General features: G+C 31.0%; 9 protein-coding genes, 1 long non-coding RNA gene and 2 pseudogenes across 10 annotated transcripts; 11 read left to right on the forward strand and 1 right to left on the reverse strand.

The window, feature by feature from the left end:
• The first annotated feature begins 5,310 nt into the window (after window positions 1-5,310).
• On the forward strand, window positions 5,311-6,766 carry LOC128157254 (multiple epidermal growth factor-like domains protein 10). Its single transcript, XM_052819712.1, has 4 exons — window positions 5,311-5,430; window positions 5,511-5,569; window positions 5,754-5,885; window positions 5,983-6,766. Exons 1-4 carry the CDS (start codon window positions 5,402-5,404, stop codon window positions 6,720-6,722), a joined length of 960 nt encoding a protein of 319 aa, XP_052675672.1. The 5' UTR covers window positions 5,311-5,401; the 3' UTR covers window positions 6,723-6,766.
• A 2,461-nt stretch (window positions 6,767-9,227) lies between these two features.
• Window positions 9,228-10,919, forward strand: LOC128157225 (uncharacterized; annotated as a pseudogene).
• Window positions 10,920-15,984: 5,065 nt separating this feature from the next.
• Window positions 15,985-17,530, forward strand: LOC128157217 (multiple epidermal growth factor-like domains protein 10). Its single transcript, XM_052819668.1, has 4 exons — window positions 15,985-16,087; window positions 16,168-16,226; window positions 16,412-16,543; window positions 16,648-17,530. The coding sequence occupies exons 1-4, from the start codon at window positions 16,059-16,061 to the stop codon at window positions 17,385-17,387; spliced, it is 960 nt and encodes a 319-aa protein (XP_052675628.1). The 5' UTR covers window positions 15,985-16,058; the 3' UTR covers window positions 17,388-17,530.
• Window positions 17,531-22,486: 4,956 nt separating this feature from the next.
• Window positions 22,487-23,849, forward strand: LOC128157097 (uncharacterized). Its single transcript, XM_052819466.1, has 3 exons — window positions 22,487-22,647; window positions 22,849-22,980; window positions 23,083-23,849. The coding sequence occupies exons 1-3, from the start codon at window positions 22,530-22,532 to the stop codon at window positions 23,823-23,825; spliced, it is 993 nt and encodes a 330-aa protein (XP_052675426.1). The 5' UTR covers window positions 22,487-22,529; the 3' UTR covers window positions 23,826-23,849.
• Window positions 23,850-26,669: 2,820 nt separating this feature from the next.
• On the forward strand, window positions 26,670-28,135 carry LOC128192789 (uncharacterized). Its single transcript, XM_052865756.1, has 4 exons — window positions 26,670-26,692; window positions 26,776-26,828; window positions 27,063-27,191; window positions 27,288-28,135. Exons 1-4 carry the CDS (start codon window positions 26,670-26,672, stop codon window positions 28,133-28,135), a joined length of 1,053 nt encoding a protein of 350 aa, XP_052721716.1.
• A 3,676-nt stretch (window positions 28,136-31,811) lies between these two features.
• On the forward strand, window positions 31,812-34,323 carry LOC128156460 (uncharacterized). Its single transcript, XM_052818622.1, has 4 exons — window positions 31,812-31,879; window positions 31,958-32,010; window positions 32,248-32,376; window positions 32,474-34,323. Exons 1-4 carry the CDS (start codon window positions 31,857-31,859, stop codon window positions 33,331-33,333), a joined length of 1,065 nt encoding a protein of 354 aa, XP_052674582.1. The 5' UTR covers window positions 31,812-31,856; the 3' UTR covers window positions 33,334-34,323.
• A 4,838-nt stretch (window positions 34,324-39,161) lies between these two features.
• Window positions 39,162-41,175, forward strand: LOC128191344 (uncharacterized). Its single transcript, XM_052863415.1, has 4 exons — window positions 39,162-39,190; window positions 39,275-39,333; window positions 39,562-39,693; window positions 39,818-41,175. Exons 1-4 carry the CDS (start codon window positions 39,162-39,164, stop codon window positions 41,119-41,121), a joined length of 1,524 nt encoding a protein of 507 aa, XP_052719375.1. The 3' UTR covers window positions 41,122-41,175.
• A 5,378-nt stretch (window positions 41,176-46,553) lies between these two features.
• Window positions 46,554-47,627, forward strand: LOC128192139 (uncharacterized; annotated as a pseudogene).
• Window positions 47,628-49,760: 2,133 nt separating this feature from the next.
• LOC128155574 (platelet endothelial aggregation receptor 1-like) lies at window positions 49,761-53,643 on the forward strand. The gene is made up of 7 exons (XM_052817341.1): window positions 49,761-49,891; window positions 49,979-50,025; window positions 50,129-50,260; window positions 51,997-52,027; window positions 52,132-52,178; window positions 52,272-52,403; window positions 52,889-53,643. Exons 1-7 carry the CDS (start codon window positions 49,785-49,787, stop codon window positions 53,614-53,616), a joined length of 1,224 nt encoding a protein of 407 aa, XP_052673301.1. The 5' UTR covers window positions 49,761-49,784; the 3' UTR covers window positions 53,617-53,643.
• Window positions 53,644-54,926: 1,283 nt separating this feature from the next.
• Window positions 54,927-60,211, forward strand: LOC128155573 (helix-loop-helix protein 15-like). Its single transcript, XM_052817340.1, has 2 exons — window positions 54,927-55,066; window positions 59,085-60,211. Exon 2 carries the CDS (start codon window positions 59,085-59,087, stop codon window positions 59,490-59,492), a length of 408 nt encoding a protein of 135 aa, XP_052673300.1. The 5' UTR covers window positions 54,927-55,066; the 3' UTR covers window positions 59,493-60,211.
• Window positions 60,212-64,923: 4,712 nt separating this feature from the next.
• On the forward strand, window positions 64,924-66,931 carry LOC128156022 (uncharacterized). The gene is made up of 2 exons (XM_052817976.1): window positions 64,924-65,105; window positions 66,411-66,931. Exons 1-2 carry the CDS (start codon window positions 65,009-65,011, stop codon window positions 66,773-66,775), a joined length of 462 nt encoding a protein of 153 aa, XP_052673936.1. The 5' UTR covers window positions 64,924-65,008; the 3' UTR covers window positions 66,776-66,931.
• Window positions 66,932-68,702: 1,771 nt separating this feature from the next.
• LOC128157559 (uncharacterized) lies at window positions 68,703-70,199 on the reverse strand. The gene is made up of 2 exons (XR_008239832.1): window positions 70,057-70,199; window positions 68,703-69,181 (listed from the first exon to the last, which is right to left on the reverse strand). It is a non-coding gene; the product is annotated as an uncharacterized LOC128157559 (long non-coding RNA).
• Between the last annotated feature and the right edge of the window lie 1,890 nt (window positions 70,200-72,089).

Below are 72,089 nucleotides of genomic sequence, written 5' to 3' on the forward strand. Positions count from 1 at the left end.
TAATATTGGTCATATGAGAAGAGAAACAAAGATTAACAAAAATGGTCTTTGCTATTACATGAAAAAGTAGATAAGCGCATTGTTATTATAGCAGATGTTTCGCATGGAATAATTCTTATTTGTCTGAACAAGAACTATTCGGCTTAAACTATGGATACATACTGACAAAAATAGATGAAATGCAATGTATATAAAAAAATAATGTGTAAAAATGTTTAATGTTCATGTAATTATGTATGTTGTATAACAGTACAAAACATTTAGGTATACTAAAATCTGTCGTTATAATTATGAAACAACTAGTTCAATACGAGTGAGATACAGTTGTTGATATTATACATTTAATTCACTACGGTAAAAGAAAAAGAAAAACATATTTTAGGTGAGCAATGTCGATAAGAAAGTTGATCATTCTTGTAACGCTAATCTTCCAATCCGCCAAATACACAACCAATCATGTTATAACTATACCATCGACTTGTTTAGTACGGACTAATGATCTTTGTTATTTGTTTTTTAAATCTTGCTAGCTTGATGTAACAGAAAGGAAAACGCTTTCTGTCGAATACTTTCTTATTTAATCAGCTTATTAAGACTAAAGTAAAACACTTATCGCAAAAGTTTTCATATGTTTAATGGATAATTTTTTTATTTCCTATTTTAATTAAAATCAGACTAACAGAGATGTCCTTTTTATTTTTTAATGTTATCATTAGTTGCCAAACTTTCCTTTGTTTCATACACTGTAAGGAGGCAACAATTTTCAAAGTCCAATTTTTTTCAAATTAATTGAAAATTAATACATTATACGTATACGTTTAAGATTATAGCAGTTTGGAAAAAGCGTTCAGATTAAATAGCGATTGGTCAGTCTGGAAAAAAAAACCGATGACCATTTAAGCTACAGAAAACTCTTTGTTTCAAAGAATCAATTTCTTTCTTAAACATCAAACGAATCTATACCTATTTGATGTCACACCAAAAGTGTTGACAATTTTAAAGAAAATTTATTATCTTCATTACTAAGGGTTTATGTGTCATTAGGAATTTGTCGTATGGTTTACTTGCTTATAAATTCACGATACATTTAAGCTCCCAGTGCTATATTATTTGTAGTGTCGACACTGGTCAGTATCGATCCCATTTCCCAATTATCAACAACAGTTATATCTTGTTCATCTTTTTTTTTTTTGAAAGTACATTTTTAGTTGATTTTCAAAGAGCAATGTCAAATAAACCTCGTTTGTTCTTGTTTATTTAAAAGTACATAAATCACTTTTCATAATTTGAGATTTCAAAATTATATTCATCCGTAGGTACATGTACCAAATATTATTTGTCTCTTTTTGCACATGCAGAATTTGTTTAATCATTGACATCACTTTTAGGAATTATATATGTTTTGTATTTTGTAACAAGAGGTTTACATATCCAAGTACTATGCTACATTAATTTGATTGTGCTATAATTTCACCACGTAATTTTTTCTACTTCTGTCAGGTACATAAATATGGTATAACTACTTGGACGCTTTCAGTGCAATTTGTTCAGTCGTCACAGTTGTTGAAGCTGCTTAACATGTAGTGTTTTGCTGAGTTTGGAAGTTTATTTGTAATTTGAATGACTTAAATGCTTACTAGCGTATTTTTCTCCTGTCACTCATTTTTGCCGACTAAAACAAAGCTACGGGATTCTAAAACATTAAGATATTTTAATTATTCTTATTTTCATAATTACCAATTTAGCCATCATTGATAATTTTGTATGAATTAAAAATTTTAAAAAAGGAGATTTTTTTTCCATCGGGCATGTTTGATATTATATTTGATAGCCTAATCTGTTCTAACGATTTCTATTGCAGTTTAAGCTAACCAAACATACATGTTTAGTGCTTTGGCTTACAATCTTTTTTCCAACAAATAGCATCAAATTTGCTGTAAATTTTACATTGATTTATAGAAAAACTCATTGACAAGCGAAAGAAATTAAATACACATGAAAACGGCGATGTCAGTAAGCATTGAAAGGAATATTGGATACAAAACGAAAAGTAAATTAAAAGCGATTACTCTGTTTTAAAAATAAAGCAGACACCAAAATTTCAACAGTTCTGGCTCGTTCCATGATGGCTGTCTTACCCCTTTTAAATGTTTAACATTTGAGACTGTTACTAAAGACTAGCATTATGGATGACGTTTACTCGGAATGAAAAAAAAATCCACTGATGATAATGAAAAACCAACTATTGTGTGTTATAGACCTTACATGGTGGTGTTATTCTTCACTTTCAAAAAATTAGGTCAATGACCTACTTTTTGAGTTAATGCCCATTGAATATTTTTTGAAAATTTAAGAAAAATCCATAAAAATTTTATACTAAGATTGAGATTTTCTTAATTGTGAAAATAATACAAATTACTTAACTCTTTAACAAATGAAATACAGTTTATGAATGTTAGTGACATTAAATAGATACAAAGCATAAAGATTTCATTCACAATTTTTATAGATATTCTAGTCCGAATTTCCTCTATCAGTTTTCAAATTACTACACATTTTTGATTCAATATAACAAAAAACTGAATGATGATAATGCTAAAACATTTATAGTATTAAACTAAGTATATTGACCTTTCTCTGCTGTCATAAAATTTATATGAGGTCAATAATCAAAATTTTGAGATATGGTGTCTTTTATCATTTTTAGGCATTTTTCAATACTTTTGTAGTGTGTTCCATACGATTATCTAAACGAAAAAGCAAGATAAAACCAACAAAAAATATGTAAAATTATGTTGACTAACAAATAAAATCTTAACTTTAAATATTACAGTACTACCAAAAATATTTGAGTGGGAAAAAAAACCCTGAAAAACTTAGTCCGAATTTCCTTTGTTTTGCTAAAAGTCAAACTTTGTCAGAGCCCAATTCCTTAATTTAGTAAAAAATATTGATTGTTATGTCAATAATAATTCATTTCATAAATACTCTTTGTATTAAAAACAAGTTTTACTCATGAAATTGAACTTTTTAACAATCCGGATTTGAGAACTCAAACCCTGAGTAAGCAACGTCCTTAATGCAGAAAAAAGCCATCAAAGACGAAGCAAGTGTAGCAAAATACCAATTTCTTCATTTGATGTTTCGTCTTGGGTAATTCATTTCAATCGGTATTGTCTTATTTTTCTGTACTGTTTCTAATAAGTGTATTACAATGCAAATCTTTTTGTTGATGTGTGCGTATAAAAATTAAAATTAATTCATATATTTTAAAAGCTGACCTATTTTAAACAATTTTATGAAATAACAAGCATTCTGAGAGTATAACATAAGAAATGTATGTTCCCTACCAACACTCTAAATATAAAAACTATTGTCGTTTTATGTGTTAAATAGAAAGAAAATTCGGTGTAAGAGCTTTTTTAGATAAAGTACCCGATAAATAGTAAAAAAAACAATACTAGTTTTAGATTTAATTTCTATATCAGTTGGGTTAATTTGGGTCAATCTGAATAAATTGACACACCGGCTCAGCAATAACAAATTAAATACAGTAGACTTTGAACACTGTTCAATATCTTAATCATCTGTTGATAAAAATAACGGACATTGAACTGCATAAGTGATAAATGCTGTGTTGGATAGAATGGTAGAATAGGATCTCCACGATTAATTCCAGTTTTCTCTTTTCTGATCGAGTATAACATGAACCCAATCGATCGTAAATGAGTGTCACATTTTAAAATCAATCTCCTAAATACCAACGAAAGACAAGCTTTTTCTGTAGGGCATCATTATGAAGCTAGACAATAAATTTGAAATCAGTTCTTCAAACCTTAAGTAAAAAAGTTTGGAAAAAATATTTTCACCGATAGAAAATGATTTAAGGTATTTGGATATTTCAAAATTATTTTTAGAATTAAAGACTAGCCATACCAGGTGATAACTTTTTATACTATTCAATATGTTTCGTATGGTTAACCGTTTGTATTTCAAACTTATTTTTAGAATTGAAGACTAGCCATACCAAAAGATAACTTGATATATTATATAAATGTTATATATACTAATAAGTAAATACATACTAATAAGTAAATATGATTAAATCGTTCATCTAGTATTGCTAGTAACTTGATTTCTGGCACAGATTCTTGGCAGTGTATATTGATTTTATCATTTCTATTTTAATGAAGGTTCAATTATAATTGGTGATCTGTTATACAACAATAAAATTCAGTATTTACACTTGCCAATGTATTTCCTAACATGAATTTACATACGTGCAACTTTTAAACGAGTCAAGTAGTCAAATTTGTGTCGTCGCAAAGATCATTGCACTAGCTTATGGTTTGATCTTTACAATAGTATTATTATCATCAACATTAAAACACTTTTATGTTCATATTTCTGAACAAACTACTTTCTTAAACATAAATATTGATAATAAACGGCAATGTAAAAATGAGAGCATATTAAGGATATCGACTTGAGTTTTAAACTTTTAAACATTACTGATTATTTCTTTAACAGCTTACATGTATGACATACATATTAAATTTTATTTCGTTATTTGGAAAAATGCAGTAAAATTTTAAAGATTCAGATCAATGTGATTGACAAGCTATAGAGCGGCAAATGCTTTTGAAATTGTCGGTGTGATTATTGGCCGCATTCAAGAAGGAAACCAGCGTCAATACACATGTAATACCTCAAAGAGTGAATAGTTAGTGTACTATGTACAACTTTTGCGTATTTACTTTTATAGTTAAAGAGGTTTATGGGATTGGAAAATAAATTAAACGTGAGATAAAATATCTAATTTTAATTATTTTAATCCAAATAGCCATGTATAATACATCAATTTAAAAAATGAATATTCGATATTTATGGAATAAGGTATACGTGTTATTATAACCATAACTGAAAATGGTTTATTAATATCAAAATTTAAAGTTTTAATTTCATAATGGATGGGCTGAGTTTAGTCTAAAATTTAATAGATATGTAGAAAAAATATGTAATTAAAACAAGGAAATTAGTTAGGTTGTTGAATAAGGAAACTTTTGAACGATATTGCACAACTCATTTGCAATCAGTGACTCTAAATTTGAAATATTCTAAAGAATTTGCATTGAATAGATTTACACCTAAATCATTAGCCATCATTTTTACTTATTTTATTCAAAAGTGTGTTCAAAATCAACCCATTTTTTAACTTATTAATTAATCTAAAGTGAAATGTTTATTGTCGCGGAAACCCTGCGTATTCCTATTTATTTTACACTTGTCTCTAGTAATTAACAACACACGGAAATATTGACGTTTACATATTATAATATCAGATGTTGCGCATTACCTTGTATTTTTTATCAGAGTATTTTACTAGGTAAATCAAGAAAGTATGTGTGACGGTAAAGAAGGCTTCACAAGGTAAGTAGTAGTGAAGTACATGTATACCTTTGTTTTATATTTCCTTTTCGTAATGATCTTTTATCAATCATAATTTCTAGGGATGGAATTACGTATATGTGTTGTTATAACCATTACTTCAACGGATCAACATGTGTTCGTAAGTGATTTTTCTTTTTTCTATGTCATTGCAACTATGTATCTTTTAATTATATGGTATTAATGAAGATGAAGTCTTGAAAAAAGAACTCTCAAACAAACACAATCTCCACATTTTTCCATATCTCAGATGTATTGTTTCGTTTACTATTTCAATATAACAATCTTTAAATATCATTTATTAGAGTGTCTTGCGGGATTTTATGGAAACGATTGTTTAAAGAAATGCGACAACGGTTTATATGGCGAACGGTGTGGCAAAAAGTGTAATTGCAGTACAGGACAATTTTGCAATCATAAAACTGGATGCATTAGTGGTAATTTTAAAATTTCTCATTCTTCTGCGCATAATGGTATTAATATATTTTAAGATATTAAATGGTTTATACTCAAAAAAGAATTTGCCTTTTATAGAGTACAGCGGAAGTACAGAGGTACCCCACAGAGGATATAAAAGTTCAAGTACCGAACATACTCCAGCTAACTCCAATTCACCTTTACCTTCCTTGACCTCAACATCACCCACTGCAGATATTCAGTTTCCACAACAAACTAACAGTTTTATTTTTGCGATCGGCAGTGTAATAGCGTTATTCCTTGGTATAATTGTTGTACAGTTTTGTATTAAGCTTTGTATAAAACGAAGAAAGTATACACAACAGATGTCCGTCAAACGGAAACCAGTCAAAGAGGAAGAAACTTATAATGAAATTAACGAGTCGTTTTTAGGCATAGAAGAAGGTAGTCGCAATGAACAACGACAATTTGGCAGATATTTTGAGTTACAAGAACGAAATCAACTCGCCGGCGTACCATATGATAAAATAAAGACCCAAGCACATTATCAAGAAATAAATAATTCTCTTGTAGAATTGTCTTGCAATTCTGATTCAAGCAACAGCAATGCATCATATCTAAAACCAAAGACAAACGAAAACCATAGTTACATAGATGTTATGGAATCAAGTACTGCAAAAAATGTAATCACAACTCAAATTAGTAATGTCAACTCAACAAATGATAGCAGCAAAGTGTCATCTCAATACCTTCAACCCGTCCACAATATAGAAAAGGATGAAACAGTAATACAGAGCCATGAAATATGTGACAATAATGGTGCGTATCTAGATGTAACACATGATACATTTGTTTAATTCATTGGTTTTATGTTTCACGTTCTGCAGTTCAGTGAGTCTATTAAATTCTCATTTTCATGAAATTCATAACGATTGTTAATTGTATATGTTGAAATACAAAATGATTGAGTAGACGAATAAACGATATTACATTATAATGTTGGTCAATAGGTATTTTTAAAGATAAATGAACGGTGTTTCTCAGAGATTAATACTAGTACTTATTTGTATGAACAAGAACTATTTTACATAAAATAGGGATTCAAGTACATAGTGACGATGATAGGAGAAAAATTGTGCGTAAAAACAATATCAAGTAAATAATGTCAATGTATTAATTCATTATCAACTACTATTTAAAAGATTTCAAATACAGTGTTTGATAGTGTGCATTTATTGCATAACGTTTTAAACATGTCAATTTCTAAAAGTTGTGTTTTAGGCAATGTGGGATAAAATGTTCTCCTGTCAGTCATTTTGTTGGCTAATACAAAGATTCAGGTGACAAAATGCAAACATTCAAGAAAACTTCTTATTTACAAAATGCATTAAAATGTTGAAGTAAGGATTTTCCGCCGGATATCTTTGATAATTAATGTACTTTTTAGCCGAAGCCATTCTAAACATTTTTTTCGTTGCAGGTTTAGTTAACCAAACATATGTATGTTTTTCAACAAATAGCAGAAACGTTGCTGTACATTTTGCAATAATTTATTTTACATTTCTCCTATAAAACTGACTGACAATCGTTTAAAAACAGCTAAACACATGTAAATATTGGTAATCATTGAAATTATCAATGTGCATAGCTCAGGTCACACATTAAAGATTAATGCAGAAAACGTGAAATGAAGGAATGAATTTCGTAAACAATCATTGATATGTACTGTTTATTTGTTATCAATTCAATATTAAATCAAGGCATATTCAAGAATGCATGCCTATTCTTTTTTCGAAAATATAAAATACGAATGCAGCGCTTAAGGGAGAAGGTTCTGTAGGAGTTTTTTTTACATGCATTTGTATCTAGAAATCAAGTGAATATCTTATAGTGTCCGAAATGTGAAAATAAACAGACATAAAAAGAATTATTTCACACATGTAACAAAATATTAATATCTGTACATGGACATTTTCAAGAAACAAACACTTGTCGTTAGCAATAGAATCAAGTTACTGAAGAACTAACGGGAGTTAATTTTATTGATGATTATCTTTTTTTATATGAATTCTCGGGCTTTTCCGAGTTAAAGACGGAAAAACCATATAAATCATGTTGTATAATATTTAAAGATAGAATTATCGTCATCAAAATTTACGATGCAGTGATATCATTAATCGAAATATATCTGAAAAATTAATATAATAACAATAATAATAAAGTGTAGTGTAATGTCTCATCGTAACGGGAATTTAAATTTCTTTATGATTTCTATGCAAGATGTTCACAGAAAGAAAATGAATCACTAGAATTCACCCTTCAAAGTAATGTTCCACAACAGTTGTAAAAAATGAAATGCTCGATTCAAGGGAAAAATATACAGAAGTTTAATATAATTTTTCTTTAACGCAATGCAATTGTAGACCAAAAAAAATCTGAGTGGTATGTTTTACCATGAGCAATAGCAATACTTCCTCTGACCCACATAAGTTTCCTGGCTTTGTATCGTCTATACAGTTGAATTATCAAATACCTCATCAGCTGTTTAAAAGAATTAGACATTGCTTCGAGATTAAAGTGTCCGTGATATGATGTTGTTGCCTTTGGTGCAATAGTTCTGCATTAGTCGGATGATTTCACACCTCCACCAGTTCCACCAATGTCAGTGTCATATACAAGAAGTAGTGTTATTTTGTTTGTCAAGGACCATCACTTTTTTGTCAGTTATTTGTCAGTTGTCTTGTTGTTTTTGCCGCTGCTTGAACTGGTTTTATCGGCTGCTTGAAATAATAAATACAACCCCAAGACACAAATTTAAGATATCAGTGTATTACATCAAAAGAAGTTAAAACGTGTACAGCCTGACATTAGCAATTAAAAAAGAAAGATGGCAAAATGTTTACAAACTAATTTGACAATGACTTTTTAATAAGAAGAAAAATTACTTATTATAATTTAATTGTCCGTTCTAAAATACAAATAATTACCAGTATTAAAAAGTATTTAGTACTAATATTATACACATCTGCAAAGGAATAAATAAAAGCACTCAATTCTATCGGAAGCGTAACAATAATATAAATAAAACAAGGAAATTAGTTGTGTTGTAAAAGAAGGAAACTTTTAAATTAATATTGCACAACTCAAACGATGTTTTTGAGACATTTTTAAGTTAAAACATTTGATAAATGTTGACACCTAGAACAATATCCACCATTTTTACATTAATTTTTTCATGAAAAATGTATTTAAGTAAAAGTTAAAGAATCAACCTTTGATTAAATTTACCAATAATCCGAAGTAAAATATTTTATATTGTGGAATTCAATGCATATTCCTATCTATTTTACATTTGATTCTAGTAATTAACACACGGAACTATTTACTTTTATAATCTATCATTTCAAATGATGCACTTGCCCTTGGATATCCACGGCAGAGTTTTGTTTTACTAGTTTAATCAAGAAAGCATGTGTGAGGGGAAAAAGGGCTCGACGAGGTAGGTAGTAAAATGTACAATTTTCTGTTCATACTCTTCTTTAATTATTTGATATCGCTGATTATTTCTAGGGATGGAATTACGTATACGTGTTGTTATGACCATTACTACAACGGATCAACATGTGTTGGTAAGTCATTCATATTTTTTAATGTTACTGCAACAAAGTATTTTGTATTCTATGATGATCAAAAGGATGAAGTCATAAAAACAGCATGTCATATTACATGTAAGAAAATCTTTTCATTTTTTCCTAGAAATGTATTTTTCGTTTACTTTTTATCCTAAAATCAGCAATTTGAGAACTTTGAAATTTCATTTATCAGGTTGTCTCGCTGGTTTTTATGGTCCTGATTGTTTAAAACCTTGCGATTTCGGCTTTTATGGTGAACAATGCAGCAAAACGTGCAATTGCAGGACACAAATTTGCCATCATATACATGGATGCATTTTTGGTAAAAATATTTACATATGTATCTTCGGTGCGTGATATAATCTGTATGATTTCAGATTAAAAGAACAATGAAGACAAATCATTATTAACATTTCAGAGTATAGCGGAAGTTCAGAGATTCCAACTACAGGTTATAAAAGTACTATTACCGATCATACTCCAACTAACTCAAAACCACCTTTACCTCCTTTGATGTCAACATCACCCGCTACAGATATTCAGTTTCCGCTTCAAACCAACATTTTTATTTTTGCAATCGGCAGTGTGATGGCGCTGTTCCTTTGTATAATTGTTGCACAGCTTTGTATTAAACTTCGTATTAAACGAAGAAAGTATACACAACAGATATCCGTCAAACGGAAACCAGTCAGAGAGGAAGAAACTTATAATGAAATAAACGAGTCAATAATAGGCATAGGAGGAGATAGTTGCAATGAACAACGACACTTTGGCAGATATTCTGAGTTACCAGAACGAAATCAACTCACGGGCGTACCATATGATAAGATAAAGACCCAAGCACATTATCAAGAGATAAATAATTCTCTTGTAGAATTGTCTTGCAATTCGGATTCAAGCAACAGCAATGCATCATATCTAAACCCAAAAACTAACGAAAACCATAGATGTTATGAAATCCAGTACTGCAAAAAGTGGAATTACAATCAGAGACAGCAATGTCAACTCAACAAATGATAGCAGCAAAGCGTCATCTCAATACCTTCAACCTGTCCACAATATAGAAAAAGATGAAACAGTATTACAGAGCAATCAAATTGGTGACAACAATGATGCAAATGTTGGTGTAATGCGTGAAACAATTTTCTAATACCTTTGGTTTCACATTATGGAGTTTCGTTATTCTAATAAAATAGATAACGAAAATAAACTGTGTTATTATTTTCGGGAAATTTATAACAATAGTATTTGTTGATCATAAAAATATCGTTGAATAGTTTCATAAACAAATTTATATTTTAATGTTAATCACTTCGGAAGAGAAATGGAAAAGAATAACAAAAACGTTCTACGCTATTTGAATTAGATAAGCACATTTAAATAATACCAAATGTTTTGCATATAATAATTCTTGTAAGTAGGAACGAGGCCTACATGTATTTGACTAAACTGTTGATACATACTGACGATAATCATTTAAATGCAATGTATAAAAAGAACTAATGTATACAGATTTTTAATGTAATGATGTGTGTTGTAATAAAGTAAAACATGTAAATATACTTAATCTGTTTTATTATGAAACAACTAATTAAATAAGATTGAGATACAGTTTTTTTATGTAAAAATGTTTAATGTACAATTGAAAACAGAAAAATGTAAACTAAAATTCGTTTTTTACGTGGACAATGTCGGAAGGAAAGTTTATGTGTCTTGTGACTCTAATCTTCATATCCACCAAACATACAAGCACTCATGTTATATTTATACTAGACCGACTTGGTTAGTGCAAGCTAACGGACATCTTTTGTCTTTAAAATCTTGTAACAGAACGGAAAACGCTTTACGTCGATTACTCTCTTACCCTCTATTTCATCGGTTTATTAAGATTGAATTAAAACAGTTATCGCAGAGGTCCTCATATGTATGGGTAATGTTTGCTATTATTTTCTATATTGATTAACATGAAATACATGTACACGTATTTGTTGTCACACCAAAAGTGTGACTATTATAAAGAATATATTAATATTATCTTTGTTACTATAGGCGTGTTTGTCATTAGGAATTTGTTGCATAGTTTACTTGTTTAAGTCACAATATCACACATTCAAACTTTGTGATACATTTACGCTGCCAATATTTTATCATTCGCGGTGTCGACACTGATCAGTATCGACCTCATCCCCAAATTATCAACAACAGCTATATGTCTATATCTCGTTCATCTTTCTAAAAATGTATAGTTTATTAAGTTGATTTTCGGAAAGCAATGTCAAATAAACCTCGTTTGTTCTTGTGTATTTAACGAGGCCGAATACAGTTCGAGTACGCACGCTTTCGCACAGTGTTTCATTTTGCATTGTGACTTCATCATTTTGCTTGGTAGACGCCATGGCGTTATGGTTTCAACTGAAGATATTCAGCGAAATATGCCGAAAATAGCTCCTTTGAGGCGTAAAATTAACATTATATTGTAGACTAAACATAAATATCTTGATGTATAAGGAATATTTGTGCTCGGGTCGAAAACGTGAAGTTAGTTCAGCAAGCCTAGCCCTCTGTCACGTTTTCTAACCTCGCCTTTAATGTATTTCAAGATAGTAACCATGTATTTGATATAAATGACCCTTAATATGTGATGTGTGTTTTATATATATATATATATATATAAATATATATATATATATATATATATATATATATATATATATATATATATATATATATATATATATATATATATATATATATATATATATATTACTTAGATATGTCTGAATATTTTAATAATACTATAAAGTTTACTATTTCCGCATTTTTAACTTAAAAGTAAGCCACTATCCGACAAAACTTTGATATAAGCCCCATTGAACAAACCAGGAGGTAAAAGGGTTCTTTTATTTGACCGTTTGATGCCTTTTAGCAATAACTTTCATACGTAGAACAGAAAAAGAAATCTCTAGGGCAGAAGTTTTTAAAAAAAAGTAAAAAATATGCAAAATTGATACATTTCAAGCTAATTCTATTGGGGTCCTACGTTAAAAATAAATCAACTTTAAGATAACCCCTAAACAAACGATGTGGTAAATATCCCATTTTTTATCTTTAAAAATATTTATTTTCAAAAAAAATTCATGTAAAAAAAATCATTAGAAAATTTAGGGAAGAACAAATTAGACCCGGCCTTGTGAAAATGTGTCTTATCTCTATTCACTTTGAGATTTCAAAATTATATTCAATCCTAGGTAAATCTACCAATAATTAAGTGTCTCTTATCGAACATGCACAATTTGTGTAATCATTGACATCACTTTTAGGAATTATATATGTTTTGTATTTTGTAACAAGAGGTTTACATATCCAAGTACTATGTTACATTAATTTGATTGTGCTATAATTTCACCACGTAGTTTTTTCTACTTGTGGGTGAGTTCTGTCAGTTTCATAAATATGGTATAAATAATTGGACGCTTTCAGAGCAATTTGTTCAGTCGTTACAGTTGATGAGGCTGCTTAACATGTAGTGTTTTGCTGAGTTTAGAAGTTTATTTGTAATTTGAATGACTTACAAAATTACTAGCGTATTTTTCTCATGTCACTCAGTTTTTGCTGACTAAAACAAAGCTGCGATATTCTAAGAAATTGAGATTTTTAAAATTATTTTTATTTTTATAATTACCAATTTTGCCATCATTGACAATTTTATATCAATAAAAAAGTTGAAAAAAAGGATATTTTTTTTCCATCGGGCATGTTTGATATTGTATTTGATAGCCTATTCTGTTCTAACGATTTCTATTGCAGTTTAAGCTAACCAAACATACATGTTTAGTGCTTTTGCTTACTATCTTTTTTCCCAGCAAATAGCATCAAATTTTCTGTACATTTTACATTAATTTATAGAAAAACTCACTGACAAGCGAAAGAAATTAAATACACATGAAAACGGCGATGTCAGTAAGCATTGAAAGGAATATTGAAGACAAAACGAAAAGTAAATTAAAAGCGATTACTCTGTCGTAAAAATAAACCAGACACCTAAATTTCAAAACGTTGAAATTCTGGCTCGTTCCATGATGGCTGTCTTGCCCGTTTTAAATGTTTAACATTTGAGACTGTTGCTAAAGACTAGCATTAATATGCAGAAAATAGCCATTAAAGACGAAGCAAGTGTAGCAAAATACCAATTTCTTCATTTGATGTTTGGTCTTGGGTAATTCATTTCAATCAGTATTGTCTTATTTTTGTGTACTGTTTCTAATAAGTGTATTACAATGAATAAATTTTTGTTGATGTGTGCCTATAAAAATTTTAATTCATTCATATATTTTAAAAGCTGACCTATTTTAATCAATTTTATGAAATAGCAAGCATTCTAGGAGTATAAAATAAGAAAAGTATGTTCCCTACCAACACTCTAAATATGAAAACTATTGTCGTTTTATGTGTTAATTAGGTCTTGAGAAAATTCGGTGTAAGAGCTTTTTTTAGATAAAGTACCCGATAAATAAAAAAAAAACAAGAGTAGTTTTAGATTTAATTTCTTTATCATTTGGGTTAATTTGGGTCAATCTGAATAAATCGACACACCGGCTCAGCAATAACCAATAAAATACAGTAGACTTTGAACACTGTTCAATATCTTAATCATCTGTTGATAAAAATAACGGACATTGAACTGCATAAGTGATAAATGCTGTGTTGGATAGAATGGTAGAATAAGATCTCCACGATTTATTCCAGTTTTCTCTTCTGATCGAGTATAGCATTTACCCAATCGATCGTAAATAAGTGTCACATTTTAAAATCAATCTCCTAAATACCTGTTAATTTAAAGAAACAAAAGACAAACTTTTTCTGTAGGGCATCATTATGAAGCTAGACAATAAATTTGAAATCAGTTCTTCAAACCTTAAGTAAAAAAGTTTGGAAAAAATATTTTCACCGATAGAATATAAAAAAAATGATATAAGGTATTCGGATATTTCAAAATTATTTTTAGAATTTAAGACTAGCCATACCAAGTGATAACTTTTTATACGTACTATTCAATATGTTTCGTATGGTTAACCGTTTGTATTTCAAACTTATTTTTAGAATTGAAGACTAGCCATACCAAATGATAACTTGATATATTATATTAATGTTATATATACTAATAAGTAAATACATACTAATAAGTAAATATGATTAAATCGTTCATCTAGTGTTGCTAGTAACTTGATTTCTGGCACAGATTCTTGGCAGTGTATATTGATTTTATCATTTCTATTTTAATGAAGGTTCAATTATAATTGGTGATCTGTTATACAACATTAAAATTCAGTATTTACACTTGCCAATGTATTTCCTTATATGAATTTACATACGTGCAACTTTTACACGAGTCAAGTAGTCAAATTTGTGTCGTCGCAAAGATCATTGCACTAGCTTATGGTTTGATCGTTACAATAGCATTATTATCATCAACATTAAAACACGTTTATGTTCATATTTCTGAACAACCTTCTTTCTTAAACATAAATATTGATAATAAACGGCATTGTAAAAATGATAGCATTAGGATATCGACTTGAGTTTTAAACTTTTAAACATTACTGATTATTTCTTGAACATCTTACATGTTTGACATACATATTAAATTCTATTGCGTTATTTTGAAAAATGCGGTAAAATTTTAAAGATTCAGATCAATGTGATTGACAAGCTATAGAGCGGCAAATGCTTTTGAAATTGTCGGTGTGATTATTGGCCGCATTCAAGAAGGAAATCAGCGTCAATACACATGTAATACCGCTAAGAGTGAACAGTTAGTGTACTATGTACAACTTTTGCGTATTTTCTTTTATAGTTAAAGAGGTTTATGGGATTGGAAAATAAACTAAATGTGAGATAAAATATGTAATTTTAATTATGTTAATCCAAATAGCCATGTTTTATACATCATTTCAATAAATGAATATTCCATAGTTATGGAGTAAAGTATACGTGTTATTATAACCATCACTGCAAATGGTTTATTAATATTAGAATTGAAAGTTTTAATTCCTTAATTGATGACCTGGGTACGGTGTAATTATTATTAATTGTTAATATTAGAATTCTAAGTTTAAATTCCATAATTAATGGCCTGTGTACAGTGTAAAATTTAACAGATGTGTAAAAAAAAATATATGGATAAAACAAGGAAATTAGTTAGGTTGTAGAATAAGGAAACTTTTGAACGATATTCCACAACTCTTTTGGAATCAATGACTTTTTTTTTTAGATATTTTAAAGAATAAGCACTAAATAAAATATTCCTACAACATTAGCCATCAATTTTACTTTAATTTTTCAAAAGTGTATCAAAATTAACCCTTCTTTAACTTATAGGTAAACTAAAATTGAAATATTTATTGTCGCGGAAACCAATGCATATTCCTTTTTATTTTATACTTCGTTCTAGTAATTAACAACACGCGGAAATATTCAAGTTTACAAAATATAATATCAGATGTTGCGCATTACCTTGTATTTTCACCCAGAGTTTTTTTTTATTAGTTAAATCAACAAAATATGTGTGACGGGAAAGAAGGCTTTACGAGGTAAGTAGTAGTCTAGTATACACATGTACCTTTTTTATACTTTCTTTTTGTCGTTATATTATATCAATGATCATTTCTAGGGATGGAGGTACGTATTCGTGTTGTTATAACCATTACTTCAACGGATCAACATGTGTTCGTAAGTGATTTTTATTTTTGCCATGTCATTGGAACAATGTATCTTTTAATTGTATGGTATTAATGAAGACGAAGTCTTGAAAACAGAAACCTCAAACAAACACAATCTCTACATTTTTTTCAATTCCCAAAAGTATTGTTTCGTTTACTATTTCAATAAAACAATAATTAAATATCATTTATTAGAGTGTCTTGACGGATTTTATGGAAACGAGTGTTCAAAGAAATGCAACAACGGCCTATATGGCGAACGATGTGGCAATATATGTAATTGCAGTGCTGTGCAATTTTGCCATCATATAACTGGATGCATTATTGGTACATGTAATCTTTATAATTTTTCATTCTTCTGCGCATAATGGTATTAATACATTTTAAGAAATTGAATGAGTTACGTTTACAAAACATTTTGCCTTCTATAGAGTACAGCGGGAGTACAGAGGTACCCCACAGAGGATATGAAAGTTCAAATACCAATCAAACTCCAGTTAACTACAACTCACCTCTACCTCCTCTGACCTCGACATTATCCACTTCAGATATTCAGTTTCCACTTCAAACCAACATTTTTATTTTTGCAATTGGCAGTGTCATAGCGGTATTCCTTGGTATACTTGTCGTACAGTTTTGCATTAAGCTTCGTATAAAACGAAGAAAGTATACACAGCAGATGTCCGTCAAACGGACACCAGTCAAAGAGGAAGAAACTTATAATGAAATTAACGAGTCATTAATAGGCATAGGAGGAGATGGTCGCAACGAACAACTACAGTTAGGCAGATATTTTGAGTTGCAAGAACGAAATCAACTCACCGGAGTACCATATGATAAAATAAAGACCCAAGCACATTATCAAGAGATAAATAATTCTCTTGTAGAATTGTCTTGCAATTCGGATTCAAGCAACAGCAACGCATCATATTTAAAACCAAAAACTAACGAAAAACATAGTTACATAGATGTTATGGAATCCAGTACTGCAAAAAGTGGAATTACAATTCAAAACAGTAATGACAACTCAACAAATGATAGCAGCAAAGCGTCGTCGCAATACCTTCAACCTGTTCACAATACAGAAAAGGATGAAACAGTATTACAGAGCCATGAAATAGGTGACAATAATGGTGCTTATCTAGATGTAACACATGATACATTTGTTTAATTCATTGGTTTTGGTTTTTTACGTTCTGGAATTCAGTGAGTCTATACAATTGACAATGAAAACAAAATGTGTTCTCATTTTTATGAAATTCAGAACGATTGTAAATTGTATTTGTTGAAATACAAATTGTTTTCATTTGACGAATAAACGATACTACATTTTAATGTTGGTCAATGGTTTTTAAAGAGAAATGAACGATATTTCGCAGAGAATAATACTTTTTTGTATGAACAAGAACTATTTTATATAAAACATGGATACATAATGGCGATGATTGGATAAAAATTATTAATTAATTAAAAACAATAGGAAGTAAATATTTTAAATGTAAGAATGCATGTTTAACTGCATGTAATTTTAAAAAAAATTCGAATACAAATGTTGTTATTGTGCATCTATTGCATAATGTTAAAAAAAAAAGGTCAATTTCTAAAAGTCGTGTTTTAGGCAATGTGGGATAAAATGATGATTTTTCTTGACTCTAATTTTTACAAACGCCAATTATACATGTTTGATCATTTTATACGAACTCGACATGGTTGGTACGGATAAAAGCAAGCGATTTAATTTCAACGTCTTGCCAACTTGATGTAAAAGAATCGAAAAACATCTACGTCGATTAACATTCAATCTAATAAAAATAATTAAAACAGTTTGAGAATATGAAAAAATCATTTGACAGAAACAAATAATTACAAAGGTCTCCATATGCTTGAAAAGGTAATGTTTGAAATTCATATATTGATTGAAATCAGATTTATCAGAGATTTCTTTTTTCCCTCTTTCGAAATGCGATCATCAATTTGTAATATATTGCTATGTTTTATACACTGGAAGGAGGTACGTGCTATTTTCCAAGATCCAAGATTGTTATTGTTTTAAATGAACATAAAGCAATCTACGTTTGCGTATATATATATAAGTATATAGCAGTTTTAAAAACTATTCAGATAAATTAGATTTTAGTCAGTCTAGAATGAATAGTGATTTGTTAATAGGGAAATGATGGCCAGTGATGTTACCGAAAAATCTTTATTTCAAAGAATAAGAAAATGTTAAACATGTTATGCATTTACTCTAAATTGCTGTCATACAAAGTATGAATTGAGTATTATAAGAATGTATTATCTTTATTACTATGGGCTTATGCGTCATCGGGAAATCGTCGTATGCTTTAGTGGTTTATGTCACAATATCATACAAAGTCATCCAAACTTATCCAAAGTCATTAAATGCTTTTTAAGTTATTATTCGCTGTGTGACACTGGTCAATATCGATCTTATTCCGTAATAATCAAAGGAGTCATATGCATGCGTTTTGATCATCTTTCATGAAGAGGCAATGTCTTGTTGATTTTCAACAAGCAATGATGAAAAATTCTTTATGTTTTCTCATGCTGCACAACCTCACCACAGCTCCGTTTTTGCTGTCTGATAAATGAACTCAACAATTGTGCATGATGAAATATGTCATTTATTAAAAATGACGAAAGTAAAGAAAAATATAAACAACATAGTAGGGGATCAGACCCAAAACTGTTCACACAAAATGTTAAATAACTTATCAATATGCTGATCCCCTTAAAATACAGAAAAACAATATTTTGTTCAAAATTATTTACAATATATACAAAACCAGCAAAAAGATGGCACCTCAAAAATAAAATATGCCATATGCAAAATAACAATATTTTGTACATGTATGCAACTTTCGAATATTGGAGTGGTGAAACGGGGATGGTGGTGGGTGTATCAAAACATTACTCGTGCTAACACTCTCAGAGATGAAGACAGAATGACCCTTCTCTCAACGGTCAGATACTGACCGCATCAAACCACGTGACCGTATCGCTTAATTTGATTGGCTATTAAATTAAATTTGGGGAGAATTACACCATGGGATTTTTAACAATTACATAATAGGTCACTGGGAGGTTTTTAGACTAGGAATTTGGGCTAAAAATAGACATGGACAGTGACCACTGCAGGGAAATTACATAATATGGCCAACGACCTCTACAAGGCCTGGGAAAGAAATGCAACTTATCTAATCAAACATAAACATGAAAAATACAATAAATAAGCAAATAAAATTATAGCATTCAACACATAAATACAATTATTAACATAATTGTTGTTTTTGTTTCTGTTTGTTTTTAACGGATATTATTTTATTTTAGTATGAGCTTTCAAAATCATATTTAGTCGTAGGTACCAATATATATGTGCGTCTCTTATCGCACGTGCCAATTTGTGTAATCATTTACATCACCATGAGGACCTATCTGTGTTGTTGCACGAGGTGCACGAATCCAACTACTAAGCATCGTTTGGTTGATTGTGCTATAATTTCACAGTGTAGTTTATTGAACTGAATTTTTTTTATTTTACAACGATTGATAAACAAGTTATACAACTTATACATGTATTAATATCTCTCGTTGGCACGGGTGTAATCTCGAGGGGGTCATTGGTGTGGGAAAAAGCCGGAGTACCCGGAGAGAACCCACATGTCCAAGCGGGCGGCTGCCATACCCTATCACATACAACCACCGTCGATCACGGGGATCGAACTCAGATCGCAGCGGTGAGAAGCGAGTGCATTGTCCACTACGCTACTTGGACACCTGGTTGCTGTAGTTTATTCTACTTTTGGGTGTGTTCTGTCAGATACAATGATTTGGTATAAACAAATGGACGCTTTCACTTCAATTTATTTAGTTGTCACAGTTGTTGAAGCTGCTGAACACAACGTTTTGCTGAGTTCAAAATGTGTTTTCTATTTGTTATATTTATGGTTTAATCTTCTATCATTAGTACCAATTATTTTCAATATAATGTATGCTTCAATTCGTAGTTTCTCCTGTCACTCATTTTGTTGGCTAATACAAAGAATCAGGTGTCAAAATGCAAACATTCAAAAAAACTTTTTTTTTACAAAATGCATTAAAATGTCAGAGTAAGGATTTTCCATAGGGTATCTTTCATGATTAATGTACTTGTGATCCGAATATATTCTTAACAAATTAATTTTCGTTGCAGGTTTAGTTAATCAAAACATAATATGTATGTTTTAGCTAATATTCTTTTTTCAACAACTAGCAGAAACGTTGCTGTACATTTTGCAATAATTTATTTTACATTTCTCCTATAAAACTGACTGACAATCGTTTAAAAACGGCTAAACACATGTCAATATTGGTAATCATTGAAATTAACAATGTGCATAGCTCAGGTCACACAGTAAAGATTAATGCAGAAAACGTGAAACGAATGTATGAATTTCGTAAACAATCTTTGATGTATACTTTTTTTGTTGACAATTCAATATTAAATCAAAGCCTAGAATGCATGCCGATTTTCTTTTCGAAAATATGAAATACGAATGCAGCACTTTAGGGAGAAGGTTCTGAAGGGGGGTTTTTTTACATGCATTTGTATCTAGAAATTAAGTGAAGCTTTTATAGTGTACGAAATGTGAAAATAAACTGACATAAAAAGAATTATTTCACACATGTAACAAAATATTAATATCTGTACATGGACATTTGTCGTTAGCAATAGAATCAAGGTACTGAAGAACTATTGATTATTATCTATTTTTAAAATCACGATATGTAATTTCGCATGGCAAATACTTTCTTAAATGTATTTGAATAATTACGCACATTTATTTTCATATGAATTCTCGGGCTTTTCCGAGATAAAGACGGAAAAACCATATAAATCATGTTGTATAATATTTAAAGATAGATTTTTCGTCATCAAAATTTACGATGCAGTAATATCATTAATCGAAATATATCTGAAAAATTAATATAATAACAATGATAATAAAGTGTAGTCTAATATATCATATGTTTAATGTCTGCGACATGTAATGTCTCATCGTAACGGGAACGGGCATTTAAATTTCTTTATGATTTCTCGCCAAGATGTTGACAGAAAGAAAATGAATCACTAAAATTTACACCCTTCAAAGTAATGTTCCACGACAGTTGTAAAAAAGGAAATGCTCGATTCAAGGGAAAAATATACAGAAGTTTAACATAATTTTTCTTTCAAGCTATGCAATTGTAGACCATAAAAATTTGAGTGGTATGGTTGACCATGTGCAATACTTCCTCTGACCTACATAAGTTTCCCTGCTTTGTATCGTCTATACAATTGAATTACCAAATACCTCATCAGCTGTTTAAAACAATTAGACATTGCTACGAGATTCAAGTGTCCGTGACATGTTGTTGTTGCCTTTGGCGCGATAGTTCTGCATTATTCTGATAACTTCACACCTCCACCAGTTCCACCAATGTCAGTGTCATATACAAGAAGTAGTGTTATTTTGTTTGTCAAGGACGATCACTTTTTTGTCAGTTATTTGTCATTTGTCTTGTTGTTTCTGCTGATACTGTAACTGGTGTTATCGGATGCTTTAAATAATAAATACAACCCCAAGACACAAGTTTAAGGTATCAGTGTATTACATAAAAGGAAGTTAAAATGTGTACAACCTGACATTAGCAATTAAAAAAGAAAGATGGCAAAATTGTAAATATGAATTTTTACAAACTAATTTGACAATGACTTTTAATATGAAAAAAAAATTACTAATTATAATTGTATTGTCCGTTCCAAAATACAAATAATTACCAGTATTAAAAAGTATTTAGTACTAATATTATACACATCTGCAAAGGAATAAATAAAAGCACTCAATTCTATCGGAAGCGTAACAATAATATAAATAAAACAAGGAAATTAGTTGTGTTGTAAAAGAAGGAAACTTTTAAATTAATATTGCACAACTCAAACGGTGTTTTTGAGACATTTTAAAGTTAAAACATTTGATAAATGTTGACACCTAGAACAATATCCACCATTTTTACATTAAATTGTTCATGAAAAATGTATTTAAGTACAGGTTAAAGAATCAATCTTTGATTTAATTTACCAATAATCCGAAGTAAAATATTTTATATTGTGGAAATCGATGCATATTCCTATCTATTTTACATTTCATTCTAGTAATTAACACACGGAACTATTTACTTTCATAATCTATCATTTCAGAGTTTTGTTTTACTAGTTTAATCAAGACAGCATGTGTGAGGGAAAGGAGGCCTCGACGAAGTAGGTAGTAAAATGTACAATTTTCTGTTCATACTTTTCTTTAATTATTTGATATCGCTGATTATTTCTAGGGATGGAATTACGTATACGTGTTGTTATGACCATTACTACAACGGATCAACATGTGTTGGTAAGTCATTCATATTTTTTAATCTTACTGCAACAAAGTATTTTTATTCTATGATGATCAAAAGGATGAAGTCATAAAAACAGCATGTCATATTACATGTAAGAAAATCTTGTTTATTTCATTTTTTCCTAGAAATGTATTTTTCGTTTACTTTTTATCCTAAAATCAGCAATTTAAGAACTTTGAAATTTCATTTATCAGGTTGTCTCGCTGGTTTTTATGGTACTGATTGTTTAAAACCTTGCGATGTCACCTTTTATGGTGAACAATGCAGCAAAACGTGCAATTGCAGTACACAACATATATGTCATCATATACATGGATGCATTTTTGGTAAAAATATTTATATATATATATATATCTTCGGTGCATGATATTATCTGTATGATTTGAGACTAAAAGAACAATGAAGACAAATCATTATTTACATTTCAGAGTATAGCGGAAGTTCAGAGATTCCCACTACAGGTTATGAAAGTACTAGTACCGATCATACTCCAACTAACTCAAAACCACCTTTACCTGCTTTGACGTCAACATCACCCGCTACAGATATTCAGTTTCCGCTTCAAACCAACATTTTTATTTTTGCAATCGGCAGTGTGATGGCGCTGTTCCTTGGTATAATTGTTGTACAGCTTTGTATTAAACTTCGTATTAAACGAAGAAAGTATACACAACAGATATCCGTCAAACGGAAACCAGTCAGAGAGGAAGAAACTTATAATGAAATTGACGAGTCGTTAATGAACATAGAAATAGATGATAGCCGCAATGAACAACGACATGGTGGCAAATATGATGAGTTACAAGCAACAAATCAACTTACCGGCGTACCATATGATAAAATAAAGACCCAAACACAATATCAAGATACAAATGGTTCTCAAGCCGAACTGTCCTGCAACTCTGATTCTAGTAACAGCAATACATCATACCTAAAACCTATGATTACCGAAAACCATGATGACATAGATGTTATACATTCCAGTACTGCGAGATATAAAAATACATTTCATGACAGCCATGTTGACTTGATAAATGATGACAGCAAAGTGTCGCCTCAATACCTTGATCCTGTCCACAATATACATGATGATGAAATTTCAATACAAAGCCATGAAATACGCGACAATAATGATTCATATCTAGATGTAACGCATGATACATTCGTCTAATACAATTGTGTTGTTTTTCATATTATGGAGTTCAGTAAAAGTACTTAGAATCATAAACTGACAGTGTTATTATTTTCACGTAATTGTATTCACCATTATATTGGTTGAAATACATATTGTTTTTGAATAGATGATGAACGAGTACACTTTCATTAATGTTGGTCTTTAGGTAAGGGAAGTGGGAAACATTAAGATAAGCAATCGATACTTCCCGCTGTTTCGCATAGAATAATGTTCATTTAATTGACAAGAACCACTTGACTTAAACTATGGATACATGATGATGACGAAAGACGAAATAAGATGCAGATAAAAAAAATGAAATAAGTCAAGATTTTAAGTGAAATTAACCTTAATTAATATTGGTCTAATTACCATTATCTTTTTAGTCATCTCCCAGAAAAATAATGGAATCGGATTTCTGGGTCATCCTGTACATCTATACATTGTGTTCTAGATACCTAAAAAGCTTAACGAAATTTGGAAAGCGGTTAAAAAGGGTTTGTGCTGATCATGAATAGCTGTTCATTACTGCATTTAATATATGACGAAACAGGGTCAAATATCCCAGAAAATAATGGAACGGTATTATGCACAAGAGGAGTTGAACTAACAAAAAAAACCAGAACTAGCTGGCGGACGGATGGACTGACCGACTAAGTGATTGAATTGAACTGACTTATTTACGGACGGGTAAAATCATTGATCCCATTGCATTTTGTCCATGAGGTATAACTACAGCAATCCGTTTACATACTTTTTTTCAAAAACTCCAAGGACTTTCAATTTGCTTTATTCTTTCTGAGTCCATCCATCAAAAGTATTTGTAAACACTGGTTTGAATAACTACTGCTACATTTCCCTGATTGTCCTTTTTGGTATTCACGCTTCAACATACTCTGTTGTATTCTTTTTATGACATGCCAATCTTTTGACGTTCGCAAACGTTCTAAATTGCTTATTAGAATGATAATTATTAGAAATGAGATCGAAGTTAATTCCGGATTTACTCAGCGTTCGTTTACAGTGTTTTCAGCGCATATCCTTCCTAACTTTTTCATTTTCTATTATTATTATTTTAACTATGATATAAAAACGAACATAAAGATACGGAAGACAATTATTTTCTAGACAAACACATAATTTTGTTGAAAAATAATGAATAAGCTGAATTTTGAAAACTTTAGTTAGGTTATGTATGACCATATGACCATCAACCATATGTTTGACCCACTAAGAACAATTCATTCTGCTTCGTGACCCTGTTCTTCTAATGACTAAAATCAAATACTATATCTGAATCTTAGCTCAATAGAAGAAATGCATATTACAAGTATGTAAAAATCAAATATATAGAACACAAATCACTTACTTATAACTTCGTTTTAACCCAAATTGTACCAGTGAAGAGAAATTTAGCGATAACAAATCACAACTCGACATACCACCTACAAGTGATGTTATTGAATGCGAATAAAAAACAAACGATGAGCACAGCATAGGTGAACGCTACATATATGGCGATTTAACAGTTACTGCTTGGGTCATAGATTGACATTGCTGTTTAGGTGAGCAATGTAACTTATGGGCATTTTGGGCAATTTTTCCATATATATTATCTATACTTTTGAATCAGATAGTATAAACTAGTCGATATGAGTTTTTAAAAAAAAATTATAAAAATTTATATAAATTCTGTAAAGAAATATCTTTGCATTCTATTGGTTTATTCGGCAATCACAAAAGAGAATGGGCGCACAAGGAGAGTGGAAATTTCTTCAATTAATTTTGCACATTTTTCGAATTATAACCGTTATTTGGTTTCTGTTGGACGTGGAATGGGTGGTAAAATGTTTGTATTGCAAAAGGTTTTATCATGATATGTGTCTTAATAAGCAACACGATGCAATTCATGCAAAATCCTACTTATTTATAGCTGTTTTTAAATGATTTTATTGTTTCTGGGTCTTCTCTCCACAAATGTGAAACGTGCAAAGATGACATATTGCAACATTAAAAATGTTGCTTTTTCAAAAGGATGGAGAGATAATCCAGTGATGACTAATTATGTATTTTTTAAAAATAGTTTTTGAGGATAAAAAACAAAGTCCATTGATATGACAATGTTGTTTCAAAACACTACTTTATACCGCATATTTTGAAGTCACGCATGGCTCAGTGATATGGTTTCGTACTGGATTAGTGAATACAAACATGCAGTTCTTTGGGTTCAAATCCTATTGGTGAGTCCTTAATTTTATTTTTTTTAACTTTTTTGTTTTTAAATGTATGTTGATATAACTTTATGTTGAATTATGGAATACCGGTATATTTAAATTTGCCGTTGTTGATTTCTGCCGTATTAACACTTTATCTGTTCTTAATACTTATGAAGATATACTATATAACTAAGTTATAATATGTATGCATTAAAATTATTTCCAATATAACCAGTTATATCGGTTTACCCTCTCACTGTCATTTTTAGAAAGCCTGTGAGGTTTTTTTAATAACCGGAATAGACATGAACTTCAACTCTAAATTTTGAAAATTTTTGTTCAAACCTGTACATATGCTTTCGAGGTTATAGATATTTAAATCAATATTGATTCGTGTCGATGATTCCTGCAAACTTATAATCTTGTGCGCCTAGTTTCTTAGAGTTAAACCAATATATTTGTAACCATTTAAAAGCATATATATTCAATGTAATTTTGAAATTGGAATAACGATATATCTTTATTGATATAATGAGGGCATACGTCAATTAAATAATTTTGAATGCACAGTACTTCCTTGTGTGTTTATAGCAATGTTATATTCAACATTTTATGTTTAAAAACTATGTGCGAGGAATCAGATACGAGGTATGTATTTTTTTTAAATTATTCCTGTACAGTCGCTTTTATTTGTAAAAAAAAATTACCCTATACATTTATGATTGTTTTAGGGATGGCGTTATCTGTTGTTATAACTACTACCACAACGGATCAGCATGTGTTCGTAAGTCATTTAAATGTTTTTAAATAATTTTCATAAATAGTCTTGGACTTTGTTTAAGATCGAAATTGGTCTTCTTCATTTTTTTTAATGAGCCAAAATACTGATCTTTCTAAGTTTGATAATTGAATCAGTTGACAACATCATTTTATATCAAGAGTATATAAAACAGTGTATCTCATTTCAAATATAAGAACAGCACCCTTTATTTATGTTATTTTAATGAAATACCTTCAGGTTGTCTCCCGGGATATTATAGTAATGATTGTAAACGTGAGTGTCAATATCCCAGTTATGGCTATCAATGCTACAAAAAGTGTGAATGTGTAGTGAAGTCTTGCCATCATGTCATAGGATGCTTAGCGGGTAATTTCCGTATTTACTTATTATCTTTACACGTCATTTTTTAAAACATGAAATAAGCAATGGTTACATGGCTGTGCATCATTTTCTTCTTTTCAGATTATAGACAAAGTTCACAATTTCCAACTGAAAGTCCGGAAACATTTAGTACTCAACATGTCCAAATTTACCATAAAACGCATTTGCTTGGAAATTTGTCCTCAAGTACTGAAAAACTTCAATACCGTAGTTACAGCATAACAAACACAAAGACATTCAGAATTTTAAATAGTTTTACTACTGATTCAAATATAATTGATGCTTCAATGCCTGCTCCAAAAAGCATTCTATTTGATACTAATATTATATTGATAACAATAGGGGGTGTAATTGCACTACTTCTTAGTATTCTCGTTGTACAACAGTGTTTAAAATTTCGCTTAAAACGGAGAAAGTATGCACAACAGATGTCTCTGAAACGAAGTTCAATAAAAGAGGAAGAAAGGTATCATGAGATAAACGAATCGTTAATGACCGTAGGACAATATGATAACCGCAATGATCCCCAAGAACTTGGCAAATACTACGAACTTCAAATATCAGATCAGGCTTCTGCTGCCCCATATGAAAAGATGGAAACCGAGTTACAATATCAAGAAATAAACGAATCTTCTGTATTGTCATCAACGAGTTCAGTCTCATGTTACGGCAATACATCATATCCAGTACCTGATAAAAGATGCATCTTTGTAAATGTTTTAGATTCCAGTCCTGCAAAATTTAAAACATCCTCTGAAGAAAGCCATGTAAATTTGACTAATGGAAGCAGCAAGAAAGATAAAAGTGAATCATCAGAATATCTAGATCCTATTTTTGATGCACAGATTTATGAAAACACATCAAAAGGTTGTGATACCGGTACCAATAACGATACGTATTTAGATGTTACACATGAATCAGTTCTCTAATTTATTTTGTTTCCATTTTCTTTAGAGAAATTATATTCTATGTGCTATACAAATTTAGCAATTCAACATCTTGGAACAGGATTGGCTAACCTAGACGAATTACACTGCAACTAACAAAACATTACAATGAACGTTATGAAAATTACTTTAACATGAAACTTCAAATTAGGCAAATTCCAGCTTCCTCTGGGATTAAATGGTGTATTTAATTATAAGCTGCGCTAACTCCATCGATCGCACCGTAAGGCATATTACACGATACCCTGTTGTTTATGTCTCATATTTTTTCTAGGGTGAAAGTAACAATAATTGGTTTAGAAGTGCAATTTCTCACAAATATTATTACGTTTTCTGTATTTGTATAATTTAAATGCAATGATAGTATACAAGTGAGATGTATTTACACAACAAATTCAAAAATACATTTGAGGTGATAAATAAGACAACATACATTTACCATAACAAATAATTTTTATATATATATATATATATATATATATATATATATATATATATATATATATATATATATATATATATATATATATATATATATATATATATATATATATTGTAAATAAAAAGATTTTAGCTACGAAAAGGTTTGTGCTTTTTACAAGTTGCAATATTTATTATTTATCATCATATAATTCAATTCTAGTCAGAATACCATACAGTGTATCAAAATTTATCAAACACTGCCAATTGTAAAACATATCAGTTGGAGGACGTACTGAAAGAGGGCTAATACATGGTGTAGAACGTTTTATGGGGGGTTTTTTTCATGCATATGTTTGATGTAGATTATGAATTAAATCAATCTTCTAACATGATATTCATTCGAATTTGTTATCTGTTATGTTAAAACTAGTATTTAGTAAAGAAATAATTACATCATTTCACAAACTAAAGCATTCATTTCTTTTTCCAGCGAAAATTTAAACAAACGGAATTTGTTTTAGAAATGGATAAGGTCGTTTTACCGGTAACAAATACATATAGGTTATTACATGGCAATTTTTATATCGAACACTATATTAGCCCTCGGTCGCTGTATATCAACCCTCGAGCCTGACGGTTCTCTGGCTGTTATACAGCGACCGAGAGCCAATATAGGATGCGATATAAAAATTGTCATGTTATATGATATATTATATTTTAAATAAAAATTATTACGGAAATAATTTAGAAAAAACATCATGTGAGAACACTTTATTATTTAGAAGTCGCTTCACGACTATACTTCCCTGAAATTTTTGGGGCAGCTTTTTGTATTCCAAGCTGACGTCATACTCGGAGATCGAAGTTGAACGACACATACCGAACGCTACATCATAATAGCCGATGATTAACGGAAAGGGGTTTAATATAACATCCGAAGATTGCCAGAGAGGCTGTGATTTAAATCTTATATCACACCCCTAGAATTTATATCACACGGGAAGGCAAATTTTCGGTTTTTATCGCACAGGGCGGAAAAGGGTATATTTTTTATAAGTATACGAAATATGCAAGTTTTTAATAATTTTCAGAATAATAATTGAAAAATAACGAAGTTTTTAAAAATCCGTTTTTTGTAATTCTACATTTTAAATGAATATCATTTCCATGCGTAGAGTTGTTTAACATTTGCACGATTTTTTACAACATTGCTTACAAATTAAAAATATGACCCCATCTATGTTGCTAAAAGTACAAGGCAAAGAAAATAAAAGTGTCAAAACACTTCAGTCTAACTGAAAATGTGTAAATGATTTAGGGTCAAGATCTAGAAAATGAAAGGGGCCTACAGGTTTATTAAATTCAGGATATAAAATACTTTTAATGATGTTTCGTAACAATAGCTTTGTTTAAAAGGTTGTACGGAGGCTTAAACACAGTGAAAAATAATGTTTTAAACTGTTATTTTCGAGAAAATATGAAGAACTCAATAACAATTGATGTCCATTTCTACTAATAAAATGTATCTGAAATGCCTCAAACACGCCATTAAACAAGCCCATGACCTTCTCTGAAAATGATTTCAAATTGAATTTAGGTATATTATCGGGATTACTTTTTTCCATAACTTATTATAGAATGTCAGAGTTTGTTTCATTTCCTACATATTTTTCAAGCTGTAAAGTACGGGGGGATATTCACCAATCAATTATGATGACATAATAGATCTAGCACCTAAAAGAATACCTAATCCTGATATTTGTCCGTCAACTATCTTTGATCTTTTTTATATAACATGTTTGACTTCTCGGTTGAAAACACCAAGATATTTGTCCTTATGTAACATGATATCGATGTGATATTATGTCGCGCTCTGCCTTAAACATCGGGCGACATAACACTTCAGAGCTTCCCTGTCACCTGATGGCAAATGTTGGTGAATGTCGCTCTCGAAGCCATCCTATGTATGTGTATGTATAATGTCAACGAACTGTATTTAGACTTTTTCATTGGAAAGGAAACGGGTCCGTAAATTTCCCTTGATCTTTCGCAAAGAAGTTGAAGACAGAGAAAAAATGACTACTTCAATTTTCAGCGAAATATTTCCTCTTCTTAGTCATATTCCACAACATTTATAAAAATGAAGTGGTCAATGAAAATAATTATCAAGAATTACGTTTAAGATAATACAATTTTAGACCAAAACAGCCTAAATGGTAAGTGAACTTCAGATGTTATACAACATCTGAAACACGCCAGTTTCCATACTTATAAGGGTTATAAATTTATTGTATTATAGAACATATAAACTGTTTAAAACAATGATAATGGAATATGCATAAGGGAAATGACTCGGATATTTTTAAAATACTACGAGATGATACCCCGCGCAAGCGCGGGAATTAACACTCTACACATTATTATAATGTAATGCTTAATATGTTGAATCAATTTTTTTTTCATTTTTGTGCACACTTTGTCCAAATGTTTCTTTGTTTAAATCCTTTAAAATTGAATTTAAAAAAAACTGCATTGATGGATACTTAGAGAAGTGGGCAGGGATGAAAAATCGAAACTGAAATGGATAATATACTCATGTACATGGACGTTGCCTTCATCCGGTTTATTGAAGCTGACTTTAAACAAATAAACTTATTCTACATGTTTTTATTTTAAATCAGTGAATAAGTATATAGTGTATCTCTCTCTAAATTTGGTTCGTTAGGTCAATTTTCAATATAATATTAATTTCTATAACTTTCGCAAATAATAATTTCAGATAAAAATAAACAATCTGGAGGGCGGGAGGGAGGCATCCGCATTAAACTTTCCCGTTTTATGCATACATCATTTATTCATACAGTATAGCAATCGCAACTTCCCGAGAAGTTGCGATTGACAGTATATAGACGTAGAATACATTTATCTGTTCATTAATGTTTAAGGTGTACAACCAGTCTTGGTATGAAAGTGTATGAATTCAAATTAAAACACGCTAGGTTATGCATTATCCATTTGCATGCATGTTTCAATCCAAAGTTGTCTTTATTTATTTTTTTATTGTATTTCTTGTTTATAGAATAAGTTTTTAAAATCACTATTGTGCGGTACAGTTTGTGTACTAAGTAACATCATCGGTTAGGTCATATCTGTATTGTTTTGAATAACAATATATCTTTATTGATATGATGAACGCATGCGTCAATTCAATTATTTTGAATGCACAATACTTCCTTGTGCTTACAGCAATGTCATAATCCACATTTCATGTTTTAAAAATATGTGCGAGGAATCGGTAACGAAGTATGTATTTTTTTTATTTGTTTCCGTACACTCGCTTTAATTTGTATAAATTACCTTATATATTTATGATTGTCCTAGGGATGGCGTTACCTGTTGTTATAACTACTACCACAACGGATCAGCATGTGTTCGTAAGTCATTTAAACGTTTTTTAAATAATTTTCATAAATAGTCTTGTACTTTGCTTAAGATCGAAATTGGTCTTCTTTATTTTTTTTTTAAATGAGCCAAACTACTGATATTTCTAAATTGAGTAATTGAATCAGTTGACAACATCATTTTATAAAAAGAGTATATAAAACAGTGTATCTCATTTCAAATATAAGAACAGCACCCTTTTTTATGTGATTTTTATGAAACACCTTCAGGTTGTCTCCCGGGATATTATGGAAATGATTGTACAAGTAAGTGTGAACATCCCAGTTATGGCGATCAGTGCTACAAGAGGTGTAAATGTGACCTTACGTCTTGCCATCATGTAACAGGATGCATAGCGGGTAATTTGCGTATTTTCATATCATCATTACACGTCATTTTTTCAAAGCATGAAATAAGCAATGCTTTCATGGCTGTGTGTCAATTTCTTCTTTTCAGATTATAATCAAAGATCACAATTTCCAACTGAAAGTCTGGAAACATTTAGTACTCAAGATGTCCCAATTTATCATGAAACGCATTCGTTTGGAAATGTTTCCTCAAATACTAAAAAACCTCAATACAGTAGTTACAGCATAACAAACACAAAGACCATCACAATATTAAACAGTAGCAGTACTGATTCAAATAAAGTTGATGCTTCAATGCCTACTCCTACAAATATTCAAATTGATACCAACATTTTAATAATAACAGTAGGGGGTGTAATTGCACTACTTCTTAGTATTCTAGTTGTACAGCATTGCTTAAAACTTCGTTTAAAACGGAGAAAGTATGCACAACAGATGTCTTTGAAACGAAGCCCATTCAAAGAGGAAGAGACGTATCAAGAGATAAACGAATCGTTAATGACCGTAGGACAATATAATAACCGCAATGATCATCAAGAACTTGGCAAATACTTTGAACTACAAACCTCAGATCAATCTTCTGCTGTGCCATATGAAAAGATGAAAACCGAGTTACAATATGAAGAAGTAAACGAATCTTCTGTGTTATCATCACCCACATGTAGTACAGATTCAAATAGCAGCAATAAATCATACCTAGTACCGAAGAAAAACAAGAGACGAAGCTACGTAGATGTTTTAGATACTAGCACTGAAAATACTCCAATTTCCGTTGAGGACATCCATACACCATTGAATGACAAACAAAGCAACAAAGATAAGAGTGAATCATCAGAATATTTAGATCCTATCATTGATGCAAACATTAATGAAAACGCATCACAAAGTTGTGATGTAGGAGGCAATAGTGATGCTTATTTAGATGTTACACATGAAACAATTGTTTAGTATAATTATTTAGTTCGAATTTTCTTTAAGGAAGAGGTCTTTTCTGGTTTTCGACTTGTCAAACATTAATTTGACTAACTGCTAATTATATCAAGATAAAAGGAAATCAAAGTAGTATATATTTTTTTCTTTCTTACTATCATACAACTTGGCATTGAAATACTAATCCATGTTTAGAATCTAACAAGGACTATATTTTTGGCGGAATATTGGCGTAGGAAAATATCACGTTTCGCAATTTCGAATTGCCGTAGATTAATGAGTCTGTTTTAGCATTTTTAAAACAATAATATTAATGTTAGATTTTTTAACTAATGTGAACTAATGAGATGATAATTCGGTGTCGGAATATGTTTTTAAAATATGATTTGCCAATCAAATTACATTTTATAAGCTTTTCAAAGCGCCCATTCTATACATAAGTTTGTGTGAAAAAATCACTGGACTCCGTTTTTCTCTCTTATTTAATGGTCAATATATTAGCTTTTCTGTCAATTTATATCTTTATATAAAGTCTTCAGAATACGTAAAAATCAGAAATATTTTAATATTGGAAGCATAAAAAATAATTAAAATATCTTCAAAAATTTAAGAAAATTAGAGGAAATGCGGGCTAAGCAATATCAATTTTAGTTTCAATATTTATTCCAATTTAGCTGTATAAGCGGATAGGCATTTTGATAATCTGTCATTTCACTGAAGAATAGATTCTTCATATCTTAAACAGATGTCCACATAACTGCAAAGAACTTCATTTATTTTTATCATCCTTTAAGTTCAGGAAAATGGTAGCTATATAGTGAGCTTGACCTGACCTTTATGTGAAAACAAGGAGGTCTAATTTGATTAAACTGATAGAATTATTTAGTTATATGATCTGTTTGATTGTGTCCAAATTTCATGATGTATGATAACGAGAAGACTCCTTCCTTAAGCAAATGTTCTTATGATTACAAGTTTTATACAATTAAGCTAAAGGCTGTATTTGGGTTGTTTCTGCATAATTAATAAAACAGATTTGCTAATTTGCCAATTCACAATTTTTTTAATGATCCTATTCTTTCAAATTGTTTCACAATATGAAAAATTATTTACAAGGCAACCTAAATTGCCTTGCATCTAAAAAAAAAAAACACTATGAACGTTGATGATATTATGTAAACTTGAAAATTTTAGTTAAGAAGGCCAAATTCGTTTCTTTTGATTGAAGGTGGGGGGGGGGGGGGTGGCATAAAATTATAATAGAAAAAAAAACTTTTTTTTCGACCATGTGTCAAAAACACTAACTCTAGTGTTCCTGCAAAGTTTCGTTAGAATCTATCATCTGGTTCGTTTTTTAGATCATCACAAAACACAAGTACAATTACTATAGAAATATAAACGAAATTCCAATTTTCCGCACTACGAAGCAGTATACTACAATAGACAATTCTACCATTTGGAATTTAAAAGTGATTATCTTAATATATCAAAATGCTCCTGATTCTGCTTTTTATCAGGAGTTTTACAAGCGTAGAGTAGTATTATAAATTCACTTCAAAATTAGAAAAAAAGAACACCGATGATAAAATATTCATGTTTTTAAAATTTCAAAGGCGTAGTTTTTACTTTATCTTTTATGACATTTCTTATAACGTACTCCAAAAAGCACGTCCACCATCGGAATAAAGTACCGTAAACAAAAAAAAAAATTCTTTACCCCCCACCCCTTAAAACTATCAATATTTCTGATTTTTTCTTTTCTGTTTTCAAATTTTAGGGATCAAAAACATTTATAAGAGGGTGTAAATATACGGTATTGTACAAAAATGTGCAAAGTATGCTAAAAAATTTAAGCTGTCCGCCTGACGGACATTTCAGCTGGATTGGGCTATACCTAGTTTAGCCTTGATCAACAGTCGAACAAATTATTACTTAATAGGTACTGGAGAAGATAATCTATATTCCTACGTGAACTTGTACAGCACAATACATGTTTGTCAGTGATGTTTGGAAACGGATTCAAATAGAACTTTGATTATTTCCTTTAATGAATTTTACACCCTGGTATTCAGCGTTTTGTTTCCTGTCGCGATCTCTCTATCAAAACACGGGTTCTTTTAAAAGATTTGATATACATTTGTTTCATTACAATTTTTTCTTTGTGCCCCTGATCTTTCTTCAGAGTAAATTTAATATGGTTTGCTGAAAGCAATTTAAAACAAATATCACGTTTTCCTGTAGCTGCAGATCTGTAGCTCTCTGGTTGAAAAAATTCGGATAGACATACCAGAGAGCTACAGTTCCAAGCGTTGTAAAAACCTCCGATTTACGCCGCCGTTTTTTGTGTCGCTCGCTTCGGGAATTATATCCGACTTTAAAAGCATTCAACCGCCTAAAAAATTGGATTTATTAATTAAACATATAGTTTACCCTAACTCTGCTAACTTTGTTTTCCTTTCAATGGTTCACAACGGCCATCTTTCGCCTTGGAATGTCATCGTTTTAAAAAACTCGCCTTATGACAACCATGTTTTCCTGTATCAAAATGTAAGTTAAAGATGTATATGCACAAAAAATTAAAAAATGGAACAATGACAAAACATGGTTACCATAACCAATAAATTGTGTTTATTTTATATAAATTAAAAGTAACCAATTTTATGGACCAAGCTTTTGCATTTCACAATAGTTTAGTTTAATTTAATTCAGTATAGTATTTATCATCCTCATATTCAATTGAAACATTGGGTTTTAATTAACATTCGTGAACATCAAGTTTTGAGGATTATAACAAAAAATCAGTTTCAAGGATGCGTTTCTTCGTGGACAATGATCTCATCAGTACAATGTGTAATAGAAATTCCACATGCTATGTACATTTAATTGTGCATTATATCACAAAATCGACAAAAATTTGCTTTCAACGAATATCGATGCAGTATATGACGTATTGTGTTTTAACTTCTTCATGGATAAGTATTGTTCAAGTGTTTGCCATTTTTATTCGTTGAAAATTTTGAAATATACTCTGCTAAAACTAGCATCAAGTTAGCAAATTATTACAGCATACCCAAAATCAAAGTGTTCATTTCCTTTTTCAGCTAAACTTTCAACAAGCGGAAACATATTTTGAATAATGGATTCTAATTTTTGCCCCAATGTATCAAATATGAAAAAATACATTAGTTTAGTGAACTAGCTTACGCATCCTTAAATAGTGTCAGAATTAAGCAAGTAAGATACAATGTAAATTAACTTCTCGTGTATTAACCTGGATTATATGCGCCCTGATTGTTAAGCATTTTAAGCAATTAGTTTAAGGGTGTACGGGGATGTATTTCATACACCTGCAGGCCACTTATCTTAAATTGATTATCTTCAGAGCGTTATTAAATATTAACTACACGTTTTATTTTTTTTTTTTGCAGTAGATTTATTACTGGTATCTTGAATACCGTTTCAAATTCAAAAGAAATTCCGCCTGTCTTGCATAAAGCATACCAACCAAAAAACGATTTGATGAATATGTAAATATATACCCATTGTTTTATCTGAAGGATATTTGCAGCTTCAAGGTAGAAAACACTGCCTATTTGTCAGAACTAAAAAAACAAAAATGATACATCGGGAGTAAATAGATTGCATTTTGACGTACCATGGCACAGCTAAATATGTGTGTAGGCAAGACTAAAATGTAACTTAATTTGATTCCTGCCCTGTTCCGTCCCGTTCTGGAGCTTGTTATTTAATTATGTGTTTCCTGTTGTCGATATCTCTTGATTTCTACCCTTAATTTCGTTGAAATGCACTTGAAAAATTTTAAAATGAGGGGAAAATGAACAATTGAATGTTTAAAGTGATGAAAACGGACCCACGCTGCATTGTTTTTGTGAAGTTATTTAAGACAACTTTCATTTTGAATCATGGTTTTGGTATTCACGTCCTACGTTTCCTTATGAATATGCTCACCTTTGATCCGATACCCGACTATAATTTTAAAATATAACAAGACACCACTTTTGTTTTTAAAAATTAAGTTTATATAAGTACAAATACATTTCAAAGTAGTTTAGCCCCCCCCCCCCCCCCTCCAAAAATAAAGAGCAGTTAAACAAGAGCAAATGGCTGTCAGACAATTGAATCCGTGCAATCTAAGAACAATCCAAGCAATGACTAAATTGTTACTGTTAATGTAGTCTCCTTTAGACCATCAAATATATGAAAATATAAACACAATATTTAACTTTATTATTGTCTGTCTGTTTTTGTTATACAGCGTCTTATTAGTATCTTTTTCCTTTGTCTACACAACGTCTTATCCTCCATATCCCAATAAATGGCAATGATAATGTATTATTGTCTTTTTATCCAATATAACGTTTTGATCATTTTAAAACTCAGGAAGACTATTGTATGTAAATGTCCTGTAAATTGATTAATAGAAATATAAAAGGCTCTGGAATGCTTTAAGGTCTGCTGGGGTAATAATTGTAAAGCGCTTTGAGAAATGCATTGCAATTTAAAAGCGCTTTATAAAAACTTGCAATTATTATTATTTATTTTAAAACAGCCTGGAAGACATAGTAGTTACAAACTTCTTTTTTTAATATTTTTATTACAATTCATTCATCTTATTTTTTTTAATAATTATTAATAAAACCCCTGTTGCATGCTTGACGGGCAATAACAAAAAGAATGGAAAAGTATCGTACAGTATTAAAGAATGGAAGTGTATTGTATTAAAACTCTGCACAGTTTGATAAAAACGCAATGAAAGAATACACTCTTGTCTGCATTTCATTATCATTTGTTAATGAATAATAAAATTATGAGAAATATTGTAAGATATATTTTTCTTATCATAGTATAGTTGACATGTTTATATCCTTTCTTTCTACGAACGTCTTTACCTTTATTCATATAAATTGGTGTAGCATGAGTGTGTTATTAGAACGTCTTTGAAAACTCAATTTTTCTATCACTTTAATGTAAGTTGAAGATTATATCTTCTAGTGATTTAATTTTTCATAGAAATCTGATTCAAAACCGTCATATTATGCATAAAAAGAAGGGATTTTTTTTTTATATACTTCAAAACAATCGTCAAGATTGTTAAAAAATATTAGGCATCCCACAGTCGGTTCAAAAATATGTACTTATGTCTAATAACTGCAGTAGTTTCTACTGTGTACTGATCTGTTTAATTTGTATATATCTATCATGTGTAATCTTATTTCTCTAGGACTAATTAAATTTCATGAGAGAGAGAGAGAGAGAGAGAGACCAAATGTGTGTTAGTCTAAAACATGTACCTTCACGTATGTCCCTCATTTTTCTAAGTTTACTTTTTACAAAAAAGTAATATTTCAAATTTGAGTGTGTTTTTAAGCCAATTAAGGTACTACATGTAGTATACTGTACAATCATTAGTGGAGAAATGTAATATGTCAATATGATCACTTCTAACTCGTAGAAACTTTAAAAATGTGTAATAAGGGAATTCAAATAAAATTGGTCAATCAGTTTTGTTTAGTAAGAAAAATTTCAATGACATTTTTGCTGAAATTCTTGTTCATATTGTTCATACACTGTGATAAAAACCCTATAAAATGAATATTTCTTTGCACTTTTTATAAATCTTTAAAAGTTTGTAAACGCCTAACATTTATCGGAAGTTTTGATTTCTCGACACAGTAAACAATAAGCAAACGTCAAATTAACTCAACTTTAATACAACATCGTTTTGATAACCATTTCAATCCGGTGTTTACGAAAGCGTAGCCATGTATTTCTAAATTAGACATTTCCTTGTGTATGCAATGTGAAAAAGGATATTTCAATAAAACATGTGTAAGGAAAATGAACCAGAAGCGAGGTATGTGGTTGATGGTTATTTTTTGTCAATTGAAAGATTTAATCACTATTGATTTTTCAATTATCATATACATGATTTTTCCAGGAATGGGACTTCGTCTACGTGTTGTTATAACAGTTACTACAACGGATCGGAATGTGTTCGTGAGTACTTAATAACATATTCACATCTTGCTACGAAATCTATTAAAGACTTATTGTACATGTAGGTCATAACACGCATTTTACTTAAATGTACTATTTCCTCATTTTTGATATTCATTTCTAGTACAAATTTTTTTTTTTGTACATAATGTTTAAAACATTATTTTTAAAATTAATAGCAAAATACAGCAATTTACACATTTAATCAACATTTTGACACGGTAATAGGTTGTCCTGCTGGGTTTTATGGAAATAATTGTATCCATCATTGCAAGAATGGATTTTATGGCTTGGATTGCATCAAACAGTGTGCTTGCAAACAACCCCTTAATTGCCATCATATAATAGGGTGTTCAACAGGTAATCTTCGTTATTTAATCAAAAAAATATTAAATTCAGTCAACTGAAAAATTGCAGTTTATTAAATATAATACATAAGACTTTAACAGGAAAATATTTAAAAGTAAAAAGGTTTTAATTTCAGATTATCCTGGTAATGAGAGTTCAAGCATTCCCAATAGAGATTCAGAAAATTCTAGTATCCTTCATGTCACACTTGACTCCGTTACCAATCCTGTTGGAGGTTCTAATAAAGAGAATACGTATATTCTTCCTGATACTAAAGTCACTGGAATCACAAGGACGATCACAAAATCAAGTAGTGTCAGCACTAAGACGATAAAACCCGATGCCCCAGTCACCACAACTACCGGCAATTCCCTCGATACCAACCTTTTCTTATTGGCAATAGGTGGTGTAATCGCACTGTTTCTAGGTGTTATCATGGTTCAGCTTTGCATAAAACTACGTACAAAACGAAGAAAGTATTCACACCAAATATCCGCGAAACAGCATTCAGCAACAGAAGAAGAAACGTATCAAGAAATTAACGAATCTTTAATAGCCGTACAGCATTTAAACGATAATCATAATGAACATCGACAAGTTGGAAAGTATTATGAACTACACACATCGGGTCAGCCTACATCTGTGCCATATGATAGGATAAAAAATCAACTACAATATCTAGAGATAATCGATGACTCTTTGGTAGCATCGACCAACAGTCCCGATTCAAATAACAGCGCAACATCATATCTTAAACCAAAGACCAACAAAAAACAAAGTAACTTAGATAATATGGACTCTTCAGAAATAATAGCTATTTCTGAACAAAACAATCAGAATGATCTTCAACAAGTTAGCAATTACACTGAATTGCAGCCAAAAAACTCACTCACAACCGAGCTTTATAAACAGATACACACCAACGTACAACATAAAGACATCGACGAGACTATTCATGACTTGTCAACGAGTTCTGGCTCTAATAAGAGCAACACATCTTACTTAAAACCAAAACCAAATGCGAGACACAGCTATATGGAGGTAACAAGTTCTGATCTAACAGAAGGTGGAAAATCTGTTGAAGAAAGACGTGTTTCCATAACAGACGACAGTAGCAACCGTGTGTCGTCACAATATCTAGATCCTATTCATGACTTGTCAACGAGTTCTGGCTCTAATAAGAGCAACACATCTTACTTAAAACCAAAACCAAATGCGAGACACAGCTATATGGAGGTAGCAAGTTCTGATCTAACAGAAGGTGGAAAATCTGTTGAAGAAAGACGTGTTTCCATAACAGACGACAGTAGCAACCGTGTGTCGTCACAATATCTAGATCCTATTTATGATCCACATCTTGAAGAAAACGTATCCAAGAGCCAAGATTCCATTGACACTAGCGATGCGTATCTGGATGTTATTAATGAGACATTTCTCTAAAAACGTGTAACTCTTTACAAGTCTTTTTAATTATGCTTTTACTTGCTGCTTCAATGTTTTGATTTTAAAGCATTTATTCTATTTTTCTGTTTAATAAAAATTTTATTGTTTGTCTGACGTAATACATAGGTAAGTGTTGCTGAAGTATCATTGAATGCGTGTACTACGAGATTCGCTTATCCAGTATAAACTTTATTAGGCTAACCATAAACCACAGATTTTAATAAGACGTTGTATAGGAATTTGGCAATTGGTATATAAAGAGCATGCTTATGAGAAATAAGTGGAGACATTAGCACGTAGTTTAGGCGGGAAATTAGTTACTTCCAATCTCGTTAACGAGACAAGATGAACAAGGGTAACATCTTTGGTACAGGAAATACTTTATTTTAAATTGATGCAATATATTGACACTTAAAGTTGGTACTTGTTTCACAAAAAATATGCTGAGAAAGTTGATCTTGCCTTGAACAGTTGAATACATCGAGCGAAGTTTACTTGATTACGGGCCGCCGGAAGGCGGTCCGTTATTTGATATACATTTGAATATTGTAACTGCGTTTCTACGGGTTAGCTTTTTGTTTACAGAATTAAAACTTTGCTTATTTTTATGAATTAAAAGTAAATATGCATGAAGAAATGTTTTCTGCCTTTTCAGTCATAGACTGTCGTGTTAGGTATAGACTGGTCCTCTGTCTCTATCGTACGTAATTGCGCATATCAGACATGCATTGCCAGTCTAGTGTTAGGTGCGTTTTTATCGAGACTATAATCTATTCAGGAAATTTCGGATTTTTTCATTCTTTTCGAAACAATGCATCGGGATCGGTAAACTGGACATAAAGACCCAAATGACATGAAATTTTATATAAATGATATTACTTCATACTATATGTGGCAATAGTCATACAATTACCGTTAGAAATGCTTACGGTAACGAACTCGATTCTTAATAATAGTATACAGTTGTTGACTGGTGTCGAGGGCAACAGTTGATCTGTCGGACCGGCTCGTAAACTGTTGCTTACGGCCGAAGGCCGCTGGCAACAGTTTGCGAGCCGGTCCGACAGATCAACTGTTGCCCGAGACACAGTCAACAACTGTTTTGTTATACCCCTTCTACTCAATAACACGTTTTCGCGGAATGTGACGTCACCGGTCAAGAGTCTTTTTTAACAGTCGATTTTAACAGTTCCAATCTAACAGTTCAAGTCCAAGAGTCAAAATGCTGGACTTTTTTCGTATAGAATAATATAGTACATGTAACTGTTTTACAGGGGTATAACAATAGTAAAATGTTAAACTTCAAACCGTGTTACTGAAAATTGAAAACTGAAAAAGTTATATTAAAATTTACCATAAAAATTAGTACAACCAACTAGTTGTTTTTTTCTTTAAGATTTGTTTTTTCTATAAACAACCAATGATGATGATTCATACAACAATTATATTTTTGCGGCCCATTTGACGCTTGCATCAATATGATTTCTTGTTGCCTATTGTGCTATATATACTCCTTGATATCCGATATATCGAAAAATGATTGTATAGACTATAGGGTTTTATTTACTTACTAGCATCACATGTGTAATGTAGAAACACTTTTAGCAAGCATTATCATAAACCATACCCAGCAAGTTCTATGTACGCGAGGGGGTGAGAAAGACCTAATATATTAAAATGAAGATAAGTACTTTCATACAGGAATAATACAGTTGGGTTTTTTTTTAATTTTTCCATAAACGTTCATTATATGTCATTCAGTATACAATTGCTTACATGAATTGTATTATTTATTGAAAATTATAGTACTCTCCAGCGGTATTATTTTATCTATTTTGTTCTTGGTAATAACAAAGACATTACTTTTTTCTGATACAATCCGTGACAAAAAGCTGTTTATATCAATCGTTACATTTGTATATGCATGTAATGGTTGTATAACTAAGGTACCAAATATTGGTTGATTAATTTTTTAAATTGTACATTTATACATATTTATTTCTCCTTTGATATTGTGTGACGGGGGATAGGTTTTTTTTTTAATTCAATATATTGTTTAGTTTTTAAATAAACTTTATTTAATTTTGATCTGTTCTGGTTTAATTTTCTCTTTTAATTAAATACTACTGCGTGCATCAAAAGTACTATTTATTAAAGATTGTAGTACTATCCAGCAGTGTTGCTTATGTTAGAATGTTTTATGTGTAAATAATGCATCCATATTACATGAAGTATTTCATACATCTTACCTTAATACTAGTATGTAAATGTATATATTTCCGAGACTAAGCAAGTCCGTAACAGATCTGTAAAATCAACATTGGCTGTTGCGTAGCAATATATAAAAATAAACGAGATTTTTTCTGCGTTAAGCTTTTGGTTGTGATTTTTTTTTATTAAAAAAACTGACGTAAAGTGAATCACTAAACGAACAAACAAATAGCCAAATAATATAACCTGAATAATATTAATAAAATATGGATACTTTGAGTTTCTTATGCATTAAATATAGATCGGAAAACTCAGCGTTTTAAATTTGTTTACATTCAGAAGAGCATTAGTGGTCAAATAAATCTACTAAACTTAATAAGCTTGTATGTGAGGGTTCTTAATATACGGCAAAAATATATTCAAGTTTGCTCAAGCAGACAAGAGAAAAAAACTTAATGAGACTGTCTGCGCCCGATCTTCAATGATCAAGGGCACAATAAGTTGAAAAAGAATAAACTCTCATGAAAGCTATTGAACTGTCAATAATATGTGTGGGTCATTTGCTCCGCATTAAAACAGTCCGATCCTCTCACTTGTACATGTACATGTACTTGTGAATAATATTCAATTATTGAACGAGTACATGTAATTGAGAAATATTCAATTCTGAATTTCATTCAGATCACTAGAGCAAAACTATACGTACAAGATAAGAGCCATTCGTGTACATGTTTGACGTATAAGGAGCGATAAATCGCACAAGCTGATAAATTGATACTCTCCTATATAATTTTTTTTTTATATATAATGTCAATTTTATTTTTTTTTTGGTCCTGTTCATCCTATATGTTATAACAAACAGCGGAATATCTTATACCTATGTACAGAATAACAAAAGGTTCTCTTTGAGTGATATATAGGCGTTTATCTTTAACCAACCATTGGTGTAGACCCATGCAGTCATTGGATTAATAAACCTACACAAATTTATAGCTCTTTGAATTTTAACCTAAAATGAACAAGAATAAAATTCCTACAGCTTTTAAAGAACAAAGCTCATAAGCATCTGGGAGAAGGCTCAAAACCAAAGAAATTCATTCAAAATAATCGAGTAAACAGTTGACACAATGACATCAGATTAAATAGCTTGCATAGATGATCAGATTATTAAAATTACATTAGATGATATGTTCATGCATTTTATAATGGAAGAAGGTTTACTTAAACGTGGCCAATATGACTTGATTTATGTTGAGTGCGTGCTAACTCCAAAAAAAACAACGCATTCAGAGATAGACAAACAGGTGAGACAGACATTTTTTAGACAAATTGTAACAAAATTACCTCCTTAAGGTTATTTCACAAATTTGATTTTAATTATAAAGTCTGTTACTACATTCTTTTACATATAAACCACAGCATTCTTATGGTCTTTAATTTGATGGTTATAACATGTTCGAAATTTCTCTCTCAATTGTTGGTGTCGTCTTTTCAATTGTTGCTTCCTGTTGTAGTTTCTTGTATAGTATGAATGTTTGTGGTACGATTGTGGTCTTCATTTTGAGGACAATGACAAAATCCTTGATCATTGTAGATTGATTCGAACGTTCTCCTGTGACGTATTGTTACATTATTGCACATGTGCGAAACACACACCCTTGCAGATCGTGCATTGACAAATTGGACTTCAGAAAACGGAGTGGGTTTTTTTAGAATCTGACGAAAGCGGTGTTTAGTTGTTTATACTTTTTTTGATTTATTATCACTTATCTACTGTATTGGATACAGTGCGACAGTGGTCTACAGGAAGATGCAAACAATGTGCACTCTGTATGAGCGGCACACGTGTTCGATGTGCATGCATATGCGAAATAAGACAGCACAGCAGTGTCGAAATTGCAGGTACAATTGATCTTATATATATAAAACAAAACAATCTTTTGCTTTTTATTGAACGTTGTTTCCTTTATTTATCGTGTATTACATTGAGTAGCTCTATCATTCAGGAGTTCATGTAACCTAAATGCCTCGATCGGAAGGTAGCCGAACCTAACTTTCTCGGCCTGTATATATACCCAAGTGGTAGTTGAGAAGCCATAGAAACTAACCTGGCGACATTATGTTTTTGAAATGCATGTCAGCTTTAAACGTGCGTGGAAAAAACTATCTAGCAAATACACAATACGGAACAAACTTTACCTCAATGTTGTTTTTACCGTAGATTCAACGTATATTTTATGTAATTTTGAAACTGTTGTGCAACGTTAATATTTTACTTATGACTCAAAATTGATTCTCAATGTAAATTATATGTTGAAGTAGTGTACCCAAAGTGCGAAACAAAATCAAAGTACTGAAGTACTGACGGGGTTGATTTTATCGATCATCATTTATTATCTTGCATGGCAATTAGTTTCTAGTCTGTATTTGAATTATGCACTTTTTTTATAATATGTATAATATGGATTTTTAGACTTTTCTGTCAAGAAGTTCGAGAAACCCCATATGAACCATGTTGTATAATATTTAAAGATGGATTTTAAACTATGTATTAGTTATCGAAAACATTCTAAAAATTGTATTGATCCAAGCACTATTGATATAGAACTCTAGTCTCGTTCAACTAGACGTTCGGCTGTCTCTGTTAATATCCGAGCCTCTCTGCTTGTCGGATATTTACGGAGACAGCCGAGCGTTTGGTTGAACGAGACTATATTAAACTCTGGCGTAGAAATACATGAGACTACAAAAATATCTAACTTGTTCGTATTATATAAAATCTTACTATTTTCAAAGTGTTTATAGATAAGTTTCTTTGAAAACAATGCTTTAGCATACTGTACATCGATTTTTTCTATTATTTTCAAGAACTAAGTCTTGTCAGCGGCGGTGATTTGTGCTTAGGTCCAAACACTGTTTCACTTTCGGTTTGCCAGAGTGACTGCATAGGAGAGATGATTAAAATCAACTCCCAAAAAGGAACGCACTAGATATAAAATTATTGAGGAAATTAATGAAACCTGTTACAAACAATCAAGGACCAACTTTATTATTATTCATCAAAAACTCTCTCTCTCTCTCTCTCTCTCTCTCTCTCTCTCTCTCTCTCTCTCTCTCTCTATATATATATATATATATATATATATATATATATATGTATATATAAAGAGTGTCATAACTAGTCTCTCAGTTAAAAATACATATTTATTGTGCGAATTATGGTGTACGTACGAGCTTTTCTCTTGCTGGTTATTTTTCCTGCTTTTCATAACGCAACACGACGTCAAGGTATCTGTGATTATTTTGGAAGAAGGTACATGTAAGAATTTATTCCACGTTTTTTTTAAAAACAAGACATTGAGTTGGTTATAGGGTATTTAAACTGTTAATCTGTATATTTCATTTGTTGTAGAACGTGTTGCTCGGATTATCACTTGGTTGGAGGATCTTGTGAAGGTTAGATGTGTTCGAAGAATACATATTATACGTCTTTTTCAGTAAAATTATTAGCTTTTAATTCTAAAAGAACTGTTTTGGGTTTTTTTTAGCCTGTCCCGTGGGATACATTGGTTTTAATTGTACTCGTTCATGCCCTTATCCATTATATGGACAATTTTGTTTCAAAGAATGTCACTGCAGCCAATCAGAATGTGACCACATTAATGGTTGTAAAAAATATGGTAAGCCATTTATATTACTAGTATTTTTCTGATGGATTGTTCATTTAGACCGTATAGCATATTTTCTTGACTGCGTTCATCAAAACACGTCTTCAAGTCCTCAAATATAAAATTTACTATTTAACAGTAAAACTGTTGTTATATTCTTCAAATGATTTTTAAAAGTATGAATTGAATAAGCAGGTTTCCGCTTATATTCATTTTGCTGGTTTATGAATTTGGTTTTTAGGCACCACAGATTCAACAGTACCAGCAAGATCTACAACACCAATGAGCAGTAAATCCTCCATAAGTAATGTAAGTGATCATCTTATTACCGTACCAATTAAGACAAAGTATAACCCCTCCATCACAAACTATTGCACTGAATTCAACTCGACCACAATCATTATGATTATTGGAGGAATCGTTATTTTATTATTAATTTTGATAATCATCTTTCAAATTTATGAGAGAAATTGTAAAAATCAGGAAATAAAACGACCAGCTGTTCATGTACAGAGTAGACTATATGAGGACACCACAGAGCCGGCACACCGTTTTATTAACGACTTTTATGGGAGGATGGAGGCCAACAGTCTTCAAGCATCGGGCACAACGGAGGACATATAACTCTTTGAGATCGCACCGATCATGTTCCATTTGCAAAGATATAACACAGCCGTCTGGCTTTGGTTAGGAAGAATTTTTTTTAGGAAAAAAGGAAAGAACCCGAGGTGCCCAGCAGTATTTTACTCAAATGACGGAAAAAGTTCTGTTTCTGTCGATAGCAACGCACAACTATACTTAAAAAAGAATATCATATCCACCTGTGAGGCAAAGAACGAAACAGTTTTAAGTTGTATATATGTGTATATTAATAGCAGTCCTTTTACTAGGCAGCCCATATTTGAATGCAATTCACAACTATGATAAAACTCATTGAAAACTCACGAATGCAATTCGATGTATTAATATTTGAAATAGTTTTAAAAATTAGAACTTCTCTAAAAGTTAAATTTTCATTTTGTTCATGATTTTGTCTTTCTCTATCAACATTCTTTTCATCATGTGTATTTTTTTTATATTCGTTTATATATTAGATCTTATAACAATAAAACATAGACGGAAAAATAATTGTTTGTACCTTGTATATCCATTCTAAAGGGGCGACCTGATTTTGAAAATTGAATCATTTTGTTTTGTGATTTGAAAATTAGAACATTTGGAACTATTCGAACGGTCAAAGAAACTTTAAAAAACAATTGCAAAAAACAACTTGAAGAGACCAATGAATGCAATCAATCCGTCTGAGAGAGCAAGAAGTTACTTAAACATGTCTGCAGAATGAACACTTTTAAAACATAGCAAATAATAAATCATTAGAAATACAAAGCCTCTATACGGCTGTCAAAAATAAATTTATGAAAAATAAAAAAAGTAAATATGATAGATAGTTCTATCACAAGCCAAGCACCATAATGATAGAGGTTTTATTTCAGGGGGATTTATCTTTTCATCTATAAATGATAAAACCATAAATTGTCAGCCTTAACCAAAAAACAACACTTCCTGTTTGGAAATGTTTTCTAGAACAATACGTCGCTGACATTTTCCATATAAGAAACCGCCTACAGATTTTTAAATCTAAATGCATTGATAATGCATGGGAATTTAAAATAAAACATAACTCGAATACCTTATCTGATAAGTTTCAAAAGAAATTAAACTTAAATGCATGAAGTCATTGCAGGAAGACTAACAACGATATGCCCCAAATTTTCAGCCTTCAAGGGTGAGCCTGAAATAAAAACGTTTATGAAAGTTATCGAAACGAACCGTGTGTTGATCTTTGCAGATAGCTTCCCATCAAAACTCTTTGTTCCTCTCATTTATATATTGTGAAAGATATCCTTATTTCGTCTTTAAAGAAAAGATAAGAACGATTCGTAATCATATTCTGCTCAAAAGAGACGATAGTTTTTTTTAAAACGGATTATATCTTAACGTCTGATCTGCATGTTTTAACTTCGATGCTATGATTTTGAACTTCGTAAACCTACTATAGAAGCAAACAACATGCATCAAGATATACATTTGGCTCATAAAGTCTAGATATACAAACTGTTTTCTAAAGGTCATGCTTTTTAAAGAGATTTCAATATCTAGAATTACATGTGTGATACTGTGAATAAAAAATGCCACACTCTAAAAAGATGTGTGAACTCTTTTTAGGTTCAATATTTAATTATGTCATTTATCTCTGCGCCCCTATATGCATTCAAACGAGTCCATATCTTACAACAATCATTTTAAACTTATAATTATTATTATAGTAACCAATAAACAAAATAAAGGTTACTTATAACTCATAGTAGTATAATGAAAATGTAGGCTAAATATGCGACATGATATAATCAGGTAAAGGCGAAAAGTATATTCTGGGGGGAATGGAGAGGTCAACTTCTGAATATATTTCTATCATTTTAATTTGTTACAGATTAACAAGTATTATATAATAATCTATGATAATTTATGACGAAATTGAATTACATGTATGTAAGAAAGGCTCTTTTTAGTTTAAACTCATTTAAGGAAATTATTAAAATCTACTTCAGTTCAAACAACTGCCCACTTCAGCATTATTCACCAAAACGCAACATACAGGGAAACCAAGTGTTTCCAAATATGAACGCTCTGTTGTCATTTCCTCACTTACGAGTAATATAACGGTGTCATTAATAAAATGATGTAATCTTTGGTTGGTAAATAATGTCTCTAGTGTAAAACATGATCAATTTACGAACATTTTCTCATTATTCATACTTTTTGGTTATCGTTTTCAATGAGAAAACACGATGTCAAGGTGACTGTGACAATGGTTTAACCAGCCCTGGGTAAGTTCATTTTACAATATTTTACAATAAGATCATTGAATGATATTGTTTTGTATTGTATTAAACGCGCTTTGTTCTTATTTACAGCGGAAAATGTTGTGCAAATTATTACATGGTTAATGGAAGTTGTCAAGGTTAGAAGCATTTGATTAATAAGTTACTGTTTTGTCAAAATGTAGTTGGAGTTTAGCCGTAAATATTATTTGAAGTTATAGCTATGATATTTTTCTGTTTCAGTCTGTCCTGTGGGATACTTTGGTAGTGAATGTACGGTTCCATGTTATTATCCGACATTTGGAATGCTTTGTAAGCAGAAATGTGAATGCAACATAACAGACTGTAATCATATGTATGGCTGTGAAAGTGATGGTAAGACATGCCAGCGGATTTTCGTTCCTGATATTTTTTTCATAATTGGTTTGACCACAAAATTAATGTAACTTTATACCTCAAAGGGGCATGGTCACGATTTTGGTCAAATTCTATTTTTAAGAGTTGTTTTTTTTTTATTTACAATGTTTTAGAAATGCATTTCTAATGATCAAGTAAAATTTGAGAGTCATTCGTAGAGTTATAAGCAAGATACAGGGCTCACAATTCTTTGTCATGTAAACAAGACTCGTGCCCTGTTTTTATTTACATAGGTTCGATATACCAGTAAAACTTTTTTTCCCAGCTTATTTGTCTATCTTTTTATTTATTTCATATTTATATATCTATTTTTTAAACAGTTCCTTACGTTTAACACAATTTTTATTTCAACGTTCCAAATTAATGTAAACAAACGCTTTGTTCACAAAGTGAAGAATTTCAAGCTCTGTAACTCACTTATAACTTAACAAATAACACTCAAATTTCGATTGCCTATTAAAAATGGCTTTCTGAAGCATTGTAAGTATTAAAATCGAAAAAATTAATTTTTGGCCAAATTTATTTTAACATCATTGAATGCATTTGCAATTTCTTCAATGATGCATTTGCAGACTCTCTAGATCTGCCATTATAAAGTACAAAAAGACATACATGGACGCATATGCTTCATTAGTTCAAAACCTAAACTTTCTTTTAACAGACGTAATGTTCGAGATAACGTCCAGTGGGCAACCGCAGCAAGAAGACAAAACACAACCAGAAGCGGTGACAGACCTTATCGATACAGACCGTAACAAATTTCCCGGTCAGCAAATTAATTAATTGAAATATGATATCAAAGCATAAATTACAAGTTAAAAATTTGGCAACTTATTGGAAAGTTAGGGAAAAATCACAGAATATTCATGGAAGGTACCAAAAGCAAATATGTGCATGCGATTCAGGCTCTAAAGTATAGTGAAAAAACCAAAAATCATGATATAACTTTCTTTCTTGATTTCTATACTTTAAATTTACCTGGTATTTGCTATCTCAAATAAGAATGAATAGATTGGATTTTTGTGAAAACGATAATACCCGAATAACCTTCATTCATTAGTTCTAAGTCGCAAATATTATTAATAATTAATTGTTAAAGTCATAAGAAACGCATCTTATTCATTTAATTTATGCAATTTATTAAAATGTATTATTGATTAATACGCATTAATATTTTTCTTATAGTTGTACCGTATACCCAGTGTTTTGTTCATAATTTATTTTTCGCTTTTTTTTTCGATCATTTTTACGCCTCAAACAAATGAAATAAACCGGATTTTTTCCGGCTATTTAGTTCAATAAAATAGTTCCAAAACTGACACTGCCATTTTTTTTTTACAAATGCACTTTTTTCAATAAATTTACAACACGTCAAAACACGGCAGAAATACTGCATTTCAATTGGCAAGGGAAAGCAGTTTTAAAGCATATGAGGAAATTTTGATAACATGTTCCTATCAATCAAATACCCTCTTTATCATAATCTCATTTGTGGGAAAACATGTTCTGGTATGGAATTTCATACATGAACATACTGTCGTTATTTCCTCACTTTCGAATTATGAAAATCGTATCATGTATGTATACAATTGTTGTTGGTATTTATTTTAATATGTTGTTTTGTGGAGAATATACCCTGCATGTGTACTTACTTTTTATTATTCTCGCCTTTTATGAAAAATCAACATGCAAAGGTGACTGTGACAACGACGAGACAAAATCTGGGTACGTATATGATGCTAGATATTTTTATTTACATAATGAAAAAGATAAAATGTATTTTAGATCCAATTTTGAATCCGTATATTTTGATTTCTATTTTTGTGTAGCGGAGGCTGTTGTACAAATTATTACATGGTTGATGGGCGTTGTGAAGGTAAAAAGCGTTAAAACATTAAATGGAAGATTTTACCAATATCAAGTTTTTATTTAGCGGAAGTCATATTTTCAGATTTTTTCTGATTTATAGCCTGTCCTGTAGGATATTTTGGTAGTAACTGTGGAGTTCCATGTCATTATCCGGCATTTGGACGGTTCTGTACAGACGAATGTGACTGCAATCAATCAGAATGTAATTATCGTTATGGTTGTAAAAGAGATGGTAAGAATTTATTTAAGTCTTATTCATAAATGCTCAAAAAACTCTGTTTTATGTTTTTGATAAGAAATACTTTAGACATGAAAATATATGCATAATAATAAAGAAAATATGCGATTTTTATTCAAATGTATTGATTTTTAATGATATGCATAGACGGGGCAAAACAGGACATATTCACATCTGCCAAAAACATGTTTTATTTCAGCAGCCTTTGTTGAATTTTTTTATTATACAAACTCTTATAGTGTTTAAATATTTTGATTTGATGTTCTTACATGGATTGTAATATAAATAAACATATTTACGAGTTATGGCAATTCAGGGTTACATTTTGAGTTGAAAATGTAAAAGTTCTTGCTTGTCCAAATGTAATTCACTTTATTGTTTTCAACTTTCTGAATCGTGAAGCAATCAGTATAATTTGCTCTGTTTGGTTTTATCACCGCATATTAACTGAATTTAGATTTCTCTTTCTTTTTTCATAGCGTCAACAGCGCCAATCAGAACTGCTGTTCAAAGTAATTCTTCCTCAAGAATCTTTATCAGCCACAGTTTCACTAAACATATTGTCACAACGTATCACCCCTCCAAAATTAATCCTTCCATTGAATTCAACTCAACGACACTTACTTTGATCATTGGCGGAGTCGTTATATTTTTCTTAATGGTAATAATAATCTTTCAAATTTACGAGAGAAATTGTAAAAATCGAGAAAGAAAAGTACCCGCTGTATATGTTCAGAGAAGTACATATGAGGACACTGCGGAGTCGGTATACTGTGACATCGACGACCGTTATGAAACTATGGAAACCAATAGTCCTCCAACTGTGCACAAAAGAGAGGACATACCACTCTGTGAGGTCACCTCAGATCCTCAATTGGTTCTGCATACACCGCTCAAGAATGATCCAACGGGGTCTTCCGGTCCTGGCTGGGAAGAATCTTCTGACGAGAAGAGTACAGAACCGGAAGTGTCCAGCAGCAATAGCACGTCAAGCGATGGGTCGTATTCAAAGCCAGTAACTACCGAGAATAAATATAAGTACGTTAAAATCATTGACTCGGCTGACAGAGATGGGATTGTTTGCATCGAAAGCAGTGAAACATCAGAAAGGGAAATAAACGTCTTGTCCACCCATGATACGGAAAACGAAACAGTTATAGGAGTCCATTCAAAGGACAATCCATATTTGGATGTGATTCACAATTGAGATGAAATCACTGAAAATTATAATACACTTTTTGTACATATATATGTTTGTGATGATTTCGAAACATCACTACATACATTATGTTAAAACCTTTATTAACTGATCAACGCAACACTGAGTCTTTTTTGTTACCATTTTCTTGTTGACGTAATAAGGACAGTTACACCTCATACATATACTTCATGAAACGCTGATTGTTTCATTTTCATATGTGATCATACATGTTTTGTATTTCTTTATAAAGTAGTCTTATTCGTATCAAGTGTTCCTTTTCCTTCTTTCTTATATTAATTTTTATTTGGCTTTAAGCTCGCAAATATTGAAAGTAAGTGGAAAATTATATTTCTACCCTATATTGCCTTTCCAAAGTGCGACCTGATTTTCTGTTTCCATTGCATCATTTTGATTTATGATATTTTTGACGCAAACGACAGAAATTGATATTTGCAAAAGATGAAAGAAAAGTATGTGAATGAAGACTGTGGCAAAGTCGGTCTTGTCTGATTAAAAGCTCTTGGCTCAGATGTCTTTACGGACCCACCTCTTTAATGCGTAAAGGAAATTACTCTCGGCAGCTGTCTCTCTCTATTGACACAAAACCATGTTTTTCTTCAGGTATAGGGTTGTTGTATATTAGTGTATTAGAGAATCAAGCGTAATTAACTGATTCTCTACTTTATTTTACAAGATGGATACAGATTGGCAATAAAGAATTAATTACTATATAAGCTACGTTTACATTATATATAGTTTTTTATTTTCTTTTTTTTTTTAATGAATTCATAAAGATTTCAAAATTTTATTTTTGATATACAAAAATGCATGATAAATATACAAAAATATACGCTAAGCATAATTACGACGCAGTTGGTGTTATGAGGAAGTAACATAATAATCAAGGAAATAACAAATTTTAGAAAATTATTAATCTGATTTCATGGAAGAACTTGTAATATCTATATTATGGAGTGTATGTGTTATTTCTAAAAGTAATACTTCATCATAATGACATGCTGTCAGACCCTTTCATATCAACAAAATATCAAAAGTACACCCGACAAACTGGTAAAATTTATGATACATTAATAATGGTTTTGAACAAAATAAATGCCATTTCCGGAAAACTTAATTAGCGTAAAATTCCTAACCATAATGTATAATTACTACGATGTGTCCATTTAAACCAAATTAGGCTCTTCTTTGAATGTCGTAAAAGTTTTCTAAGACAGACAAAAATCGATAGCTTTACAAGCATCCCGATGGCAGAGACATCTTGCAGGAGCCAATGAGATGAGCCTTCTTACAAACCACACAAGTACATAAAATTTCACTTCCACCTCAAGATGCAGGCCGAATGTTTCTTCGAAAAGCTTAAAACATTGAAATAAGATATTCTTTCAGATTTTTATTAATTTAAGAAGAGCTGGACATTTCGCACTGAAGAAGAAAGGTAATATATCGTTCTTTAAATTTCTTAATTTAGGTATTATAATAATTACGTCGATTTGGTTTTTTTATATGCACGCACTTCTTTAATAAATGTGAAAGAAAACAAAAAATAAAAAAAAATTGATATTGTTCTATTATTCTCAGTTTAACTGTAATTTCAAATATCAAAAAGACAAAGTTTTCTATCAAGTTGGGATTGTGAGATTTTTTTTTTCTTTTTTCAATAACCTTTTTCGGATTTAAGAAATATACGTACATTGTTCTAAAAACGTGCATTTTTGGTTTTTAAAAAGGGGAGAGAAGAAAGGGATAAAGATTACTTTTAATTAAGCATAATAACTAGAATGTATAATAAATATGAATTAATCTTAAAAGAACATCTTTTTCATTGTATAAATAATATACTACAGAATTAAATTCCTTTCCTGTCCTTGCTATCAAAAGTATTCAATTTTGTAAAGCATTCCTTTATCAGCTGTAGATATTTTCATGGCAAAATAATGAAACATTGAAAATTAGAAAAAAGGCAATATTTTGATTAAAAATTATTTTATTTCATTGATTTATTGCCATTTCCTCTATTTTTATTCGTCTATCTATTTTTTAATCTGTGTACCGGTATTTTCTGTATTACTTTAAATTCGAAAACAAGCTTAAATACACAATACACTGTGTTTATATTCACATGTATTTGTGTCAAAGACGATTATTTTTGCAACGTATATATATATATATATATATATATATATATATATATATATATATATATATATATATATATATATATATATATATATATATATATATGTTGCAAAAATAATCGTCTTTGACACAAATACATGTGAATATAAACACAGTGTATTGTGTATTTAAGCTTGTTTTCGAATTTTCGAATATCTATTTATTCCTCTATCTCAATTTTTTTTTCAAATTCTTATACAATCTTTAACAGACTATACATATATATATTCACGTGCATTCGATAATTTCTTTAAACAAATAATTTGTCGTGTTTCTTATACAATCGGACATTGTCGCATTTGAAGTACAAAAGCTATTGACAGTTTCCCCAACCTATTATTTCCTCTAAACATCATCAAATCAGCGGCTAACATCTTAATCCACCTCACGCTGTTTTATCTTTGTCGCTAAAGACAACTAAAGACAATTCTGGCTGCTCGATCCGATTTTATTTGACAAAGACATTAAACACCTTATAGAGTATTAAATAAGGAACAATAAAACAAAACAGCTGATCGACTTCTTAATGATAGTTTTATAATAAATTTTTCCGTTGGAGAATTGGGGGATTTCAGTCAATCTAAGAACATTTAGGAATATATCATGACATTTTTTTCCAAAAATAAATTCATTTTTTTAATCATAACTTATTTACATACCGTTTAATGTTACATATATATGTATTTTTGAAATAGGTTTTGTCACAAAAAGTGTTTTTAATTAGTTTCCCAATCTTTAATTTCAATAAAGTAATATATGAAAAGAACAAAAATAATTTTTGTATTTAGATAAAATATATATATATATATATATATATATATATATATATATATATATATATATATATATATATATATATATATATATATATATATATATATATATATCTGTTTTTAGATAATGATATATCAAAATGTACATAAAATATAACAACTCAAAGATTTTTACTCTGAAATGGCTTTTTTATGGGCAAGAAATTAAACAATTTACTGAGAAAAAAATGGTATTGAAAATAGGGAGGGATTGTTAAAAAGCATATCCTCGAATTATTATCTTAAGTAGCATAAAACAATTTGCTTTTAAATTACTGATTTTTTCCGTAACTATAAGTCCTTTTTTCCATCATAATTTTGTTATGCCGGCATCTATCAAATGCTTAAATTCCATGCCTTTTCATTAAGCAAAATTGAGCTATGTATTTGGTATATCATAAATTTCTAAACGAAGCACAGTCATTGATGTTAATCTAATAAACTACAATTTAAAGGGTTTTACTTATCAGACTTTTGAATCTGTTAAAATGTATTTTGCGTGTATAACATCATTTGCAAAAAAAAAAAAAAACATGAACAACAATTCAATCAATATTATTGTAAAAACAAGTCAATTCTTTCGTTTTACTTTGGATTTAATATAACATTTACCGAAAGAACAATGTAATCTGCACATGGTTTCTTATGTTCTTAATTTCTTATTACGATCATCTTAAAACAAGGGGATTCAATCTTGACATGTTGCTTCAAGCAAAAATCTTTGATCTAAACATTTGAATTTTCATTTAGTCTTTCATTATGTCCATTTCGTTCAAACATTTGATGCCAGCTTGCCTTAAGCTAGAATTAGCTCTTCGTTTATAAAAACGAAACAATTAATTTAGGTATAAGAAATTGAAACAGGCATGTGAACAAACCATTAAAATTATTTTATGAAGCGTGATTGCAATAAATACAAAAAAACCCTGCATCATGTTCAAAGCGTGCACCTCTGTGTTTTTTCTTTCTTTCTTTTTTAAACATGCATTATATATAGTTTATTGGATAGGAGTATTTTTAATGAATAAATAGAGTCAAAACGTATCATGAAAAAAGATCTATTCGTGATTAATTAGAATTAGATTACTCTTAAATATTGCTTCAGATACGCATGAGAGAGAGAGAGACGGAGAGAGAGAGAGAGAGAGAGAGAGAGAGAGAGAGAGAGAGAGAGAGAGAGAGAGAGAGAGAGAGAGAGAGAGTCTGGTGAACCAATGATTAGTGGGCCACACGGATCCTCATCTGACGGTTCCGACACAAATTAGACCCGGACCAAATATCGCTAATTAGTTTGACACGTATTGGTGTGGGGCCCATGATTAAGTTGATTTATTTACCGGCAAACAGATCAGGTTCACTTTCGATCTCTTGGTCTTGTTAAGCCTTGATGTTTCATACGTTAACATAGCTGGAAGTGGCTTGCCCTTTTTTCGCCTTATTGCATTATTTGATAATTTCAATAAAGAGGCATCAAAGGTAACATACAAAACTCCGGAGATATTCACTATCTTTGAATTGTAACTTTGCACGAAATTCTGTGAACATTTCAAAGTGTGATATATCCTGTATATATTTTTCGAGCAAAAAATATGTACGATTGGAGAATATGTAACCATATCACAGGTTTCTAGTTTGAATTGACAGGATCAGTAGGATTTATATGGAAATCTAAAATAACACCACAAAGAATATTGTTTGAATAAAAATATAATCTTGAATTCTCAAATTAACCAAAATTATTTTTGGAATTTTCTTTAAGCTAATCAATGTTTCGTATCCACAATGACTTTATGATGTACTTTTGTTTAATTTTCAAAATAAAATTAGTTTGAATTATTAAACGTTTTCAGTTAAAATTCCCATTTAAAAATTCAGCGCAGAAACTATGATATTTTTGGGGTAATAGTTAACAAAGTTAACATTTAGAATAAAGAATATTTTTTTGACTTCCTATAAATAAAATTTGTCTTTTGTGACTCTTACAAAAAATGCCGTTTCCAGACATGAACTAAAAATTCGTCCAGAACTACTGAACAATGGGGAGAGCCGAGTGAATTACTGTCAGGGGACTATCTGTCCGCGTGAATTAGAGAACCCGATCTAATAAAAGACTCATTCACACAGGCACACTGCGGCTCATTAGATTATTTTGTCATTACGATGACAACAGGTATAATTTAATATCACCCCTCCAGTTCCCGTCCGCGAGGCACACGTACTGATTAATAAATAAATACCTTCCTTATTAACTTTCTCCAATATTGTAAAATACTATGTGCAGTTTACGCAGCTTCACAAATTATTTCACATACACATCTATTTGTTAGATGTTGTCTGTATTTTATATTTCTACTAACGGAAGTTTTTTTTTAATGATAAATGGGTGTAAAATTTTTAAAGAACAGTCGCGGCTATTCTCATTTATATTTTCTTCTTTAAAAATAATCAATTTTTTTTTATTCGCAGATGAAGGATTTCGGTGAAATTAATTCAAAACTCTATTCTGACTCCTTCGTGGTTGGAAATTCCATTTCCATCTTAGAAGACACTTCGGCATACATCACGGAGAGTGAAACCGATGACACTTTATTCATACACCAGGACATGGGCATCAAGCAACGCAAGACAAGAGACCAAGAAAACTTTACCTTGACCCGCGAGGAGAGGAGACGAAGGCGCCGCGCCACCCAGAAATATCGCACCGCCCACGCTACCCGGGAACGCGTCAGGGTGGAGGCTTTCAACTACGCCTTTGCGGACCTTCGAAAACTGTTACCCACCTTGCCACCCGATAAGAAGCTATCTAAAATAGAAATTTTGCGATTGGCGATTTGTTATATATCATACCTTCAACATGTTCTGGATATGGCTTAGCTCAAACTATAGAGTTGGAAGTTTGGTTTTTTTTTTCATTCAAGCATTCGGCAGGATTTTATTAAAAACGTTGCTTTGTTGCAACTCGCCATGGCTATTGTTTATTGAAGAGTGGCAAACCCTAATTCCATGCACGGCAGATGAAATATAAGCCGGATACTTAACGATTTTGTCGTTTTAAGATGGTTTTAGGAATTAAGGAATCCAACTGTCTCTTTGTTCTAATTAGGAAGAATTTGTAGCCATTGCTACATCCCCGGAATAACCGCTGGGGGAAAATTCGATACTTTCCGGCAATGAAAAGATACTTCTTATCCCCCGAAAGCGGCTTAGAGTTCTCCTCGCCGTTTATTCGACAGAGGATTTTAATTGGTACTGTAATTTCCTAGTAATTGAAGGCGGCGAAGTCTTCCGTTGGACATAAAATGTGGGCGGATCTCGCCATATGTTCAATTGAATAAAATGTAATTATCGCTTACTCTCACGTGAGTTTGGTCGCTCACCACGTGTCGCGTAGATTTCCTTCATTGTCAATAACCTAAACAATGATAGAATTCTATTCCTAGGAAAACGTATACTTTTACCTTTTAGTTTAACGATTGTTGAACTCTCGATTCTAATCTTTGTTATAATTTTCTGCAAATGAAATCCTTTATGTTAAACACGATTTTGATTGTTAATGAATAAACAACGTAAATACATGTACGTATTAACATATATGCAGATGTTTTCCATTTAAAAAAAAATAAACAACCCATGCTGCTTTTAACATGAGCTTTCTATATCATAAACATATATCATTTATACCACAGAGCCAGAAAATAGAATTTAATAAACCAATTGAATGGAGAAACAGTATTAGTAGTTTTACATGGTTCAAAGATTATACCTATTCTAAAAAATATTTTGATATCAATAAAACAAAAATGATACGCTTACATGTACTTCTATATAGCTGTAGATGAATAACTCGGATTAATTTCCGTAGAAAAGGAGAAAAGTTATATGCATTTCAGCTTATAGTTTTGAAAATCTTTTTTTTTATTTCATCGTGACTTAAAGATGGACTGTGTCTTGTGTCAAAGATTTACTTGTATATTCCTTTGTTTCCCAGTAGTATAGATGACTTGAGTAAATTATTCTAATTTTAAGGAAAACCCACTGTTAATTCGTGTAACGAAATACACAAAAATATATCTTTTTTTCATTTCTTTTATCTTTAGGACAAAAACTACTTTACATTTCACGCACGCCAAGACATAATTTGTAACAATGCATCACTTTTGTTCTAGTTTCATGATTTTTATCGTTAAATACACCTTTGCAAAATGCCGATACTGTTGATCATGAGACAATCATAACGCAATTTACAAGTTGTCGTGATGTAACTTTTGTATTTACTGCCACCCGGTAAATTCGAAATTTACAACTTGACGCACGTATGACTATTTCTTGATCGAATGTCTTGAACGATAGACATTGTAAAATGTATTGTGTATAATTTAAATGTATTGTGCGATATTCACGATACAAGTTAAAGATCTTGCTGCAACGCGCATAACAGAATAAGGATAACAAAATCTGTTTCAGTTTCAAAAAAGTGTATCATTCAAACCTTGTTGATAGATATTTTTTTTCTAGTTTAGTTGCACGTAGCTTTATATATAAATTTGTTTTTTATATTTTTTGTTCTAATTCTTATTTCATTTGTAAGGAAAAAATTGTATATTGATAGTCAGGTACTTTTATTTCCTAATTTTAAACATATCTTTTAATTTTCAAAAAAAAAAATTAAAAACATTTACAATTTTTTAGCTTTTTCATACCATATTAAAAGTCTTGCAGTATATAAACATTCCCTGGAAATTAATTTTGAAGCGCCTCAACGAAATATTGGAAGAACATTTATTTATTTACAAATGCATTTAATGGTTTCCACATTATGTATTTGACACTCCAAAGATTTTTTTACGTAGTAAAACATTTTGCATTAAAAGAGAAAACAAAAACCAATTTTTTGTTTCTAATTCCAAGTCCATTTATAATTTTGAAATTTGCCGTTTTGCTGCAAGATATGCTGTAACATACTTTCTCTTCGGTCCAAATTTTATTTGGTATATTTTTTTCATTTATTCAGATAGCGCATAGCCCATACCGTATATTGTTTTCTAACCTATAAAAAAACAGTTTCCAGTTTTATCATGCTAAAGTTTAATTAATTTCCATATTCATGCGTTTGAAAAAAAAATTAAAACGTAACTGAATTTGAAATTCATAGGACTTGAGAAGATCTATATTCTTTCCACACGATCGCCTTTAAACAGAGTTAATTCAAGATATGTATCTAAAATAAATTGATGGATGTAAATTACAGAAAGTATTCTCGTACCTGTAATGGATTTTCTTAACGTGATCAATTATTTCATTTTTGTGTCCGTCGTTTTCTAATCTATATCACATTATAACATAACATTGACGGTGAGAAAAGCCAGCTGGGGCTCTTCTAAAAAAACAACAAGTATTCCTTTAAAAAGAATGATCGGCATGTTATGTCATTGGTCAGCTCTGTTAATGTAATGCAAAAGCAATAAGGTGCATGCAATAAACATGATAAGATATATCGCACCGTTTTGTTGATTTCCGAAATATAACAAAGCATGAATAAGCTTTACTTTTAGTGGGCAAATTAAATATTAATATTAATATTAATTAATAATAATATAATTTTAATATATATTAAAACTAATATTCTTACGCATATATATAGGTATAGAAAAACGTGATTTGAATCATTATGTAACAGCAGCCACGTAGCATCAGGGGCCACCAATTAATTTTCCTAAATTTATATATAAAAAATTGAATTATCATGGAGTTGCCCCCCCCCCCACTTTTTTCGTAGTATGTAAAAAAAAATTGGTATGAATATAAGTAAGTTGAAGCTATTTGCTTGTCAAGATTTTTTTGGGATGAGTCCCCCCCCCCCCTCCCCCCACTTTCAAAAACGATGCTTCGTGCCTGTGTAACAGTATAAATGTTTTACTCTCAAGGCAAATGCATTCGATTAATTTTTTTCGGTAATTCCTTTTTTGGTAGTCTACATGTAATAAAAGACTTACATGAGGATGTCATTGCATTTAGTAAATAAAAATAGTGCAAGACCAAAGGCGTGCGCAATTAGTAAAATTTGCCGGATGCCTTATATAGACACAAGTGTGATCGGCCGCCCCGGACTTGATGCTCCGTATTGTCTTTGGAACATACACATATTCTATTATACGTTTCTTAACATTTATCTATCTATAAAAAATTCAAGAGAAATTTGCAGCAAAAAAATTATCCATTGACACGATAACTTTATAATTAAATTAATGATTTTTTTTTTTTAGTTGTACGTCTTTATATAAAATTGAAGGTAAGTCTAATTTAAAAAAAAAAAGGGTTATAGTGTGAGGTTTCTGTTTCCCGTAAACTGTTATTTAGTAACCAAAAATCCCAAGTGTTTTAATTCTTTTATGCAGAGAAATTTTCAAGGAAGTAAGCATGGTCTGGAAATTGCAATGACCATCCAACGCTTTTAATTAGTAAATCAATCTGTTCCTTAATTTTTTTAATTTGGTGCAGTAATCTGATTGTGCATAGCTCTTAGTTCAGATCTAAGTCTTTTGGTCAGAGGATCCAAAGGAAGGTACGAATGTCACTGTAAACAGTAAACATCGTAAATGTAAAACAGTACACAATAACATCGTAAATTTAAACAGTAAACATCGTAAATGTAAAAAAGTAAACGGTAAACATCGTAAACGTGTAGCTTAACATCAGGTAAAATGTTCCTGTCCCATGAAACATGTACAGTATTCCAATTGTATGTCTGATTTACGTTTAATGATAGACATGCTACAAGCAAGATTTATTTACCTCTTATTGAATTGAATTTATCGTAAGAAAATTATTTTTCACGCATGCCTTTAACATTGAGAAAATACAGCATTTTTATGAGACTTGCGAATACTCTTTCATAGTATATGAATCAGCAGAATATAATAGGTTAACATTCAATAAAAACAGAAAAATTTATAGGAAATAAATTTATCCATGCATTGGCACGATGATAATTTTAGCAATAAACTAATAAAAAAGTATTCAAATTTGTACGTCTTTATAAAATTATAGGTAAGTACAAAAAGATATAGTGTAATGTTTTTGTTTATCATAAACAGATATTTAGGAGACAAAAATAACAAAACTTAAGTGCTTCAATATTCCTATACAAAGAAATTTTCAAGAAAGTTAGCATCGTCTGATAATTTCGATGACCATCCAACGTTTTAGATCTGTTCTTTTAAAAATATTCTTATTTTTGTGAATGCATACACTGCATAGCTTAGTTCAGATCTGGGTCTGTTGGTCAGAAGAACCAAAGAAATGTATGAAATGTCACTGTTAACATTAAACATCGTAAATGTATTGCTTAACATCAATATAAAATGTACCTGTCACATGAAACAGTTATTCCAATTTTGTGTCTGGTTTACCACTTGTTAACTCTTCTTGCATCAGGGTTATCATAAGAAAATTACTCTTCACGCATGCGCCGTAAACATTGATAAAATACAACATGTTTTTGGCGACACTTACTAATAATATTACATGTATATGAATCAGCAGAATATCATTCTAGGTTAACTTCCTGTATCGGGCGACAAGCTTACGGCAGAACATACAAAGTGAATTAGTGTCCTCCTAGGGTGTAGAAACACTAAATATCATTACTTAACATATTCATTGACGGTTATGAATATTGAAATAGTAGGCAAGACATAGACCGCATAATTTGCTTCGTCACTTCTTACTCGTAATTCTCAATATAATAGTAAATCAAACTACTTTGTTCAAACTTTTAATTTGTTTATTTTTGTATGATCAGAAAATGTTCGACAAATATATTAAATAATGCATTACGTTTTGAAAGTCTTTTTCTGGGAACAAAATCGAATCCAAATTCAATCAACCTGGTTTGCTAGCATTACATTCTTCCACGGATATTTTTTTTTTTGGATTAGTACATCATATAATAAAAATAGAAGAAAAAAAATCATGTAATATATGGCCAAAAATTGGCCAAAGATATTTATTTACTTTCCACATACATAAAAGCTTTTCTTCTATTCATAGAATTGATTATCAAATAGGATGCTTATCAATATGACAATCTTCTTAAAACTTTTTTACACAAAATACACCGGAGATAACTATTTTATAAAATGTTATCAAAACCTTTAAATAAATGTGACATCTAACGGTAATTGTAATGAACGAAAAACCGAGATAAATAAATACATAGGTACAAAATGTTGGTCGCACCATGAATAATTGCAGGTGTTTCACTTCTCGCCTGTCAAGAGCTTTGATCGAGGAGTTTCCAAGACCGAATAGAAAGTATATGACTTCCTAGTGCAAACATTGACGGACATAACATCGGGAGCCACGTCCAAGGCACCGCAATCTTCGCCAAAATGCGTCTTGTTTACATATTCTGCATCTTGTCGGTCTGTCATGTTAGTTTTTCTCAGCGAATGCCGGATGAAAGGAATGTTCGAAATCGCAAAAGAGGTAAGGATGAAATCAACATTTACAAAAGAAAAAGCCAGATCGCGTTTATTTACCGCGGCGTAATTAGGACATTTACTGATATACTGATGTATGGTAATTAGTTTGCATATACAAGTAAACATGTCGTTTGCTCCATATTCACGACTTTAAAATACAAACGACACAAATTTCGTATAGAATTGTTTCATGATACCGATTTGATGATGTATATGCTTCATTTGCCATATTATTATTGCAAAAATAGACTCTTTTCTTGAATTTAGACTTGTACTGTGCGAAAAATATTGATGATTCAGGGCATAAAATCCCTTGTATGCGGGTCCTGTAAAAGGCCCCATTCCCAATTGAAATTTTGACTGTGTTTTCCCAAAATCTAATAGAAAATTTCCCAAATTAACTGTGTCGTATTGCGTTGTAATAGAAGGGAGGCCAAAGTTGCATCTATGCTGGGTAAGACATGCTTATGTGTCAATTAAAATATCTAAGTGTCCTGTTAAGTGTGGTTTATTATGATAAATTGAAAGACATTAATTTATTGGTTATATGTGTAATAAGCATACGAAAACCAAGAAAACTGTACAGAATTTTTTTTACTAACTTGCATTGAGCCATATTTGTTTAAACTATTTTCCCAAAAGAGCAAATAATCGACGAAAAATTCCCAATTGAAAGGGTATAGGACCTTGCACCAAATAGAGTCAATTAAGCCCTGCTGATTATAAATGAAGAGTAATCTTTTTCTTTATTATTTGTTAGTAAGGTATAATCTTTGGTGTACACAATGATATTTAATAAATGTAATTTGGCACTTTTACGTCACGTGCAATAAATGACAATATTTTACCATTTACTATGCTTAACTGTTTTGTTGCAATATGAAATCAAACCAAGGGAACAATGTGTGTGCCTAGCATATATGAAACGTTCGATAACTTGGATATTAAAATATATGTTCTAAACATTAGTACATATGTAATAGCTTTGTGAATAGCATATTAAAAATATAAAACAAGGCATGTAAATGTTTATATTTCAAGCAATAAGAAAATGTGTAGGTTATGAAAGAGCGATTCAAGCAAACGAATTTGGTACTAATTAATGTACATAACAAGGAATTGTAAATCTTTCAGAAGTTCATATCATTCTACCTATTCTGTGAAAAAATTTAAATGATTTTACAAAATCAAAACCTTCTATCCTTTAACTAAAAGAGTTTCTATACGCAAGAATTTTTTTTTTAATTTTTAAGATTTCCTTGTTTATGATTTAAAGGTCTTCATATAATTTCTCACTTCTTTGCTATAGGACGTTCCGGTCGGTTTAGAGGTCGTTTTTTCCTCCAGCCAGGCGAGGGAAACAATTGGCAAATGCAGTTCAATAACTTGAACAGGGATCGGTTTGGAAACAGGAATCATCCTCCGTGGGGACCTCGCAAACCAGGACCAGAAAACCTCACTGGGACGTCGCCATTCGGGATTTCCGATTTAGCTGGTGCCGGGGCTGGTCCGGATTTTGGCCCACAGCAGCGCCCTACATTTTTCGGGAGCCCAGTGTCAGTGGTATCTGATGGTTTCTGTTACTATTGTTGTCGCATACCTTGGCGTATGTATACCTGGTGCGTACGCCGTTTTTGCATCGGTGGAGGTCCGAATTGTAGAGCTTTCGGATAATCAATGTAGCATCAAGCGCCACCTTTTGTTAATCATAACCATGAAATATGACAGCTGCACTGGTTCTCTTGTTGAATTATCATATAATTAAATAGTCTATAGTTTAATTATGTTTGTAAAGATTGTATTTAATTTCAAATATAATTATGAAGTCTGTATGTAAATATCATTTGGGTATTTTCAATTGTCTTTGTTATTGAAATCAATGCAACTGAACAAACTCTGAAGTGGCTTACAGCATTAACCTACTTGCAGTACACACGCATCATTAGAAGATATATCCTTAATTAATATTGTGATACAATATTGTGTATGCAAATGTACCATAATCAAAAACAAAACTCATGCTCAGATCAATAAAACTCTCTATTTTATAAAAAAAAAAAAAAAATTCAATGATACATAATATATGTACAAAATCTCTGGTAAAAAATGGAGTCACGGGTATAAACGTTGTATAATTGATGGAAAGTTCAGAAACACGTTTTTCGTTGACAAAATCGGACCATGCACAGACTTTTTCGGAGAGTGAGTTTTTGACAACAGGAACTACACATGATATCAAAAACTTGCGATGCTAGTGGGACACCTGAAAATAATATCAGACGTCAAGAGAAGATCCACAATTACTAATACATTTACAATAAACTTACCTTACTGCATATTGATATCTCGAGCATATTTTACATATGAACTATGGATATACTTATCTATATGAAAACTCGATGCAAAGTACATGTAATACTATGTTGTCTAACTGTCAGTTTGAATACTGTACTAAAACAAAAAATACTTTCAAAAATACTCTCTCTCTCTCTCTCTCTCTCTCTCTCTCTCTCTCTCACACACACACACACACACACACACACACACACACACACACACACACACACACACACACTTTTTTCTCTCTATCTCCTCGTTCAGGTTACAACATACTTACGTGTGTTTCGTTGTAAATCACTTGTTTTGTTGTTATGTACGCAAGATAAAAACATAGTGCACAGCATTAAAGTCGCCATTCTCCTCGAACCCATGGTAGACTGATATGATTAAGTGGTCACAGGTTACTGTTTCTCTTCATTCTTAAACGGCGAATAATATAGGTACCCGTGCCCCCACGTTGTGTTGAAATGAAGAAGTTCATACTGGGTGCGTTCACAATTCATTTAGAATTTCCAAAAAGCCAAGTTAATGTTGCAATTGTGTCTATCTAGTACCGGTATGTATTCTACCAATATAACGTCATCATTATATAAAACTGTATAATTATGTCAATTTTGAAGCTTAATGTGCCCCCAATATATGACTAACTCGGTGGCTTCAAAGGTTTTGGGTTATCCTAAACTACGTGTATGAATATATATTAGTGTTATGTTCGTGACAGTACTGAAACTTTGAACTTTTTAATAAAATCCATTGTACTGTAAATATTTATATATTTACATATGACACTGGAACGGTTAATGCAGATGAAAATCATTTACTGGACAAGATACATATTTTCATCCTATTGTGCGATGCGTTTGATTGCAAAAAATGAGATTGCTGATTTTCTTTACATTAGGTTGATACAATGTCGGACCAATGAAGAGTATTTCATTCATTGGGGGGGGGGGGGGGGGGGGGGGTTAATAAAAGATTAATCATAACATCAGATGGTTTTTATTAAATAGAACTGATTATATTATCATGCGCAGAAAGCGAGATCAGTAGAACCCTTCAGACTATGTAAATATACATGTACCTGTAGTAAAAGAATAGCAAAATGCCAAAGAAAAAAAAGTCAATAAATTGAGTTGGTTTTTTTTTCAAAATAATTTTGTTGACAAGTACTAGAATATTCTCAATGCTCGTTCATAATCAACCAATTTGGGTTGGCTAACAGCCAATTGATCAATAGATAATAGATAAACTAAACAACTGGTTAGGTTTTCAAGTCTTTATAAAAAATCAAAATTGACATCAAATTTTGTTAAATGACAGAGACATACAATACGTGCAATAAGTAGGTTAATCGGTATTTGTCTGAGTATCATTCAAATTAATGATAGCGTATCATCCAGAAAAATAGATCAATTGGTGAACTCTTGGTTGTATTTCACGAATCGTCGCTCAAACTGCAAAGCACGCTCAACTCTGTGGTATTGTTTATCAAATCGGAGGTTGAATTCGAATTTGTTCATGATCGAGTTAACTGTCTTGTTAGTATAAAGTCACAAGTCTTAGGATTTATACAGAATTTCATTGCACACTTGTTTCTGGTCCGTACTCCTCTCAAATTGCAGCATAACCCACAAAGGGCATCGGACGCTAAGCGTAATAATTGGCGGGAAAAACTCCTCGGACGATCTGAGCCACTGCGTCTAATATTTGAATTCAATGCACCCTGAGATTCTGCATTATCTGAAAAAAAAAATGAAATATTAGTACTGTTTTATATTATGCGTTGCGACCATCAAAATAAAAATCAAGCAAACGATTAAAGTTCTTATCGGGGTAAACGATTATTTGGATTGTTATTTATTTAATATTTATATACATCTACCAAGTATGATTCCTTCTATTTCTAACTGAAACTTAAAGTTAATTCATAGTCATTTAGAAACAGCCAGACTGAAATCAACACACCCGTTTATCGATTGTTTGAAATCAACTGACAAGAAACTGACAGACCTGAAATTAGCACGCCCTGTTTATCGATTGGTCGAAGCCTACTGCGACTTAAGATAAATCACGGACTGCACGAAAATCTCACTGGAGACGATTTGGCTGTTTCTTTTAGCTAACGTACTTATGTACATTAACAGTAATTTAGTAAATTTTACTAACTTTTCATAATCAGTTGTTTTATTAGTTAAAAGAAAGATGTCAATATAAACAATAACCTGCTAACGCGCGCTATGTATTTTTCTGCAATGTCGCTACATGTACCTTCATATCCCGAACGAATCACCAAAGAAAGCATTATATTGTTTAGATTTGATTATTTATCTATTTATTTCGACAAATTAAAATAATTTTTTAATATATTATTATATTTGTATATAGATTCAAGTAATGTACGAAAAATAACTCCAAATTGAATTCAAAATCGTCATTCAGAGAAAACAATCTTCTCATCTGAAAAAAAACTATTTAGTATTTAGAACATGTCTAAAACTTAAAGGGATCCATTGTGTAACATGGCTAACGTCCGAAACTGTTGAAGGCCTAAGTTGAAAATGATAGAATGTATACAACACATGTATTTTGAAGATAAAATTGAAGTTTAATCTCACCTATCATCTGAAAAAGCACGATGGCCAAGAAGAAATATGGAACAAACTGCTGCATGGTTCAGACAATGCAATGACTGAAGAAAACCAAGTGAGTACTAGGTATTTAAAACGTTTCCTTCTCTGAGCGTGTGAACAACCCTTCATCATTTTATGCAACATATTGTTTCTGTAAAGTTAATGAGCATCCAGAATATTGACCGGCGTCATTGGACACGTTTTGCAATGACATATGAAGAATCGATGACGATTTCAACAAATTACGTAAACAGGGGGGTGTTGAAATAAACAGCTGTTCATTTTTTTTCTAATCATTTTGAGATTTTACTACTTAATCGAGGGAACCACATGCTGGGCTCTGGTACTTTGTAGTATTTAAAGTGCCTTTAGTGCTTTACTGAATGATTTTGAAATTTGTCATGTCTACGCATGCTGTTCATCAATCAAGAATTTGCATTTTCGCTACAATACTAAGAATCAACATTTTTCCTTTCAGTCCATTCATTACATTCTGATAATGGTAGATTCTAATTGTGGCAGGCATGAAGAGGCAATCATAATTTGAAATTTGAGATGTGTTGGAGGAAGAGGGAGGGGGGGGGGGGGGGTCTGATCTTCCCAAAAATATATCGACAAACATATTTTATTAACGGAACAACGCAAAGTACTGTCATTTCTAACATAATTTGTTTCTTAAATTAAAATTTCATTTTATTACATATTTTACTACAGAGGGCTGAATGGTCGTGGCCAATCTTTCGACTATAATGTTCTCCAATTGAAGAAGAGCTATGTAAAATAAAAAAATACAGAAAACTACTCAAATTTTAAAAGCATAAATGTGTAATGTATATGAAATTGTAGTGGAAAAAATTGTATCGAAAATTTAAGGTACTTCTGATGGATGGGTAATTTGATGACTACTATGGTTCCTTTAGAAATGAGATTTGTCAGAAAAAAGAATGCGCTGAAGTTCTTAAAGCGGGCAGGAGGCTCGTTTCTGATATACCATTGTTAAAATAAATTTTTGAAATTGTTTTTGCCCTTTACTTCAAAACAGATTTAATTTCGTGTATCCCTTCTGAATCTCAAGAACCACGTGAAATCGTTAAGTGATATCATGAACTAAATAGTCCTTAAGTTAATTTCTCTTATGGTAACCAGTTATTACATAATGCTTATTTGAATAATAAATTATATATGATCCTATAATATTTACTAGTATTCGTATTTCAAAATATTTTTCGGATTTTTTAACGTCAGCGTTATTTTGGGACATGGAATTTCCGACCTAAACTACCTAAATTGGAAAAAAACAGCGCACGTGTGTTGCATTGATTCTGTTGTAGTAATTTTTATTATGATTTATCATACTTAGTTTTGACAAATAATCAATTGCCATTAGGACCAAAACATAGTTTCTTATCATTTACTTTCAGCGAATTGAACACAGCCCGCTAAGTTTAACAAATTGGTATCACGGATTCAAAAGAATAATTATGGTTGGGTACTATGTAACATTTTGTGCATTAATTTTTCTATAAGTAATGTCTTTTATGCATTTACAAGCGATGTCTAACTAGGAGGGGTTAATCGTCTTGAAACTAATATACAAAGTATGTCGTATTTTTTTAAAAAGTTCTTTGGATAATAATTTACGACCGATGTTATACTGAATAATTCAAAACTAGTTTCTTATATACCTTTCTGAGATATTTAAAATGCACGTAAGTTCACCTCTGCTCAATAACAAAAAACTGAAACCCATAATCACATATACATCTACGAAACAAAGATGGTGTAAATGCAATTAAAGAGGCCTGGGGGGGGGGGGGTTCAACAAATTACCTTACAATTATACCTTTATTTTTTTCGATAGGAATTGTTTAGTTATAATTGATTATTTAAAACAGAAAAAATCGTATCGTTACAGTTTTAAATTTGAGTATTTTCCTGTATATTGTTTGACAAAGCTTTTCCTCTTAAGGAGATCAATGTAGTCCAAAAATGGACTCAATCATAGCGTGGCTCTATAA

The sequence above is a fragment of the Crassostrea angulata genome, chromosome 7 (assembly GCF_025612915.1).
Source record: "Crassostrea angulata isolate pt1a10 chromosome 7, ASM2561291v2, whole genome shotgun sequence".
In the NCBI taxonomy this organism is placed as follows: Eukaryota; Metazoa; Mollusca; class Bivalvia; order Ostreida; family Ostreidae; genus Magallana; species Magallana angulata.

Coding starts and splice junctions, on each gene's coding strand:
- LOC128157254 (XM_052819712.1), top strand. CDS start 5,402: ATGTGTGACGGTAAAGAAGGCTTCACAAG. Junction 5,570..5,753: donor CAACGGATCAACATGTGTTC/GTAAGTGATTTT, acceptor ATCATTTATTAG/AGTGTCTTGCGGGATTTTAT. Junction 5,886..5,982: donor TAAAACTGGATGCATTAGTG/GTAATTTTAAAA, acceptor TGCCTTTTATAG/AGTACAGCGGAAGTACAGAG.
- LOC128157217 (XM_052819668.1), top strand. CDS start 16,059: ATGTGTGACGGGAAAGAAGGCTTTACGAG. Junction 16,088..16,167: donor GGGAAAGAAGGCTTTACGAG/GTAAGTAGTAGT, acceptor GATCATTTCTAG/GGATGGAGGTACGTATTCGT. Junction 16,227..16,411: donor CAACGGATCAACATGTGTTC/GTAAGTGATTTT, acceptor ATCATTTATTAG/AGTGTCTTGACGGATTTTAT.
- LOC128157097 (XM_052819466.1), top strand. CDS start 22,530: ATGTACAATTTTCTGTTCATACTTTTCTTTAATTATTTGATATCGCTG. Junction 22,648..22,848: donor CAACGGATCAACATGTGTTG/GTAAGTCATTCA, acceptor TTCATTTATCAG/GTTGTCTCGCTGGTTTTTAT. Junction 22,981..23,082: donor TATACATGGATGCATTTTTG/GTAAAAATATTT, acceptor TTTACATTTCAG/AGTATAGCGGAAGTTCAGAG.
- LOC128192789 (XM_052865756.1), top strand. CDS start 26,670: ATGTGCGAGGAATCAGATACGAG. Junction 26,693..26,775: donor TGCGAGGAATCAGATACGAG/GTATGTATTTTT, acceptor TGATTGTTTTAG/GGATGGCGTTATCTGTTGTT. Junction 26,829..27,062: donor CAACGGATCAGCATGTGTTC/GTAAGTCATTTA, acceptor AAATACCTTCAG/GTTGTCTCCCGGGATATTAT.
- LOC128156460 (XM_052818622.1), top strand. CDS start 31,857: ATGTGCGAGGAATCGGTAACGAA. Junction 32,011..32,247: donor CAACGGATCAGCATGTGTTC/GTAAGTCATTTA, acceptor AAACACCTTCAG/GTTGTCTCCCGGGATATTAT. Junction 32,377..32,473: donor TGTAACAGGATGCATAGCGG/GTAATTTGCGTA, acceptor TCTTCTTTTCAG/ATTATAATCAAAGATCACAA.
- LOC128191344 (XM_052863415.1), top strand. CDS start 39,162: ATGTGTAAGGAAAATGAACCAGAAGCGAG. Junction 39,191..39,274: donor GAAAATGAACCAGAAGCGAG/GTATGTGGTTGA, acceptor TGATTTTTCCAG/GAATGGGACTTCGTCTACGT. Junction 39,694..39,817: donor TATAATAGGGTGTTCAACAG/GTAATCTTCGTT, acceptor TTTTAATTTCAG/ATTATCCTGGTAATGAGAGT.
- LOC128155574 (XM_052817341.1), top strand. CDS start 49,785: ATGATCAATTTACGAACATTTTCTCATTATTCATACTTTTTGGTTATC. Junction 49,892..49,978: donor AATGGTTTAACCAGCCCTGG/GTAAGTTCATTT, acceptor TCTTATTTACAG/CGGAAAATGTTGTGCAAATT. Junction 52,404..52,888: donor TTATGGTTGTAAAAGAGATG/GTAAGAATTTAT, acceptor CTTTTTTCATAG/CGTCAACAGCGCCAATCAGA.
- LOC128155573 (XM_052817340.1), top strand. CDS start 59,085: ATGAAGGATTTCGGTGAAATTAATTCAAAACTCTATTCTGACTCCTTC.
- LOC128156022 (XM_052817976.1), top strand. CDS start 65,009: ATGCGTCTTGTTTACATATTCTGCATCTTGTCGGTCTGTCATGTTAGT. Junction 65,106..66,410: donor TGTTCGAAATCGCAAAAGAG/GTAAGGATGAAA, acceptor TCTTTGCTATAG/GACGTTCCGGTCGGTTTAGA.